At 41.3% G+C, this 72,089-nt stretch overlaps 1 protein-coding gene across 1 annotated transcript; it reads left to right on the top strand.

The window, feature by feature from the left end:
* Positions 1–43,244: 43,244 nt before the first annotated feature.
* Positions 43,245–71,132, top strand: LOC148009838 (Cytidine/deoxycytidylate deaminase family protein). Its single transcript, XM_087673302.1, has 3 exons — positions 43,245–43,690; positions 69,255–69,553; positions 69,688–71,132. The coding sequence occupies exons 1-3, from the start codon at positions 43,301–43,303 to the stop codon at positions 70,334–70,336; spliced, it is 1,338 nt and encodes a 445-aa protein (XP_087529428.1). The 5' UTR covers positions 43,245–43,300; the 3' UTR covers positions 70,337–71,132.
* The last annotated feature ends 957 nt before the right edge of the window (positions 71,133–72,089 follow it).

The raw sequence follows: 72,089 nt of genomic DNA, 5'->3' as shown, positions 1-72,089 counted from the left end.
GCCATTTGAAGAGTCTATCTCAAACATATTCACCACCTATAGCTTGAATTATCCTCGTTTTTTTTTCAAGTTTAATCTTTCATAAAGGTCACACCAGCTTATCCTCTCTCTCCCACACTTATTCACACCTACACTCCTCCAAAATCCATTGCCATGTCAAACATTTTCAGTGATTGTCTATCCATCAAGCTAAATAAATCCCGCAAATTGTGTATCCCAAAATCTATGTCATGTATGACAAAGAGAGCTTGTCAAGTCAAAGACGAAGAGCATAGGACCAAGACCTACAAAGACCAAGAAGATCGAGAAAACCAAAGGATGCCAAAGAAGAATGAAGAAGATAAAGAAATCTCCGCGGCTAATTGACAACAAAGAATATTTTCGTAGTGGATCTGCTTCCCATAATGGATGTAACAAACCCTACAATACCAAAAATGTAAAGTTTCAAGCCTTAATTTGACTAGGTTGCCAAAGAGCTAGTCTCCTAGTCCATGTTTGCATGCAGGGGGGAAAAACCTAGCAAGGGTAGGAACTCATCATTTGAGGGGGGTGTTGAGAATAGCAAATGATGCTTGGTCATAGAGGCCAGATGTATGCCCATAGAGGCTGAATCTATGCCTTGAAGAGGCTAGAGATATGACAAAGATGTATGCTCTAGAAGCTCTAGGGAGAGATGCCCTGAATCCCATAAGCACATTGAGGAAGAGTGGTACTATCCAAAAGCTATATAAGCATGTACTTGACACTGATTTCAATAAGCAATGGAACTATCAATTTGAGTTACTCAAGTCTGTCTTTATGAGTCCAAGCTAATCTATCTTGGAACCTAATTCACTTGAGTTACAATCTCTTCTCTCTATCATGTATCGTGTGTTTGATTTGCATCCACCATAGCTAACTAGCTCTAGATCCATGTTTCTCAACAGATGCATCCATGTCCCTGACCATTGCCCTAACATTGAAGTTACATGGTTTGATGAGTGTAAGTGACATTAGTGTAATGGTTCTATTATTATATTGAGATTAGCTAGAGTTCTCATTGGTGCTAGGGGCTCCTGGAGCCCCAAGAGGAACACCAAGGAAAAGGGAATTCTCTTGCAAGAAAATCTATCTTGTAACATCAACAAGCTTTTATTTCATTCTTTTGATCATCAAAACAAAGAAAACAACAATTCTTCACGCAGCATCATAGTAGATATCTCCAACGGATTTGATAGAATCAACCATAATCTTCAACATCTTCACAAAATCCATCAATAGAACAAAGAACATAAAGGAATACACCATCTTTGAATGGAAAATACATCACATATTATTCATCTTCAATATCTTCATAATTCTCTCTTTCAATCTCTCATATACAATTACACTGCTTTCATAGATTTGACTATCTCTGACTCTCTCTCTCTCTCTATCAATAGTATATCATATCCTCACTACAATCACTCTCATAATAACTCTCAATAATCCTTCTTAGGTCGTGGATACACCTCCCAAGAGGTATGTCTGATATGAAGAGGCACTAGAGCCACTACAGTGACTCTTCATAGCTCACCACTGTCACTTCACTCCAGTCTTTACTTGAGTCTTCAGGAGCTACTTCTTTGACTTCTTTTAGCTCTTTTGCACTTGTATTCACCTCTTTCCAAGGCTAAAAAACTTTTCGAAGCTATACTCTCATCCAATAGAACACATACATAGGCATACAGAAGGTCTACAGTGGCTCACAAAAGCTCAACAGAGAGTTACAGAAGGTCAACAGAAAGCATCAGAACCACATAACTCATACCAAAACCATTTCAAACCATCAAAAATCACTCAATAAGCTTTCAAAAAATCTCAAACCCTATCAATCAATACTCCATCCTTCCATACAGAGAAAAAACAGAAGCTCAACAGAAGCTATCAGGACCAAACAGAACATATCAGAACATCAACAGAACTTCACATCTCTACTAATAAACATCATGAGCTTAATAAAACCATTCCAACCTATCCAAAACACTCTTAAACCACTTCCAAACCAATCAATCATCTCATAAAATCAACCATTCAGCTCTCAAAAACAACAAAAATCAGCCAAAAAATAGGTCATTTCAACACTCAACATATCCCCACACTTAATAAGGAAGCATCCTCGCGACCCAGGAAAAAGGGAATACAAGTTCATTCAAGAGCTCAACTTTGATCTTCAATAAATCTTCAAAAATAGTCCATCGAACCACAACCCCAACTTATAACCTGTATCTGATATAAAGAATACACCGAAAGGAAAACCCTTTATACATTAACACTTCTTATCAAACTGGAAATCACAACAAACTTGTAAAGGATATAAGAGGTTTCTTCTTCTGCATCATCTTCAACTATCCAACCAGCAACACCATCACCACAATTCTCCAAAAATGTAGCTCGCATGAAAGCAAATCGAATAGGCAACCACCACGATCTTATCACATAAATTAACCCACAACTCAAACACTACACACAACACAACCATCTGGATGACCCCTCCAAAAAGAGAAATTTATCATTAAAAATCATCCACAATACATTGCAAAGGTATCAATGAAGATGATCCCTTTTAAAGGATTGGTGATTTCGAAAACGATCCATAGACAAGGATTCATCTACAAATGTCTTGGGAGGATTCTAAAAGAATTGACGGCAGCACATCCTTTCCAATAAGATGAGGTATCTGCTAGGCAAACAGAGGGCATGAAAGTACAAGACATCCAGTTGCTGGGAATCAATGCTCACATTGACATTCATGCACAACTTTGGAATAGATTTTGAATCATTATGAGAATGCCTATGCATATACGCCAGGTACCAAGTAAAATGAACATTTAAGCGCACAGAAGGATCTGCAGACTGAGAATATTGCTGAGTAAAATGCAGATAATTCTGATAAGCCTGACTAGCACTTATCCATTCTCCTGGAATCAATGGCCAATTGATTTGAGGTCCAGTAAGGGAATCATTTGAACTCCAACCTCTTCTTCGAAGAATCTTCTGATCAAAACCTTGATACCCACTAACCAACTGAGGAGGATTAGGAATAGAAGTGTTAGGAGACGGAAGAGGAACGAATGAAAGAGGATGAAGCGATGGATATGCAAAATCATAAAATGAAGAATGGATTAAAGATGGATTTGCTGAAAATTGAGGAGATTCGGTTAAGAAAGGCATTAAAAGATAAGCAGGAAAAGTTGATAGAATATCAGGGGATGGGGAAGGACAAGGATCAGGAGGTAGAAAAACTAGATCTTCAATAAAAGAACGATGGGTAAATGTAGGAATTTGAGGAGATCCTTGAGGTTGGAAAAGAAGGGGTAAAATGACCTTTGGGTTAGATTGAAAAAGGGAAATATAAGCATCATACCTATGAGCCATTTGTTGATAATGAGTTAGGCATGGTAAGGACGGACCTAAAGCTGATCTACGATGATAGGCTTCAAAGAAAGAAGTATCAAATGGGGGTTGGTTGGAGAGATAGGCTAAAAGTTCCACCCTTAGTTGGTTAATGTTCTGGGCATGAGCTGAAGCTTTGACCTGACGGTGATTCAAAATGACAACATCAACCATAGTGTGCCATGAAAACTCAGGACACTCAGCCACCTTTGAAGAATATCCCTGGAACATCTCATCAATCCTCAACTCCAAATGTCGGACATACAAAGAAGCTTGTAATACCACATCTCAGACATACCAAGCCAGATCTTCATCATCTGGAATCAGTAAATCACCCCTCAAATACATATAGGACAAAAGCATCGTATCTGGAGTGACAGAGTCTTCAAAAACCATCCTCACTACTTCTATAAGCAAATCAGATGACCAGGCCCCACTCCATCCATCCTCTGGAATAGGTAAATCCATTGTGGAAAGTTTTATATAGAAGGCCAACTTCTGTTGTTGATAATGGACAAAAAAGGAATGATCTGGTGGAACATATTCTTGATACTGCTCAAAAGAAGACCATAATAAATCCATACGAGATTGCAATCTTTCCACCTTGGCATGAAATAAGGGACATAATGTAGCCTGTCTTTGAAGATCTGCCAAATTTGCAGGGGATAAAAGAGAAACTGGTTACACAGGACTCTGTGTATTAGACCGAGACTGAGCAAACTGATCTTTGAGTTGCTAGATTTGAGCATTGCTCTGGTCTAAGATATCTGTGGTGGATTTAAACTTCTCTGCTTGGGTAGCTATCACCTCCTTCATCTCTTGACTCTCCTTCTGTAACTTAGCCCTCTCCTCTGTTACAGCAACCACTTGAGACCTAGCTTCTGCCAACTCAGCTTCCAACTTAGATATTTCAGCTTTCTGAGTATCCATGAGCTTACTCTGCTGCTCCATTTGCGTACAAAGGTCAGAGAATTTCTCGTGAGCAGAGGCTAACTCAGTATTGGTCTTATTCAGTTCCTCCTTAGACTGTTGAACTTCATCATAAAATGAAGAATATAATTGCTGGATACAGGCAGTCATCGAAAGTTCAATAGAACTCTGGATATCCTTGCACAGGAACGGAATAGCATCTCCTGTTACCAGGCGGTGAACAGAAGGAATAGTAAGTTCTAGCATCTCGTCTCTATGGGCTCTAAAAAGATTTGGCGTCTGAAGGAATGCAGGCAAGGTGCTGCAAGACTAGGCAGGAATTGTCACTGGAACTGGAGGAGGAGGAATAGGCACTGACTCAGCCACCCTCTTGAGACGTTTTCTCTGAATGACAAGGGGAGGAGGAGAATCATCATCCTCAATTATCACATCATCATCTTCATTATGAGGCAGAGGAGGAACTTTTGGAGGATCAATTGGAGGTAAAGAAACTTCCTTTGCAGGGGCAGCATGTAGCAAGAAGACATAGAGGAAGGACCCAAATGTAACATTAGTCACATTTCCTCGAGTAGCTCAGATAAAGTGGTGATCCATCTTGGAGAGGAGGTAGGTACTCCAATCAATAGTTATGCCTTTCAAAATCATTCATGAAGCTGTAAACAACTCCTTGGAAAGATAATGAGATGGGGATTTTGCAGGCATGAACCTGTCCTGAAGGAATTGGCATAGCTATTTCCATAGGGGATTGGAAATCATGGAGACACTGACTCTTGACGTGGTAATGACCTTCTTCGGATCAAGAACATCTTGAGTTTGCTTTTGCAATAGCTTCAAAATATCGTCATTGGCAAACACCTGTCTGGCAGCAGGGACAGACTCCCCACGATATGGCAGACCAAGAACCTTGCCTAGACTCTTCGGTGTCAGAAAAACAGTAGTGCCACGGACTGGACCAGACCTCTTACTGTAAGAGGTTAAAAACTCGTCACAAATGGTAGGATCATTGGATAGGGAAAGGAGTACGAGAGGGCGTCATTCAGATGGTTACACACACACACACCACAAACACAGACAAACAAAGAGAATGCCTGCAAAGCAACAGACGAAAACCAAGGATAAGATATCAACCAAGGTGGTAAAATGTGACTCGACCAACTATCCCCAAGCAAACCACAGCCTAGAAAAAATTCGACATGACCTCTACACATATGCTACCGAAAGCTTCATGCGATGCAACATGCAAACACCCAAATCCCTGTATCAGGCAATAAAGAAAAAAAAAACTACACACCGTACCCGTAAGCGTAACACATGGACAAATCAGACTACAAAAAAAAAACGGACATCAATGCTGGACCATAACTTGACCACCATCAGTGGCAACTAATAGATTTGTACGCACCCATCCCACGAAGCGAGTTCATTAAAAAGGAGAAATAAGTGCAGTGAGGGGGAATTAATTTAATGAAGGGTTCATTTTATGAATTATTAAGAAATGGATGAATTTTTAATTAAGTATTAAATCTTAACAAGAAAACGGAGGTTCCTTCTTAAAATTTTAATTACAAATTATTAGGTTAGAGCGGTGCATTAATCCGAATCCCGAACTTCGATACCAGACTGAGATCTCTAAATGCAAATTCATTTATTAAAAATTAAGGTGATGTGGAGCACTTTTTTGCCAGCGCGTGCTTTTGTGATGGTTGGTTCATTGTTATTAAAAATATTAAGGTGCCTCTGAAGCGCACGTAGCGCGTGCCAAGTAAACGGCTGGTTGATTTTAATTAGAAAAAAGGTATGTTTGGCGCGAGCGCGCGTGCCATGGTGGTGTTTAAGATTCATGTTAAAAATTAAGCATGAATTTTGGGGTAGCAAAAAAAATAAAAAATATAAAAGAAAAAATACTTGAATGTGGGTGTATGTGTATGCAATGAATACGCACGTCTCAATCCCCAAAATGTAGGTCAGCAATCCAAAAAGAAAAACCACGAACTGAAAATAATTGGATATACAACATAGCAAGATTAGTGTATATAAATTTGTTTGGATGACTGATGGCTTATATGTTGTTTTTTCTTTTTTAATGTTGTGTATTGTTGATTGTGTATTTTGGTTTTTATGTGTTTTTGTTTGTTGTAATGTTTTTTTCCATGTTTTTGTTGATCTTTGTGGCAAAATTTTGACCATGAAACACATATAAAAATGTTGAAGATTTTCAACATCAATCCACCACGTGTAACCAAGGTATCTGGATTTTTCCAGATTTTTCAGCTTGTGTTTAAAATTAAAGAGGATTTTTCATGAATTTAGGCATTTAATGAAGCATTTTTGCCATAAAATAATAATGGAATAAATTGGCATAGAATTTTCAACTTAGGAAATATTCTAAAAATAAGCAAAGAAGTTGATGAAATTTTCAAGATTTTTTTTGCAATTAAATTGTTATTTTTACCAATTTTAATGAATTTTTGCTCATTTTGTATATATTTTTGAAAGAATTTTTACTTTTAAAATTTTTTGATTTTTTTTCTAAGATTTTCAGTTTGAAAAAGTATTTCAATTGACTGTAGAAATATTGGGAATTTTTAAGAATTTTTTGTAAATTTTTTTTAGATTTTAATTGATTTTTAATGAATTATTGAATTTTTAAATGTGTTTTTAGGGTTTTTTCAGGTTTGGAAATTAAAAATTCGGGAATATATACCCAGGAATGGATTGCATGTCAGCTGCGTGTGAACAGCTAGTTGGTGCACACCACCGCACGGACAAGCGAACGCGCGTCCCCGCGCGTGAACGGCCGCTAAGCGCGCACGAACCCGCGATCCCAAACACGCACAAATAGCCACGCGCACACACACCCTTTCGTGGGATAGGGGGCCGAGAAGGGGGTACGAAGGTGTTTTGGTGGGTGAAATGAAGGGGCTGGTTCGGCGCGTCGGGATGTTGGGTGGGAAAAGGGCTTAGGAAGGAGAGGGGTGTAGGTGGGTGTGAAGGGGGGCTTAGGGGGGGGGGGGTTTGTGGAATTGAAGGGGTTTAGGGAATTTGGGGGGAAGGGGGCTTATGGGAGGGAGTTGTGTAATTGGGGGGGAGTTGGTATGGGTGGGGGGAAATGGGGACTTGTGGGGGGGTTGTAGTGTGTGTGGGGGGGGTGTGGGGATTGGGGGGGAATGGGGGCCTGTGGGAGGGAGGTTATGGGGTGGGTGGGCGTGGTGGGGGGAACGGGGGCGGGCCCAGGGAGGGCAGCGCAAGTGGCCGGGGGGTGAAGGACCAGGCGACGGGCGGGCGTGAAGGGCGGCAGGCAGGAGGTCGGAGCCAGGCGGGCGTACGGGCGGCGGCCACAGGCAGACTGGCGGCGTGGCGAGAGGTCGGAGCCAGGCGGGCGTACGGGCGGCGGCCACAGGCAGACTGGCGGCGTGGCGAGGGCGTCAGCACCCGGGGCGGGGGGAGAGGAGGGAGACCAGGCGCAGCGGCGAATGGCGTCAGCGTCCGGGGCGGGGGGAGAGGAGGGAGGGAGGAGAAGAGGAGGAGGAAGGAGATGAGGAGGAGGAAGGAGGGAGATGGAGAAGAGGAGAAGGGGAAGGGAGAGGGAGGAGGGGATGGGAGGGGGCAGGAGGAAATGAAGGTGGGGGAGATGGTGGGGTAGGTGGTTGGGGGTCGGGGAGAGAGAAAGGGGGGTGGTTGGGAGAGGGGAGGGTGCTCATGGGGGGCAGGGAGGGAGATAATTAAAGTTTTTTAAAAAATAATAAATAAAAATTGTTTTGTTTGGTAAAATAATAAATAAAATAAAAGAAAGGCGTGCCCCCGTCCCGCGCACGTGCGCGGGGCGGGGTAAAAAAATTTGCCGTGACGGGATCGGAATGGCGCCGGGATGTCAGTACGAGGCACGCGGACGCGACCAGGGCGTGTGGAGATGCGTAAAATAAAAAACGGGTGCGTTCACGCGCGGGACGAGTCGCGCAAAACACGTATAAACAAGGAAAAATTAATATCACACAATCCGGGCATCGAAACGAAATGTTGTATAAAAAAAAATTGTGCAGGACAATAGGAGGAAGACAGGAAAAAAGCGCAACGGGGGTTCTGGGGGGATAAAGGGCGTTCACATGCAAAAAACGTAAAAAACGGATCAAAAAATGCAAATGAAAATTAATATCGAAAGATCCATGCATCGGAACGAAGTGTAGGAAGAAGGAAAAATGTGCAAAAGAACGTGCCCGACAATCCTATCACGTCAAAACATGGTTCCGACTGAGATAAAACGCGCTCACATGGAAAAAACCCAAAAAACAGACCTGAAAATGGAATCGGAAATTAATATTGGACAAACCGCTTGCCGGAAGGACATGTAGTAAAAAAGAAAAATGTCTGCAGGAAGGGATGGCACAGGGTTGTCATGTTAGAATGTAGTTTCGGCAGAATTAGGAGGGGTTCACATGCGAAAAACACCAAAAATACACCTGAAAACACATTTAAAAATTAATAATTAAAAATCCAGAAGTCGAAAGAGGGTGGAGGAAAAAGGAAAAAGGTGGGGAAAGGCGCGATGGACACGACTGTCAAGTCAAACTGGAATTCTGATGCAAAAAAGGCAAGTTCACATGGAAAAATGTCAAAAAGACGCACAAAAAAGTCTCGAGAAATCGCAAAAATTAATATTGGACAAACCGTGCATCAAAATGACACAGAGGAAAAAGGAAAAATGTCAGGGAGAAAGTGATGGTCAGGGTGTCCATGTCAGATTACTGTTCCGAAACAAGAAAAGCACGTTCACATGGAAAACTGTCTAATGTTCGCAAAATCCTTCAAAAATTAATAACTCGAGAACCGTGCACCGGAACAGGGGTGGGTAAAAAGGAAAATGGGACAGTTCAAAGGGACAAACAGGGGTAGAATGGCAGATAGGGATTCCGTTGAACGTAGGGTGCGTTCACGAGAAAACACAGCCAAATAAAAAAAAATAAAAATGGAGGGGAACAGCCCTAAGGGAGGGGTGACAGTGGACAGGTAGGTGGGGAAGGGACCCCAAAAGTGTAACAGAAAGTCATGGTGTACATGCATGATCCAATTGAGGCATATGTAGGGCGGTATACAAGGTAGACGCACAGGGACGCGTCCCCATACTTAAAACCTTGACAGGTAGGGTTGACCGAGCAATAGGGACCTAATACCACACAACAGACCAACCGCTAATGTCCCCACACTTAAAGCATGAACATCACTGACAACAAAAAGTGTAGGGTTAGAAAAACTTGGCCCATGTTGTCGAGAATCAAGGTTGACTGTCGATAGCACGTCCACTGTCGTTGTCGGCTGCAGGAAGTGCCAAGGTATCTTCACAGCACACGTCCTTCGTGGCCGAGACCACACGGCAGCACCCAGGGAGGTAGCTGAGGATGAATCTCGTCGAGTCAGTGTCGCTGACGAAGGAGAGTCACTCAGCTTACAACACTCAGATGGGATGAGAGAACGGTCACTTGCCCCATTACTGACGTCACTCATGAATAATGATTGAAACCCATATCTCACACCTGGTTTAGGAATTGAAAAGGGGGATGGTGCAAAGGGAGTATGCCAGGGTGCATAGTTGATGGTGCATCAGTGCGTCCACTCGTCTGGCATAGGTGCAAGCAGGAAGGCAAGGGAGCCTTACAGTGCAGTGTACAGAACAGGGTGACGTGTCTTGTGAGGACGGCAGAGACCTACCCCGTGGGTGCATAGGAAAAAGAGAACATACCTTGCTCCAAAGATCGTAACGTCCCTCAATCCTCACCTCTCGGTAATTGATTGAAGAAACTCCAATCACACTCAGCCCACCCTCTGTCTCATGCTCTGTTGATAGATACAGGAGGCCAACCATGTCCTGAAACCCATTGATGTAATCCTCACGGTCACTTGTGCAAAGGTTGTATGCCTTGTGCGCATTTGATGGTGCAACTGTGCATCCCGCCCTGTGCCGGCATACGGTGCGAGAAGGAAGGCCAGGGAGCCTTATGGTACAGTGCATAGAAACAAATTGTGCTTTGTGCATTGAGAGGCCCATCGCGTGCATGCAACACTTCATTCACACAGCGTACCTCTCATTTGATTTGAAGGGAAAAGACTGGTCTCTCGCCCCACCCTCTGTCTCACGCTCGTTTGATAGTTACAGAGGGCAACCCATACTCACTTCCCCATCCGGTTAGGATGAAAGCTCACATCACTCAAGGGGTTGTCGATGAAGATCGTTGTGTCTGTTGTTGTCATTAGGGTGTTGAAGATGAGGCATACCCAGGGAGGCAGCCAACAAATCTGGTACTTCAATTGGTTGTAGAAAAGATCAACTGCGAAAAGGGGCTGACAGACTGATGAAATTGCAGAGACAACGCACCAAGGGAGGTGGCTTCAAATTTCTTTTGGACAATTTTTTGCTGGTGAGTCAGTTATCCTGAAGTGTGGGGTGTTACCACCTTTTCCACAGCCAGCTTCTCGCCCAAGGGTGTTGACCACCTTGTCTTAGAACGAGGCCTGCTATGACAGGGAATTTCTTCCTTTTCTCCCATAACAATTTTTTTTTCTTTGTTGGTTTTTTTTCTTTTTTCTTTTTTTTTTCTTGTTTTGTCCCTATTCCCGAGGGTGTCTCCACCTTTTCTCGAAGAATAGGTCGGCATGACAGGGACTGAAGTCCTTTTCTCCCATGATCGATATGTATATCTTTTTTTTTCTTTCAAGTAACAAGGAGAATGGTAGAAATACCATGTGTCAGAACCATCCTCGCCACTGTCGCTGGTGGAAAATAGAGGATAAGAGATTAGGGGCGGGAGGTGGGGCGGAGGGGACAGAGGGTTGTGTCCACCTCATCAGGAGTGGCTGAAGAACGGCTATCAGAAGTAGCATCATAAGAGGTACAGTGCCACGCCAACGGGGGAAAGGATCATGTGACCGTGATTGTCAAGATCCCCAAGGAGGGAAGTACTTCTTCAGGCGATATCCATTGATCAGGAAGGGATCATTAGAGGCATCAACGGTCTGCACTTGGACAGAGCCATTAGGGTTGATAGCAAGTAACTTACCCCATGATAGAAGGATTAATTGGTGACTTTTGTGATTAAGCTTTTCAAGCTTAATGGAATTTTTATAGGCCGTTTTTTTTAAATGACGTATAAGGGGGGCCGTTTGCTGATGCCGTCACTGTGACGACATCCTCCCGCCACAGTAAGTCAAAATTTTTAAGAGCTTTAAGCTCTTGTAAGCTTTTTAAAGCTTATCACCTTAAACAACAATAATAAACTCCTTCTCTTATCTGTGAATAGGTGACTTGATATAGAAGCTTGTCTGCTGGTCCTCTGCCTGTAGAGGCCGGTCCTTCACGATCCAAGTGCGTAGCAGGGGATTCTAAACACGCTGGTATTGACGGATTGCCACGAGACTAACTGTAGAGCTCGATCGTTCCAAGAGCTTCGCCTTTGCACGAGATGGTAAGCGATTGGAACCCCTCGATCTCATCTTTGCTCTGATACCACTGGTGCACAGATCGGATGCTGTATGCACATGTAGTGAGCGTCGGAAGGTCCCCAAGAACAAAAGAACTCTACTTTTTCACAAAAAACAAGAGAGTAGACTTGTACGACATGAAGCAAAAGACCAATTGGGTACAATCTCTCCCCATGCCTTGTGTGAGCTTGTGTGAGTGCTCCACAAAGCATGTATTTGATATATTATTTATCTCCAAGCTCAAAAAATAGCCCAATTTACAATTGGCACGCTTTAGCTTTTGTGTTTGCTTTTGACCCACTAAAGAATTAAAGCTATTGGGCGCCCAAAGAGTCGGGCGGTACTCAAATACAATGTCTAATAACAAATATTTAAATCGTACATCCATGTGCATACAAAATAATAAATAAATGTTAGGCGCTTCAATAAATAAGCACGTCAAAATAAATGTTGGCGCTACACCTAAGATGTGCGCCCATCAAAAATTATAATTTCTTCTAAACTAACTTGAATACACGCTATCGCCTAGTGCTTCCCAACGCCACCGCTGCCTGCTCTACACATGAACTGAAGCATTCACAATTGTTAGAAAATAATAAAATTAAATTGACAAAAGTGAATACTTAGCATTCTTCAGCTATAAAATAAATAAATTGGTTAGAATTCAATCCTAACCTTAATTTATTACGAGCGCACACTCTAAACTCATAAACGTCTATTAATTTAAATATGTATTTTGTGGAATCGTGCGCTATGGAATCACTCACTTGCACATTAAATTAACAAGACGCCCGAAAAGGACATGCGTCCCCATCGACTTTTTGCACAAGGAATCCACCTTATGTATGAGCCCCGGTAATAAATAAAATTTTACAGAATCCACCAGAAAACCTCACGGAATCCACCGTGGAATATGCCTCCTGGGATCAGTTCCCTCCCCACCAAGGTCTTTAATTCCACAATTTTTGTTTGATTAACCACATGAAATTGGTAGGGTTCTAAACCCATAACTCCAATATTTTGTTTGTAGCATGTACACTAGCACAAGAGGACTAAGACCCTTGCATCGAATGCTCTTTGTTATACATGCTTATCAAACGGAGCATTTTGATGGGCCTTCTCAATCATCAATGGTGGTTGGGTGGGTGGTCAAAAGTATTGTTTTCATGAGAGCTCCAGCTTGATGAGGCACTCATCCCAAGCTTTGTTTCCTTCTCGTCTCTGCTACACTAATATGCATAAACTATGGATCAAGAACTCCACAGGCATTATGGCACTGATGCCATAGGTCAATCTAAATGTCCATGACCATTTTATAAGCTATTTTGTATGTGTAGACACAAGATTAGTATCCTAGTTTGCTTGTAATCCAAAACTGTATTTGTTAAGATACATATCAAAGTCTTGTTTGTTGACTTTGCTTGGTCGTTTGCTTGTGGTGGTTAGTAAGAACTAATCTTACATGGATGAGCATGAAGGTGGATGTGTAAGTGAAGGTGGATGAGTAAGTATCCTACAACTTTATTCACAAAATGGGTTCCTTGGTCAATGGGACACCCAAACCTTGAGATAGCTTACTCCAACACTACAAGATACAGGCCTCATATCGACGTTTAAAGCAACAAAAATGTTCATTAAAAAATTTGCCCCCATCGTCACTAAACGCATCGGTATTAGCGTCTCCATGAAACCATTGCAATTTGTGTCAGTATTAGCAATGCAATGTGCATCAATTTTACGATGCAAATACCGACGCAAATTGCAACTATTTGCAATGCATATTGCGATGCCAATAGCGACATGTGTAGTAAATTTGCAACGCTAATAGCAATGATTATAGAGAAAAAAAATTAATAGTGATGGCTACATAGAAAAAAATTTGTAGTAGGGCAACAAGTTGCCCTTCCACATATAGCACTATGTGTTGTATTTATATTCTACAAATGGATTGCATGTTAAGTGTGCAATGGTCGTCAAGATGAGCGCAAAATGTACTTGAACCCACAAGACTGATACATAGAATAAGTACAAGATCGCTGATGAAAACTCATGGAATTATGGCAAGATACAAAGGATGATAACAACATAGTATATAGAAGATGCATGCATAAATCATAGGACCAAAAAGAAAGAGGATGTGCTCTCCACGAATCCAAGTGCAAGCTATAGATCCTCGCCATCCAAAAGCTTGTTCCGACGCAAAGGAGCATCAAACAAAGTCTACAAAATGAACAATTACACATTAGTCTACCATACATAATGCATTTTAATAAAAATAGTAACTACGGACAAGAAAGTTGAGTGACTTAATGGGCCTCTACATGTATACAGTCTATCGATCAATGTAGTGAGACCGTGTCTCTCTGCATATCGAGTCTCCAGGCCGGTGGGATCGCGGTTTATAATGGAGTGCTACAATGAAAATAGAATACAACTGTTAGAAATACGATTGTCAATACAAGAAATATTGCAAATAAGAAAGCAAGAAGAACAAAATAAAAACTTACAAAGTCCTCCAGATAAGTCATGTAGCTGCCACTCACAAGATGATAGACCACCCCTACCTCCAGTCGTACCCCACTGCCTCCCACAGCTACTATCGCCAACGTCCTGGAGAATTTGTAGCCTCCTCCCTAAGTCTCCGCGAGTCATCTGTGTCTAGCCACTTGAGCTTTGAGGCCCCACCCTTGAGTGCCTTGCATGCGTCCGATCGTCTGTGTGACATGTACACACGCATGCACTCCATCATCCACCTTGTGGAAAACCTCTTTGCCGCGGTGAGTACCGAAAATTCCTCATAATGCAAGGATGCTACTATGTAGTCCTTGCTCCCCTCGGATACGTTCTTCCAATGGTCTAAGATGTTGTGCCGAAAAACTTGTTAGCACAACTCTCTCATATGAGACATCACCCTCCTCACCTCATCATTCATGATCACAGCTCTTGTCCTGTCATCTACAAGGTATCCATACCCCTCTAGGGTATGTCTAAGGTGTGTCCTCTCCCACCTATGATCGTGCTCCTAGGCATAACCAGGAGACCCCTGTACATCTAATGTACCCATGGAGGTAGTATCTCTTAGAGTAGTATCCATAGGGGTGCCACCCGGTGGACGGCTGAGCAAAAGCTAGAGTCACTAGAGTAGATGTCCCCACAGGTGTGACAAATCCTACAAGTGATGCAACTCCACCATAATGACAAGACGAAGACACTGCATTGGTGCCTCCATAACAACCACCTGAGCCACCCTCTCTCAAACACTGCACGTGACATTTTCTGCTTGGGGGCCATGATCTTATTCTCTTTTAAACATGACTCGCACAAAAGACTTCAGTAGCCACTTGCTCGAGAGGAAGGAAATTGGGGAAAATCGGCTTGGGGGTTAGGGGATGAGCTCGAGGAAAAGGAAAAGAGAGAATGCATGTGGCCACTCTCTAAGGAGGGGAAAAGGGAGAAAGAACCTTCTCTCTCTCTCTCTCTCTCTCTCTCTCTCTCTCTCTCTCTCTCTCTCTCTCTCTCTCTCTCTCTCTCTCTCTCAAAGTCCCCTTGTGCTTCCCCATGCCTCATATTTATAATGAATTAGAGAAGAGGAGATGTGGCTGAGAACAAGAGTTCTTAGTGGAGGAAATCTTGGAAAAATCAGTGATCTGATGCTCAAATCATAAATCTAATGGTTCCATTGGCTCCAAAGGGGGGATAAAACTCCAAGACACTTGCTTAGAAATCTTTCAAATCACTTCTTCTTTTTTGCCCTATTCAAAGTGCTGTTCATTGCCTGTAGATTGTGATCATGGCGAGTGCGATCTCGCAAATCCCTCTTTTTTTGTATTAAATCTCCAAAACTAGCTAGAAAATCACTTGCTTTTTTTCATGACATCAAGTTCTAGAAATTTCCATATCTCTTTAGGATATTTACAATAAGTAATACCCAAAATATCTAAAATATGCTAGTTTTTGCCCAAAAATCTAATATTTTTGGACCATCCATACTATACACATTAACATTAGTGATTAATATGGCTCATAACTCTTGTTCACGTTGTAACTTCCATGAGGGGTGGCTATTTCTTATTAATCTAAGAAAAATATCAAATTTACGACTCTCAATTTTTTAATAAAATATTTTTAATTAAATAAAAAATATTAGTTATTAATGTTAGTTAGTTTTTACCTTAGTTTGTCTTTAGTTAGTAACCTTACTAACTTATTAATTGACTAACTAACTTTCCAACTAACCAACTAACTTTTAATTGCATGAAAATATTACAACTTTGAATCACTGCACATCGAATATGATCATGGGGAGAAGCTACGGTAATCCATAGAGATAACACTTTGCAAGTTCCTAAAATAGTCCACCTCATCTATAACGGTGTTTGGATCTGTGGCTTGCAATTGGCTCTCTTGCTCGAACTTTGCCATGACACCACAATCCCTTATGGAGCACATTTTGTCTATGCGCTCAACGTGGAAATGTCGCCCGTGCGACCATGCCGCACTGTATATTTTGTATTATACATTGAAACAGTTAGATTAGTTGTCACATATAAAATCTAGATACGATAGCTTATAAAACATGTGATCACCTTTGAACTACATCCCCTTGAGATTTCCTACTCCTCAATAGAGACTTCCACCCCTTCGCGAGAGGCTATGAGCGATCAAAGCTCCATGTAGCCATCGCATAGACATAAATCACGGCATCTCCTCCATGCCATCAGGACATTGAATCGGTCGATGACATGTACTCCATTGAAATTTCGATCACGCTTCTTCCCAATCTTTCTTGGCTTGCTTTTACTACCTAAGGAGCCACATCTCCATGGATACATGGTGCAACATACAAAAATGGTTCACTTTCTCCTCCATTGCAGCATCCATCCTTTTTTCTACCCCATTTTCAACCACCACATCTCCGATCAGTCTATCATCATCCTTCGGTGACCATAGTAGATTGTTGTCTGAGTCCACCATTAGTAGCTACTATGAAATATGCACCAATGCCTTCGACACCTTCAGCCATGCTACCTTCTAACCGAGCTCATTGTCGCATAAAGCCTTTTAGGATTTTCATGAAGTGCTCCAAGAAAAACATCCATCACGTATGGACAAGTCCCGCAATCTCCACTTTATCTACAAGATGCACCAGGAGGTGGGTTTGTATCGTGAGCATGCTGGTGGGCATGTACTTCTCAAAGACACAAACCGTCTCCAATGCTCCCTAACTTGCGGATTCAATAAAGGACGTCTTGATCTCCTTCTGTGAGATCCATTGTACTAAATTTGACAACATGTAAACCGCCTCGCATATTTCTGGAGTGAGGCATCCTGCGATCGCGATCAGTAGTACAAACTACCACAAATGAAGAAACATTACGAACACTAACTAGACTCCAAATAGCAAAATATACAAGCCACTTACAATCAAGGCAAGTACAAGCCTATCATATCTTATGCCAATCATGGGATTTTAGCTGTGATAGTTTGTCGTCTTTAGAAAACTTGAATCTGAAAGAACGCATTATACCCATCGCGTGGGGTGCGAATAGACCTGATAATTTGCTTCACAATGAACTCTTCTCTAGTGAACAGAACCCAAGGAGCGCAAGGTAGTTGCAAGCGACCATCAGCACTCGTCAACTGTGGCCAAAGTGCCTCCATCTTGCCTATCTCCTTCAAATCCATTCATGCCCTTGCAGTGTCTCTCTTTCCTCCTGTGATGTGGTCCCATAATAAGCTGCCCACATTCTTAAAAATATGCATGGGATCCAACAAGTGGTTTATCTGTAAGTGGGTCCAATATGACAACTTGTAGAAAACTGAGAACCGTCACATTCCGTTTGGATGTGACTCCATGTGGACCATTTTCAACTCGTACCAGCTTTGGGTATTCATTCGTTCTAGAGATTATCTAAGAAAACCTCCCCTCAGTTCATGACCCTTCGACAAGAAAGCGACATGTCCTTGATATACCATCTTCTTCACGGTTCATGACCTTTGAGAATCTAACTGTGGCCCACACAATGGACATGCATGATAACTAGAGGTAACCAAACCTATCCCAACATCCCTATTTAGTGAGCACTCCTTGAATCCCAAAAATTCATGCATGTTCCACATGAGAATGGCTCGTATATTGGCAGATTGCTGTCGACCATCGCGCTTGCTCATATCTTTCACGATGACCCCCTCCTCCCACAAAATCTTAAGATCATCGACTAATGGAGAAGTTAACAAGGACTATAGGCCACACACTATAAGAAGTTGAGTGGAGACCAAATGGGTTCACGCCATCCATAGTAGCAAGATATAGTTGAAGATTCCTTGGCTCTCATACAAAGCCTGGAAAAGTAGAGTCAATGTGGCTCCATGTGTGTGAATCCGCTGATATTTGTTGGACTCCAACTGTGGATCTATTCTACGCATGCCACACTGTTAAGCTCGCCATGCTCAACATACGAAATATGTGATGTATACAGGGGATAAGTGGAAAGTGTCTAAGAACTTTCTAAGGGATAGTTTGTCCTTCCAAGTCCTCTCAATACCTGTGAGCACTACACTTTGGACATGTCTCCATAGTCCCGTACTCTCCTCAAAATAGCATGCAATTGTTGACACATGCATGGATGTTGCTGTAGTCCATGTTAAGCTTTCGTAAAACATGTCATGCATCATCGCGAGACTTAGGCATGGTATTTCTAAGTGGTAATATATGATACTTTAGCAACTTGAAAAGAAATCATAAAACACCTTGAAAAAGCACAATTATTTTTTATAATGGTGCTGAAAAAATCAACAAAGTGTACGTAGAATATACCTGAACAACTTGGTCACACTCACATTGCTCCACTTGTATAGTGTGAAAATCAACAAAGTGTACGTAGAATATACCTAAACAACTTGGTCACACTCACATTGCTCCCCTGTATTTTGCTTGCACACTTAGGAGTGCAAGCAACGTCTTCAGGCGAGATACTCAGCACCCATCATAAAATGGTATGGATGCTTCCTCTCTTAGCAACTTGAAAAGAAATCATAAAACACCTTGAAAAAGCACAATTATTTTTTATAATGGTGCTGAAAAAATCAACAAAGTGTACGTAGAATATACCTGAACAACTTGGTCACACTCACATTGCTCCACTTGTATAGTGTGAAAATCAACAAAGTGTACGTAGAATATACCTAAACAACTTGGTCACACTCACATTGCTCCCCTGTATTTTGCTTGCACACTTAGGAGTGCAAGCAACGTCTTCAGGCGAGATACTCAGCACCCATCATAAAATGGTATGGATGCTTCCTCTCTTAGCGGATCAGATGTCTCAGCATCCATGGAAATCAATGCATCGATCATTACCTCTATCTCAGGCTCCACGATTGTGTAATATTTCCGTTGAAAAATATTACTAACCCACATGATACTCATGCAAGGAAATTCCGGCATCAAAGATACGAACGAGGCGATCTTTATGTTATACACAACATGACCCTCCACTAGCAATAATCGAGACTAAGGTTTAATAAAATCCCGCATATTTTCATGTGAACCTCCCCTTGGGAGGAGGTCAAGGGAAAATTGATTACTTTATGGCAAAAAAATTTCTAATTTTCCCTTCTTTCCCCCAGCCGAAGGCTGTGCTGGAGGAGAGGGAGTAGGCGCGGATGACTAAGCTTGTTTGCTAGAGCTCGTGGAAGGGATAGGGTCCATGCAACTGGCTGCGTAGGGAGAGAGGTCTCCTCTCCCTACCCTATAAATACCCCCTCTATGGGGTGAGTAAGGGAAGGAAGAGGCTAAGGATCGACGCCGCCAGGCCGTGAGAGGAAGAGAGGTGAGCCACGCTGCTTTGTGCTGCGCCGTGAGGGAGGAGCTGCCACCTAAGTTCCACCACGGCCATCATTTCGGCCCTACCCGCAAGCTGCCGCCTGAAACAGTACCCTGCCACAGCTGCCCTATCCACCACCTCGCTCTTCATCCACGTGGTTCTCCATGACTCCCAGAAGCTTCTCAGAAGCTTCTTGGGAAGCTTCTAAGGACCCTTAGAAAGCCCCCCTTCCTGTGGCTTTTATAAGGCCCTTCTAAAGTGGTTTTTATAAACCCCCGCCCCCCCCCCAGGATTTAAGCACCCATTCCCGTGGGGTTCCACCTAAGCCCCTTTCCTATTGCAAATTCCACGAAAGTTCATTCTAACCCCCGAGTCCCTTAGAAAGCCACCTTTTCTATTGCCTTATCAAGCGGGTTTTATTACCCCCGGGTTTTTAAGCACCCTTTTTCCCCTTGCATCCCGAAAATCCCCACCATAGCCGAGTTCTTTTTCCCCCTTCTTATGGATCTGCAATAGTCAATATTAAAACCTTTTTTCATTGGCCGTACAAAGCGGTCTTTAAACCCTCGAAATTAATTCCTTTTCTCCTTGCATCCTCGGGAATTAAACCTTTCCCTTGCATCCCCCATAAAGCTCATACTAGTCGGGTTTTTAAGCCCTTTTTTATAGCATTTCCAAGGCTATTTAACGCCCGTTTCTTTTTAATCCTCCCCTTAGCATTTCCATAAAGCCATTTCCGTGGATTTCCCCCCATACAAGTCTTTTAAGGTCTCCCATTGCATTCCTCCACAAGCCATATTAGTAGGTTTTAAACCTTCTTTTCCATTGGTTCTCCTTAAGTTCACTCAAATTGCCAGATTCAAAAACTATCTTTCCTATTGCAACTCCCACAAGCCTATAAGCTATTCTAAAGCCCGATTCCGAAAGACGGTGCAATCAGTTAAGGAAGCCGAATCTCAAAGGGAGTTTTGCGTGCGAAGGAGACGGGCCAAGATCATAAGTCTGCGGCCAAGGCAAGAAGGTCGAATGCGCGATGGCTCCTAAAAAGGCACAAGGCGCAACCGCAGGAGGATCATCTCCTAGCATCCATGTGGACATTTCACCACAAGTCTAGGTTTTCTTCCTAATTTTGATTTACGTCATAATATTACAACTGTGCATGGATCATTTATGGAATTAGGATGTACTTTTTTGATTGAAATACTTTGGCTAATAGCTCACGATTGAAGAATTCAGTCATTGGTATTTTTCAATGAATCGAACAAAAAAAAGAAGCATAAGATCTCTAGGCATTCTTAGCAAATGGTTTTTATGCATTAACGAATTTAGATCAACCAAAGATCATATTTATAAAGTTGAAATTATTATTGTATACTTCGATTATGTAAGGAAAGATAAAATCGCATGTTACATCATTAGACATCTCTTTCTTCGCAAGAATTCATTAAAGAAGATTGCTAACAATTGTAGGAATTTACAAGGCATGGTAATGATTCTAGAGCTGCATGAGGTAGATTAAACTTTAGCCAGTTGGCATAAAAACTCAAATCAATTACGTAAGTAGTTACTAAAGGTTGTGTAATGCTCATTCAGCATACGAATAATTCGTTCATAAATGAAAATTAGAAAAGGCTGCATGGTTCGTTTTGGCATAAAACCCTAAAGCTTAGTAGCTGGAATCTTGAATGCATGTTCTAGAAGGATCAATAGAAATTGTGTCATAACTTAACATGCGCTTCAAGCTTAGCTGGTAAAACTAGGGTTGTAAATCTAATCATTCATAGCGAATAAACTGTGTGCTTACGAGAATGGTATCGTAATGGTTTTACCCTAAAAACACCTAAACCACAAAGGATTTGCTTAGAAATGGTTAAATCGATACAACATACCCCAAGTGCTAACTAGGGTTTAGCACGTTGAGGATATGACCTAGTCGCTCTTATTTCCAAACTGAAACTCTCATACCCTAAAAGAAACTTGCCCACATTCACAGAATGTAGGGACAATAGGACATACTTGTGGGAAACCATCTAGGGTTTCTACCCTAAGGATCGCTCGCTAAAAAGATGAAACTCGGTTTGAATTTGGAACCCTAGGACCGACAATGTCAGCCTAGTGAAATCAGGAACGGATTGTTATGAAGACACCCTAACCATGTTTCCTATCTACTCATGATTTGGCGATTAGAAGACGCCGTTTGATGGGTAAAATAGTCCCATGAATTAGATACGACACTGGTGCAACATGTTGCAGAGTCGCATGATCTTGTGATTTGATCACAAGGGAATAGCCAAATCCTCGGAATGAGTTTGGCAAATTCTTGCGCAAGTTTATCTTGTAAGAGGATGAGTAGTCATCCTGATATAGTACCTTTCTTGGAAAAAGTGGCCAAGACAAGGGGATTAGATATTTGCTTGGAAGCAAAGGACCAATCAGTAAATTGGAATAACATATTTACTACTAATAGAACTTAAGGTATTGGTTAAGTTGGGTTAATAGGGTACGGCCCTAACCCAAGGATATAAGGGTTAACAAACAAACCCTTGGGGATCTTGCTGAGTTGCAATTGATCCCAAATCGAATGCTGGATGCATTCGGAGAGAAGGATTCACTCCTTAGCAGTTGGCCAAAAATAACGACCACTGGAAATGATTGTGCTTGTAAATCAATTTAGAGAGCATTGTTTGCTTTGTTTGCTCAAGGAACTAAAGGTTGAAAAGATATCTAATGCTTCAGGTTGAAGGCCTGAAGGGTGAGGCAGCCTTAGTTACCCCCGACTCTTTGCCTGGACCCTAACCAAGGGGGTTGTTAACCACGCCGGGAAGGTGGACCAAACCCGCCGCGAGAGTTCTCTTCGTTGAGCGCTACTTGGAGCAGGAGGACACGGGTGCCAGGGGGCTCTGGCCGTAAATCCCTCGTCTTTCGGGCCCTGCACAAGAGACCAACGTGACTCAGGATTGGATCTTCAGGCCCGCATACTAGTCTACGGGCGGAATCTTGGATTAGTAATCCCTGTGGATTGCTGGATAGCCTTTGGGCGGATTATGGATAAGCCTACGGGCTGGTCTTTATAAATGTATTTCAAAGATAAATATGATAACTTGTTGAAAAGGAACTTGTTTGACATTGCTTTTCTATGTCAAGTGCTATGATTACGTGAAAGAACCAGTGCCTAACAGACTAATTAAGGAAGCTGTTTGATGCATGTCCAACTAAATGTGGTAGGTAATTAGACAACTAAAACAACTTGAGGAAAGTGCGGTGGATGTGGCCATGGATCCGTCCTACGGATGGGTGGTCCCGATTGGCCGAAAACTTTTCTCAATCATAAATGACAGCAAGAAGATCGTTCCAAGGACACGAACAGCAAGGGCACTGACCTAGAATTTAAGTTATAATAAACCCGATTTACGCTATTTTAGGGGAACGGAATGGGACTATGCCTTATGGCAAAGAGGTTGAGCTTTGCATCCCTCTCGTTTTCCATTCTCCTTGAACCAAGTGCAGCGTGAATCCGCTTTGGCCTTGGCGTTTCTGCATAAAGTAGTTCACCCGGGTTTCAACGCTAGTTGTCGATTAGGAAATGACCATTAGGGAAAACCCTAACTCAAGTCGGTCCTAAGTGGGAACGGCCAGAATACTTCCGCTACATGGTAGACGCGGAAAGTCCTAGATCACAAACCCCGTGACATTCCAAGGGAGTGTCGGGCGGAGCTTTCTAGATCTCCTTTTTGATGGACTTCTAAGACGTATCCTGAAGGAAATAGGTGGACACATTACAATTGATATCAGAGCCAACCAATGAAGGATTTGTTTTTAAGATATCTTAATAAGAAGAAGTAAAGCAAATGTTGTTGTTCCGAACATTTCCTTACTTTCGATGCTGTCTTGCAAAATTATGAAGCATGGAACAGGTTCTTAGTGTTCTGAGTCATGTTTATGATTGTGATGCATTCCCCGGATTATCGACAAAGGGTTGAGATGATGAACATCCTAGATCGCATCTATAATCCATCGCCTTTGTATGTGGAACAAAGATGGATGGGTGACTCAGGAATCTACTATATAGCTGCCCACCGGTTTGCATGCCTTCAAACCAACCTAAAGAGGATCAAGTGGTTGGAAGACTTGAAGATCGTGAAGCTGTTCATTTTTGTGGAGGCTCACGTAAACTCAACTTTACATATTCAAGGTCGGAGGGTTGAGCTGAACTCATATGTATATGAGGAAGTGACTCGTGTAATCCCCACCGACAGGATCAAGGTATTGGGGCTCTATGAGAAGAATGGGTTCCAAAGGAAAGGATACCCTAATCTTCCGATGACTTACCAATTCCTAAAGATCCATGACCCGAAACCATACTATTATCCAATTCTCGTAGATAAATGTAATACAACATTATTCTCCCCAAACTAAATGTAACAGCTGCTTTTCCATCCCAAGAAATGTTGTATTCCGAAAGGGCTATGCCTATATAAATGCAATAAGACTTCTTTTTATCAATGTATATCTTGTCCACGAGAATTGATAAAAAGTTAAGCGGCTAGATTGCTTGATTGATAGCTGAAATGGAGATAAAATATAAATCATAACGATTAACGAGTAATAACGTTAAGAAACCTTTATCCAGGCACAACCCCAGGTACAGATTCCCAGTTCGCCTCCTACATCAAGTACTGCCGTAATCCAGGAGAAGAATTTTTTTCTCAAGCAGATTAAACCGCCTGAATTTGACGGGAAAGGCAGGTCTGTCCAAGCGGATGCTGAAATTTGGATTGAATCCATGGAGGATTACTTTGAAGCAGCCGGTACTGCACCAGCCAACCAAGCTATGCTCGCCAAGCTGAAGCTCACCAGTGAAGCCAGGCTTTGGTGGAAGCAATGGTGCAGAGATCAAGGGATCGCAGAAGGATCCGTTACCTGGGAAAAATTGAAGAAAACGGTGCAAGGAAGATACTTACCACCTGTGTATTGCACGCAGAAAATGAATGAGTTCTACGAGCTGAAACATCTGGGACTCACTCTTGACGCATACTACTCTAAATTCGTCTCACTTCTTAAGTATGCGCCACAGACGAACATGACACAACAGGTTTCAAAATTTTGTGCTGGTTTAAACCCACCAATGAATACTCATCTCGAATCTGTGCGCCCATCAGATCTGCAGGACGCACTCATTCGAGCCGCACCTATAATTCAAGAGGTGCAGGCTAGACCAAGAGGTAACAAAACTTGGTCGTATAATGACCTGAACAGAGGAGCATATAGGCCTCAAATGAAGAGGGTTCAAGGTCAGAATCGAGGATAAAGAAAGAAAGCAAGGACTAATAATGCCAACAGCTTTGTCCCTACCCAAAGCAATGGCCGAAACTTCTGTTGTTTTCACTGCAACGAGCCAGGACATTTCAAGAGGCAATGTCCCAAGCTTGGAGGAGGATATCGCTAAGCACCCTTCCAAGTAACTGGTCGTGGCCAGGGAGCCGCTACCCGAGGCAGAGGAAGAACCGTCTACATTGCCAACAAGGAAATGTGCGAAGAAGAAGATCTGACCATGGAAGCAGAGTTTGAAAGGGCGACAGTCCATGCCGCTCTTCACAAGAAAGGCCCGAATCGCCAGTTCTCAGTGATTCAGACCCGATCGGACTATCAAGGTAAAGGTTTCAAAACCTTGATTGATTGTGGCAGTACACATTCCTTTATCTCACTAGCTTGTGCAAGAAGATTAGAAATAGCCACAGTAGAAGCACCTACCTTGCTTGTGGAATTAGCAAATGGTCGTGAGGTCACTTGTACCACGAAAACTGCTAAGGTGGAATTCTTTCTGGGAGGAAAGGCGACTTCGGTCAAATTCAGAGTCATGGACTTAGGTATCCACATGAGTGTCTACTCGGTATGGATTAGCTTAAACCTAATGACGCCCGCATCCATTGTGGAAAGGGCCAAATTTCCTTTCGAAACTCTGAAGGGGAATTGGTCACAACTCAAGGTGAGGCTGGAAAGCCAAAAATTCAATTGGCCAAAGCATCTCGGATTATAAAGGGAGTCAGAAAGGGACTACATGTCTACTTGATTAAGCTCAATAAGTTAGATCAGAAGCAAGAGTCTAGTGAAGGTCCTTCATGGCTAAAGGAATACGCGGACGTATTTCCTAAAGAGTTAACAGAACTCCCGCCTCAAAGAGAAGTGGATCATGAGATCAAGCTAGTGCCAGGAGCTGCACCAATTGCAAAGAGACCTTATAGAATGTCCATCCCGGAAGCAATTGAGCTGAAGGAACAACTCAAGCAACTGCTAGATTAGGGTTACATATGTCCAAGCAGCTCACCATGGGGAGCTCCAGTACTGTTCCAGAAAAAGAAAGATGGAACACTTCGACTGTGTATTGATTATAGAGGGTTGAATCAATCAACTGTCAAGAACAAGTACCCTATTCCTAGAATAGATGAGCTTCTTGATCGTCTTCAGGGTGCAAAGATCTTCTCCAAGATTGATCTCAGGTCTGGTTACTATCAGATAAGGATCAAGGATGAAGATATTCCAAAGATGGCATTCAACACAAGATATGGGCACTTTGAGTTCCTAGTTATGTCATTCGGGCTTACGAATGTGCCTACCACCTTCAACAAGTTAATGCAAGATATCTTTAGGCCATATCTTGATGACTTCGTACTCGTCTTCTTTGACGATACTTTAGTCTATTCCAAATAGGAAGAAGATCATGAACCCCATTGTCGTTGAGACAATGAGGTCACACAAGATGTATGCTAAGATGAAGAAATGTGCATTCTTCAAACGTCAGATTGAATATCTAGGATTCATCATATTAGCGGAAGGAATCTCAGTGGACCCAACCAAAGTCAGAGATGTTCTAGAATGGCCAATACCAACAATTGTCAAAGAAATACACAGTTTTCTTGGATTGACAAGATGGTATAGGGTCTTCATTAAAATTTATGCCTTGATTGCAGCACCTCTGATGGACTTACTAAAGAAGCAAACATCCATTACATGGTCAACTGCCGAACAAACCAGCTTTGAGAGATTGAAGCAAAGTTTGGTATCAGCACCTATCCTAAGACTTCCAAACCTCAGTAAGAAGTTTGAGGTAGTAACTGATGCTAGCACGCTTGCCTTAGGATGTGTGCTCATGCAGGAAGGTCATCCTGTAGCATACTCTTCAAGGAAACTGAAGATCCATGAGAAGAATTATGCTACCCATGATCTAGAACTGTTAGTTGTCATCCATGCTCTAAAGCTTTGGAGACACTACCTGTTGGGTAACAAGTTTACTCTAGTGACTGATCATAAAAGTCTCAAGTGGATCTTTATCCAAAACGAGCTCAACATGAGGCAACGTCGGTGGATTGAAGTGCTGGAGGAGTATGACTTTGAAATCAAGTACCGACCTGGAAAGGAGAATGTAGTTGCCGATGCACTTAGTCGCACAAGGCATTCCTTAATTCTCTAATCTTGCAAAATCCATCAACAGCTAGATCTCTAGCCACAAAGGTGTCCATGCCAAACAACCCGATACTTGAGCTAGCTAGAGAGGAAGCATGCCATGATCCATCCTATCAAAAGATGCTAAGGAAAATCTCTATCAAGGACCAGGACCAAAAGCTACAGGCTAAGTATCATGAATTCTCTATTAATAGTGGACTTGTCTACTATAGAACGAGAGTATGTATACCGGCAAGCCAGTCACTTAAGTAGAAGATATTGTGGGAAGCTCATGATTCCCCTTTTTTAGGACATCCTGGCTATGCTAAGACTCTCAATGCAGTTAGAAAAAGCTACTATTGGGAGAGGCTTAAAGGTGACGTTCCCAAATATGTCACTGAGTGTTTGTCTTGTCAACGTATCAAAGCCGAACATGTCAAAATGCCAGGAAAGTTACAACCACTGGACATTCCCCAAATGAAATGGGAATTCATTAGTATGGACTTTGTCATTGGCTGACCCCAAGTTCAGGGAGGATACAACTCCATCATGGTTGTGATTGACATGCTTACTAAGGTTGCACACCTTATTCCAGTAAAGACAAACTATAAAGCCTCAGACATTGCAAGGTTGTTTATCAAGGAGATATTCAAGATACATGGGCTACCCAGAAGAATCATTAGTGATCGTGATTCTCTCTTCACATCACATTTCTGGAGAGCTATCTTCGAAGCCATTGGGACTCAACTCTGTTTTAGTACAGCTTATCATCCCCAAACCGATGGCCAAACAGAGAGAGTCAATCAAGTCATTGAGGATATGCTAAGGGCACACTGCTGTCGTGAACCAAAAAGGTGGATTCAATACTTGCCTTTGGTTGAATTTGCCTACAATGCTTCTTACCAACAAAGTATTCAGATGACCCTTTTTCAAGCCTTGTATGGTCATGACTGTCGAAGTCCCCTAAACTTCTCAGATCCGACCTTGAGGGTTGAAGCTTCAAGGCAGATATTGGAAGAGATGGATGACCAAGTAAAGTCAATAACAAAGGACATCCAAGCCGCCGAGGATAGACAGAAGGCATACACGGATTTGAAGCGTCGAGATAGAATCTTCGAGGAAGGAGACATGATCTTCATTCGCGTACGCCCAAAGAAGAGTTATCTATCCTTAGGAGATTGCAATAAACTAAGTCCAAGGTATTGTGAACCATACAAGATCCTCAAGTGCCTAGGACCTAATGCTTATAGACTGCAACTCCCTGAGAACCTAAAGGTTTAGAATGTATTCCATATCAGCCTATTGAAGAAGTATGTACCTAATCCTAACCATGTACTTGATGACCAACAAGTTGTAATCTTAGATGTTAGGGAGAGACAACTGAGATCCAGAACCCTGAGAGAATGCCTCGTCAGTGGAAAGATTATCCCGAGGAGGATGCCACTTGGGTGGATGAAAGCACTCTCAACCATCAATATCCCCAGTTTATCTCGAGATGAGGACATCTCGATTCCTCCAAGGGGGAGAGAATGTAATATTTCCGTTGAAAAATATTACTAACCTGCGTGATACTCATGCAAGAAAATTCTGGCATCAAAGATACGAATGAGGCGATCTTTATGTTGTACACAACATGACCCTCCACTGGCACTAATCGAGACTAAGGTTTAATAAAATCCCATATATTTTCATGTAAACGTCCCCTTGGGAGGAGATCAAGAGGAAATTGATTAATTTATGGCAAAAAAAATTCTAATTATCCCTTCTTTCCCCCAGTCGAAGGCTATGTTGGAGGAGAGGGAGTAGGCGCGGATGACTAAGCTTGTTTGCTGGAGCTCTTGGAAGGGATAGGGGCCAGAGGGAGAGAGGTCTCCTCTCCCTACCCTATAAATACCCCCTCTATGGGGTGAGTAAGGGAAGGAAGAGGCTGAGGATCGATGCCGCCAGGCCGTGAGAGGGAGAGAGGTGAGCCACGCTGCTCTGTGCTGCGCCATGAGGGAGGAGCTACCTTCAAAATTCCACCACGGTCATCATTTCGGCCCTACCCGCCAGCTGTCGCCTGAAACAGTACCCCACCAGCTGCCCTATCCACCGCCTCCCTCTTCGTCCACGTGGTTCTCCAAACTCCCAGAAGCTTCTAAGGACCCTTAGAAAGCCCCCCTTCCTGTGGCTTTTATAAGGCCCTTCTAAAGTGGTTTTTATAAAACCCCCCCCCCGAGGATTTAAGCACCCATTCCCGTGGGGTTCCACATAAGCCCCTTTCCTATTGCAAATTCCACAAAAGTTCATCCTAACCCCCGAATCCCTTAGAAAGCCCCCTTTTCTATTGCCTTATCAAGCGGGTTTTATTACCCTCGGGTTTTTAAGCACCCTTTTTCCCCTTGCATCCCGAAAATCCCCACCATAGCCGAGTTCTTTTTCCCCCTTCTTATGGATCCGCAATAGTCAATATTAAAACCTTTTTTCATTGGCCCTACAAATCGGTCTTTAAACCCTCGGCATTAAGACCTTTTCCCCTTGCATCCTCGGGAATTAAACCTTTCCCTTGCATCCCCCATAAAGCTCATACTAGTCGGGTTTTTAAGCCCTTTTTCATAACATTTCCAAGGCTATTTAACCCCCGTTTCTTTTTAATCCTCCCCTTAGCATTTCCACAAAGCCATTTCCGTGGATTTCCCTCCATACAAGTCTTTTAAGGTCTCCCATTGCATTCCTACACAAGCCATATTAGTAGGTTTTAAACCTTCTTTTCCGTTGGTTCTCCTTAAGTTCACTCGAATCGCCGGATTCAAAAACTCTCTTTCCTATTGCAACTCCCACAAGCCTATAAGGTCTTCTGAAGCCCGATTTTGAAAGACAGTGCAATCGGTCAAGGAAGCCGAATCTCAAAGGGAGTTTTGCATGCGAAGGAGACGGGCCAAGATCATAAGTCTGCACCCAAGGCAAGAAGGTCGAATATGCGATGGCTCCTAAAAAGGCACAAGGCGCAACCGCAGGAGGATCATCTCCTAGCATCCATGTGGACATTTCACCACAAGTCCAAGTTTTCTTCCTAATTTTGATTTACGTCATAATATTACAACTGTGCATGGATCATTTATGGAATTAGGATGTACTTTTTCGATTGAAATACTTTGGCTAATAGCTCACGATTGAAGAATTCAGTCATTGGTATTTTTCAATGAATCGAACAAAAAAAAGAAGCATAAGATCTCTAAGCATTCTTAGCAAATGGTTTTTATGCATTACAAAGTAACGAATTTAGATCAACTAAAGATCATATTTATAAAGTCAAATTTATTGTTGTATACTTTGATTATGTATGGAAAGTTAAAATCGCATGTTGCATCATTAGACATCTCTTTCTTCGCAAGGATTCATTAAAGAAGATTGCTAACAATCGTAGGAATTTGCAAGGCGTGGAAATGATTCTAGGGCTGCATGAGGTAGATTACACTTTAGTCAGTTGGCATAAAAACTCAAATCAATTACGTAAGTAGTTATGAAAGGTTGTGTAATGCTCATTCAGCATACAAATAATTTGTTCATAAATGAAAATTAGAAAAGGCTGCATGGTTTGTTTTGACATAAAACCCTAAAGCTTAGTAGCTGGAATCTTGAATGCATGTTCTAGAAGGATCAATAGAAATTGTGTCGTAACTTAACATGCGCTTCGAGCTTATCTGGTAAAACTAGGGTTGTAAATCTAATCATTCATAGCCAATAAATCGTGTGCTTACGAGAATGGTATCGTAATGGTTTTACCCTAAAAACACCTAAACCACAAAGGATTTGCTTAGAAATTGTTAAATTGATGCAACATACCCCAAGTGCTAACTAGGGTTTAGCACGTTGAGGACGTGACCTAGTCGCTCTTATTTCCAAACTGAAACTCTCATACCCTAAAAAAAACTTGCCCACATTCACGGAATGTAGGGACAATAGGACATACTTGCAGGAAATGATCTAGGGTTTCTACCCTAAGGATCGCTCGCTAAAAAGATGAAACTCGGTTTGAATTTGGAACCCTAAGACCGATAATGTCGGCCTAGTGAAATCAGGAATGGATTGTTATGTAGACACCCTAACCCTGTTTCCTATCTAATCATGATTTCGTGATTAGAAGACGCCATTTGATGGGTAAAATAGTTCCATGGATTAGATGCGACACTGGTGCAACATGTTGCAGAGTCGCATGATCTTGTGATTTGATCACAAGGGAATAGCCAAATCCTCGGAATGAGTTTGGCAGATTCTTGCGCATGTTTATCTTGCAAGAGGATGAGTAGTCATCCTGATATAGTACCTTTCTTGGGAAAAGTGACCAAGACAAGGGGATTAGATATTTGCTTGGAAGCAAAGGACCAATTAGTAAATTGGAATAACATATTTACTGCTAATAGAACTTAAGGTATTGGTTAAGTTGGGTTAATAGGGTACGGCCCTAACCCAAGGATATAAGGGTTAACAAACAAACCCTTGGGGATCTTGCTGAGTCGCAATTGATCCCAAATCGAATGCTGGATGCATTCGGAGAGAAGGATTCACTCCTTAGCAGTTGGCCAAAAATAACGACCACTGGAAATGATTATGCTTGTAAATCAATTTAGAGAGCATTGTTTACTTTGTTTGCTCAAGGAACTAAAGGTTGAAAAGATATCTAATGCTTCAGGTTGAAGGCCTGAAGGGAGAGCCAGCCTCAATTACCCCCGACTGTCTGCCTGGACCCTAACCAAGGGGGTTGTTAACTGCACCGGGAAGGTGGACCGAACCCGTCGCGAGAGGTCTCTCCATTGAGCGCTACTTGGAGCAGGAGGACGCTTGGGTGCCAGGGGGGCTCTGGCTGTAAATCCCTCGTCCTTCGGGCCCTGCACAAGAGACCAATGTGACTCAGGATTGGATCTTGAGGCCCGCATACTAGTCTATGAGCAGAATCTTGGATTAGTAATCCCTGTGGATTTCTGGATAGCCTTCGGGCGGATTATGGATAAGCCTATGGGTTGGACTTTATAAATGTATTTCAAAGATAAATATGATAACCTGTTGAAAAGGAACTTGTTTGACACTGCTTTTCTATGTCAAGTGCTATGATTACATGAAAGAACCAGTGCCTAACAGACTAATTAAGGAAGCTGTTTGATGCATGTCCAACTAAATGTGGTAGGTAATTAGACAACTAAAACAACTTGAGGAAAGTGCGGTGGATGTGGCCATGGGTCCGACCGTCCTACGGATGGGTGGTCCTGATTGGCCGGGAACTTTTCTCAATCATAAATGACAGCAAGAAGATCGTTCCAAGGACACGAACAGCAAGGGCGATGACCTAGAATTTAAGTTATAATAATCTTGATTTACGCTGTCTTAGGGGAATGGAATGGGAATATGCCTTATGGCAGAGAGGTTGAGCTTTGGATCCCTCTCGTTTCCCATTCTCCTTGAACCAAGTGCAGCGTGAATCCGCTTTGGCCTTGGCGTTTCTGTGTAAAGTAGTTCTCCCGGGGTTTGACGCTAGTTGTTGTTTAGGAAATGACCATTAGGGAAAACCCTGACTCAAGTCAATCCTCTGGGAACGGCCAGAATACTTCCGCTACGTGGCAGACGCGGAAAGTCCTAGATCGCAAACCCCATGACATTCCGAGGGAGTGCCAGGCAGAGTTTTCTAGATCTCCTTTCCGATGGACTGCTAAGACGTGTCCTGAAGGGAATAGGTGGACACGTTACAGATTGGAGGAAGGTCTGAAAGGCTGCCTATCTCTTCTATTATTGACGGTATAGACTTAGTCGTGCATTCCAAGTGGTGGATTGGCTCAGGCACTCCATCCATCGCCCACACACGAACTCTTCTAACTGACCGTAATAGGTGCATTCCTCCTTGGGATGAGACATCACCTCCTTGTATAAATTTTACGGCCACGTCTAATATTTTTGTATATGATATTCAATTAGTTTGCGTATGTAATGTATGATTGATACACAATTTTCTTACCGTTTGCTCAAAGTTTGAGATCACCTAATCAATGATCTCCGATTGGAACTCGCCGAAGTGTCGTATGTGTTCTATAGACAAGCGACGCGTTCGTCTGATTGCGAGCTTGCATTGAGAGCAAGGACACGGGACACGTTGATTAAGATATGCCTCAAGATCTTGAACATCACGACCATCATCATTTTCCATTTTGTCTATGTTACGATAAACAATTGGTTTTTGTTCTCATTCTCTTTTTCTTTTTTAATTTGTTTGAGAAGGGATTCCTCTCTTGTAACTCAATAGAATTCACGTCAACTAAAATGTCTTGGTTTACACATAACAAACTAGTTTAATATACATTATAAAGATTCCATATAAACCTTACATTTTAACATAAATTTTTAAGAGCTATTGAGCTTACACAAGTAGAAGGCAAAGACTCATCTTTTTTTTAAGTTTTTCCAATAGCTAAGAGACATTATATTATGATAATAATCCTATTATAAAGATTTACCCATGGAAATCAGATACATTAATAGTATGGTTAACTATAGATTCCTTCAAAATAAATATTAAACAGCTTTTAGATTTTACATCCACTATATCTACTTAAGATTGGTTCTAATATAGGGAAGAGGATCGGCATTGATAAAGCAATACATGCCATTCCATATTCAACACCTTTCATACTGTAGAAAGATCATAAAGTCAATTTAAGGTGTGCACAAATTGATCCCTTTTCATCCAAATTCTAGAGAATTCATGGCCTTAAAAATCTAGATACTATAGTCATATCTAGGTGCATATCTATATTAGTAACATGTCTATCCACCGAATCCTAATGGCATAAACTTATCAAGAGGTAATCAATGTAACTTCCACTCAAAACTCCCTTGCAATAATCAAATTGCATTACCTCAAACTACTTAAGTCTACCTTATAGGGAAAGTTTCACCTCAACCCCACAAGGATCAACCTAAAGCAAGTCTTAATCATAACTATTATCTCCTACCATGGTTATCTAGCATTAGCTTAAGATAACTACTTTGCTATCATCTCTCAAACTTAAGTAGAACATTGCATTGGTTTAAAGAAAGTGAGAAATGGGGGGAAGTAATATGCATCAACCACTTTATTAATAAGGTATAGTCTCAACTCGGGCCCCCTAAAATAACATTGATTTGGATTTAGGATGACACACTAGGATAGTTGACATTTGATCATTCCTAACTTGACCTAATCTAGCATTTCAGATTTTAAATGGAATTCTCTTGGCTAACCAAGACCACTTTGCTATATAAAAAACACATGGGCAATTTAAACATCCCCTTTCCTCGAAGAGTAGCTTTAGTTTTCTAACTAACCTAACACAATTTATCCACCTCTCTCTGCACTCTTCGTTTCATGTTCTCTCCCCCTTCTCTTTCTTTCTCTCTCTCTCTTTCTTTGTTGCCCCTCTCTTTGTTTCTCTCCACCCCCTCGTGTTTTCTCACTCATTCTCCTCTCTCCCTCCCTTTCTCTCTCTCTTTCTCTCTTTCTTTGTTATCTTTCATGTTTATTCTCTCTCTCTCTCTCTCTCTCTCTCTCTCTCTCTCTCTCTCTCTCTCTCTCTCTCTTCATTTTCCTTTCTTCTTCTCCCTCTCTCATTTCCTCTCTTTCTCCCTCAATGCACCTCATTCTCAAGAAAAAAAAAAAAGAATAAGAATAAACCAAGAGGAGGCAATGTACTCACCACAAAGGCCCAAGGATGGGTTCGTGATGGCCCCTCTTCTTCCTTCATGCACTTCCTCCTCTTCTTCGCGAACTGTGGTGGGCGATAGCGTAGTGAAAAGCTCTCCTTATCTCTCTTTCTTTTTTCCTCTCCCTCAAAGCCACAATCTCTTTCGCTCTCTTTCACTCTCTCTCAAACTCTTTGCAGCAAAATGCCGCACTCGAGTTTCACCCACTTTTTTTCTCTCAGAATAGCATCACTATTTGTGACGCAAATAGCAATGCCGCTAATTTGCATCGGAAACACTTGTCGCTATACCCCTATTCCCTTGTAGTGCAACAATAACTTGGTTGTCATTTTGGCATCATTTTTGCATATGGTTCTAGCCTTGGCCCATTTTATCATATAGTCTATTGTAACTAGGATGTATTGGTCCTAAGAGTATTTTTGCAGTAGGGCTAATCGAACCCATGAAGTCAATTCATCATTTTTTGAAGGGCTAACTAGCCAATATAGTTTTGATCTTCATTTTATCTTTCCTTATAGCCACATTCCTACCTTGGTACTCATTGCAATGTTTGACAACATGAATGGCATCTTTGAAGGGGGTTAGCTATCATAATTGTGTCTGTAGCACTTTTCGAGCCATGATATTGGCTTCAAAATGGCTTCTTGCTATTCCTCCATGTGCCTCTTGCAACATATCTTCAAATTCATACTCATAGACACATCTCTTGATCAATAGAATTTCTTGTCCCCATCTATATACAATTATTCGTTGGTAAGGCCTAGTCTTGAGAATGAGGTGCATGAGGCTAGATTTCTCTATTGGGCACTCAAGTAGTCCATGCACTAGTATTTGCACAATGTCATCCACCCAATAGGATGTTAGATCGACTTTAAAGAGTTGCGTTTCTTTTTGCACCATGAACAAGTGGGAGGTGAGAAGGTTATGATGAATTCCAATGGCCTTTTCTTTAGTATTTACACAAGGCATGTGATCAACAATATAGTGTTTATTTCCCTTACTCACAACCACATTTAAAGCTAACTCTAGCAATAGAAGTAGCCTTCTTGATATGCAACCAATGCTGCAAGATTTCTTCACCAAGTATAGTAGGGTTTGATGGTCTAAAAAGAAGGTGGAGGGGTGGCAAAAAAATAATATCAAAATTTCATGACAACATATACCATATCCAACCCTTCTCATCTTATTGTGAAATTGTTTATCTTGGTCTTTTTGAGTCTTTTGCTAGTGAAACGCGCTGGAAAGTCCATATTGTGTTTACTAAGCTCACAAATTACTACACCTGTCCTACAATCTAGGGCTTGTAGGATAAGTGCAAAAATTAGAGCATTCTTGAGGGCTTTCAAGCCTATTGGCATTTCTCTATCCATTTCTAGTTTAGTAAGAACTAATACAAGGGTCTAGCAACAATGATTGCATAGTTCTCCACATAAAATGTCTATAGTAACTAGTGCACTCGAGAAAGCACTAAACACCCTCAGGTGGCAATAGCTCTATGATGACTTGAATTTTGGTTGTATCTATGGAAATTCCACTCTTAGGTACTACATTATCAAAGGTGGGTCCACATTTCACCCAAAATTAACCCTTGAGTGGATTTAAAGACAGATAATATTGCCTATACCATTCAAAGGCTACCCTTACCTTATCTATGTGCTTGTCTCAATTGGAATTGACATAGAGGTTTTCCACAAACCTCCGGAGGTTATTGCACAACATATCTTTGAATGTTGTGCATGTGAAGCATTAGAAGGTTTTCGGTGCATTTGTCGATCAAAAGGCATGATGATATATGCAAAGACTTCCCATTCTATGGCAAAGGCTATTTCATGCTAGTCATTAGAATTGAGTACACCTGATTGTAGCCTAACAACCCATCAAGGCAAAGGCTTGTTTGTGCCAATCATAAGGATAGAGCTACACCCGATTGTAGCCCAAAAACCCATCAATGGATCTATATGCCTCCTTACTTTGATACTTGCTTGATTATATGCTTGGTGTATGACAATGGATAATGGTCTCTCTTGGTGACTATATTCACCTTCTTGTAGTTGATGCATACTCAAATCTTTCCATTCTTCTTAAGTACCACTACTATGGGTGACACCTATTCTATATGCTATATTTCAAAATGGAACCTACCTTGAGAAGCTTGTGCCCATTTGAGGTTCATCAAGTAAGGTATTTGCTTTGTGGGCTTGACATTAGGGTTTGTCAATATCATGTGTGAAGGCACTCCCTTGAGTTCACTATACGTCTAGGCAACCACATCTTGGAACTCTATGAGTAGCTCAATGAGCTTCCTCTCATCCTCTTTTAGAAGGTTATCAACACTGTATACATGCTTGGGGGGTTTTCCTTCCTTGGTGAGGTTCACCTCTTCGACCTTTATGGATCCTTCAATTGGCTCACTAGATTTTTCCCTTCCTCTTTGCACCAAGCATCACAAGAACACAATCTCTCTTCTTGAATTGAGTGAATTGCCTAGGAAGAGCATCTTCTGATTTATTTTGGTCATTTTTATTAGCATTTTGATTCTTTTGAGTATCTTTTATAGTTTCTCCTTAGGTGTATGGGTAAGTTCTTATTTGATCATTTAGCTATGTTGGGGGCGGAGGGATCTCAAGATTGGTGTCCATCCTAGTGTCTTACTCGAAACTTGTTGCATTTGACTCTTGAGCAGAGTCCTCTTCATTGTCCTTGACTCCCTCTATTGTGCAAGGATTTTGAGAGTAGGGATGAGGTTTCTAGGCCTATACCTTGATCATTCATGATATAAGACCTCCAAGTGCTCTAGGAATTCTAATATTGACCTCACTCTCACCACTCAGGCATATATTGACAACCTTTCAACTCTTTAGGGTTTGGGATCTACCAAAATCTCTTATATAGTTTTACCATTAGAGTTGTAGTCTCTAGATTCATCATTGTCTTCATTTGAACTTTTATAATTAAAAAAATCCTCTTCTGCATTAGCCATTCATCATTCTCTGAGGCCTTTGGTTCAATTAATGAATTAATGATACTACCAAGTTATTTTGGAAAATCAAATAGTGCTTGATGTAGTTTATTCCACTTCCACTCAGTTGCAATCATGCTATTGAAGCAACTTCTCTCAAACATGAGTAGACTAGAATTGTTTTTGTCCTTCAGACACCATCACCATTGAGCAAGTACTTTGTGGAAGTTTGAGGTAATCAATATGAACATTGAACCCCTTAATCCTAGGTTGAGAGTTCATCATGGGAATGGGTATCATAAGTTCACTAGTTCTAAACTCAACCATACATGTAGTGAATTCTTCTCCGTTCTATTTGCTCATTCACTCATAGGCTTCTTTATATTCACTCTCTTCTACATACTGTCTTGTAAAATCTTCTCTATTGATACATCTCAATATACTTTGAGTTTTGTGCTCTCAAGCTTCTTCTTCTCCAACATGTGTGTGTGTGTGTGTGTGTGTGTGTGTGTGTGTGTGTTGGGGTCTTTGCTCTAGTAGCACATACCTATCCAAATCACGTAGTTTATATCTTTGGTTTGCCCTTTGACTCAATATCTTATCTACATCCATTGATGCACTAACAACTTCTTCTTTGGTTGAGTTGGTGATTGCAATTGAAGGACACAATTTTTTGGGTCCCACATTTGTGTTGAAAGTAGCACCTATGTACCTTTTGGAAGTTCCCCCACTCCATCAAGTAATATAACTCGTATTGCAAGGTTACTCAATAATTAATTAAAAAACTAGTATATTTTAGATTTTGGATAGCCATATCCTTTTCCTGTTTGGGTCCCACATTTGTGTTGAAAGTAGCACCTATGTACCTTTTGGAAGTTCCCCCACTCCATCAAGTAATATAACTCGTATTGCAAGGTTACTCAATAATTAATTAAAAAACTAGTATATTTTACTGCAATGTACAACTTTTTGGAGGGCAAACTCTTGGTGAGAAAGTCTATAGGATTATCAATATTCCAATCTATGCAAAAAATAGGGGATTTGGGATTAGAAAAGGTTAGAGATTAATTTTTACATTAATATTATATTATCTATTTTGTAATAAAAGAAATAACAAAAGATTTTTGCACTTACAAGTTTATATGTCAACATCTAGATATTTATTTATAAGAAATAACTTGGTGGTATGAAGTTTAGCCTCATTGAAAATTGTGGATTTAAGAATCTATTCATCTATAATAATCAAAATGTAATTTTCAAGTGAGAAAATGAGTGGAGGGCTCGTACGTTAAATTCTTAATTTGGGGGGGGTGGGGGGGTGCACAATTGGGATTTTAAAATGAATTTTGTGTGTATACTGACAAGTGATGATAAGGGATTGGATTTACTTTATTTCCTATTCAGTTAAATCAAAGGAGTGAAAATTGATGAAAAGTAAGAAATAGAGCTAGCCATTTTGGAGTAAGAAGAAAGACGAAGGAAAGAGAAAATAGACACTACAATAGAAGAGATAGAGGGGAAAATAAGGAAGGGAAGGAGAAAAGGACACATTGGACCACACAGGAAAGGACTAATCTCAATCAATCCATAAGAGATTTTTTGAAATAGATGTAGCAAGAACAAGTCATGCTCTTGAAGGAGCAAGAAGATCTAGTTTTACAAGGATGTGACTATCCTACCAAGAGAACATACATAAGAGGGACAAGGACATAATGGGAAGGGTAAAAGTGGAATTAGCATGAAGAGAAGAAAGCTCTAGTAAAGGGAAGGAAAATGTCAATGTAGAATCTTCAAAAATGCAGTGATGTCTACCATCTAAATCTTGCAAGTAGAATTATCAGAGCTAAAGAGAATGAACTCCATTGAGGAGGCCACATCTAGAGGGGAAACCAACGAGCAAAATCAACACTTGACTCACACTAACGTGAAGTTTAGATGATTTCTACAAGAGGAGGACATATTGCACTAGAGGAGTTGTGTGGGGAGTTCCACAAGGACAAGACACATGTAATAAAGGACAAGAAAGAACTACATGGTAGGTTGCATGAAGCCAATGAAACTTATGTAGAATTCCTATAGCCCTCCAATCAACAATAATGAGACTTGAAAGCTCAACTATAGGATAAGGAAAAAGAATGAGGAGCTAAAAGAAACAAGAGCTCAAATTCATTGCCTAGAGGAGGCATAGAGACAAGGAGAGGAAACCAAAGTGCAATTAGTTGAATGCAAGGTACATATGGAATAAGAAAGAGCCAAGGTAATATCCCCAATAAGGGAGGTTGTAGACAATTAGCAAGCTCACACTTAACTACAAGCTACCTTTACCGGATTGTAGGCTATGCTAGAGACTAATCTTACGAGAGTAGTAGCCAAGATGGAAGGAGAAGCTAAGTAGGCTCACACAAATGGGAGAATCTAGGCTAGTATGGGCCATCAATTGGGTGTTGCTCAATGACGTTGAGCTAATCTTCTTGTTGTTCTTCTTCTTATGCCTACTTGTGACTTGCTACTTTGTCTCTCGCAAAACATTGAGAATTTTATTCATGCTTGGGAGCTACATCGAGTTGTAATTATTACGAAGGTATAGCTAAGAGCTAAGGTGACCATGATGGGATATGCTTCTTTGATAGCATGCCTATCCCCACTGAAAAGAAACAAAGAAGGGAATCATTGGTGCTCATTAAGGATGAATTGGGAAATGTAGTGTTTGACAAGGAAGGCATTGCAACAATATTCCAAACACACCTCTCGGCCATAGTTAGCATGCCATTTGAAGGGGGGAGACTACTCGACAAGAGTGAATGTTGATGTCATGCTAGCATTGGACCACCCTTTTCCTACACATGAATTATTGATAAGTGTTAAGTTGATGAAGGAGGGACGTGCACTAGGACCTAATGTGTTTCCTATGGATTTATTCTTGGCCACATGGGACACATGCTCATTGGAGTCATGCATGTTATTGAAATGTTTCTGGAGCGCTGGAGCTTTCAGAAATGAGGCTAATGAAGGAATCATTAAGTTGGTCCTCAAGTCTAGCATGATTGAAGATGCCAAGGCCACCAAAGGCCATTGATGATGCTCAATGCATCATGAAAAACCACGGTGAAAGTGATGGCACTCATGGTGAAGCAATAAATTTCTTGATTGGTCCATAGCAATAAGTACGAATTTGTGCATGGAATAAATATTCATGATGTAATTTTAAACATTATTATTGGAATAGATTATGCTATGGTCATAAAGGACGACTAGATGCTATTAGATATGGATTTTAGAAAAGCATACAATTATTTGTGTTGGGAATTTATTATCTTTGTTTTGGAGAAATTTGGATTTGGTTGTATGTTTTGCAAAATGATCAAATCACTCCTTGCAAATGCATCGGTTATAGTCTCCATCAATGGATACGCCTTTAGTGGCTGTGCCTTGAAGAGGAGTATCATGCAAGGTTGCCCTTTGTCTCCTCTATTGTTTGCACTTGTAACTCATTATTTTTATGCAATGTTGATTAGGCTATCAACAAGAGGGGAAGCATTAAGCCTCTCTCCCTTCTAGACAATCAATCAATTTGCACCCAGATGTTTGCCAATGATATCTTAAACATCATCAAAGTCGAGTAAGAGTTGATAAGTGAGGTGTTGAGCATCTACGAAGAGTTTTTAGATTTGTCGTGCTCTAGAGTGAGCAAACAAAAAATTGAATTATTGTATCTCTCCTAGAAGGATAGCCTAGATTGGATGCATTAGCTAGGATTCCTTGAAGTTGGCAAATGTAAGCTAATAAGATATCCAGGTGCGCCAATAGGGGTTGGGATCACAATTAATGTTTCAAATGGTTTGAAGAAAGGACGAGCACAAAGATCAAGGCAAGAATGGGTTACTCAATCTACATATATGAACGTATCATGTTGCTCAAAATGTTTTATCCTCCATTGTGGTATTTATAGATATGATCTTCCCTTTCATGAAGTCTCAATGGAGCATGTTGGAAACCTTGTTCAAGAGAGTGTTGTGGAGTGTAAACATTGACCGAAAATTACATAGGAACAAATTGTTCCTTCATTGAGGAGGGTAGAACATGTGTAGAGCTCCCGAGGGAGAAGGCAGTTTGATTGGCCTTCATGACAATGAAGAGAATGACACAAGATCAACTCATCTTACTACTGGACTAGCTGTCCAAGGCTAGGATTGGAAGGCAAGTGCTAGTTAGACTGCAAATGGGTGTACCTCAAATGGATGGACATCTTATTCAGTGAAATCAATAGAATCAAGATTAAGGACTCCAAGTTCATCGATACATGACAAGAAGTAATAAGCTCACTACATTAGGAAGGATCTGAGAAGAATAAGGGAGATGCTTGCTCAACATGAGCATATGGTTGAGCAATCAACCTTATGGAAGAAGCTTTGTCCTTTCCTAGGTTAAGTTGAGTAACAAAATCCATAACAAAGGAGTTGCATTCTTGAAGGACATATGGGATGGAGTCTAGGAAGAGTTTTTGCTAGTGGAGATGGTTGCTAGGAGACATGGGCTAATAGACGAGGAGGAAGACATGATGTAGCTAGTGCTCACTAAGGTTAAAAACTCATGATCTACATCCAATGTATTGAAAGAGAAGAGTTTCAACTGCCTTAAAAGAAGAGAATAGATTTCAAGGAGGCTAATAGTAAATGGTTTCTCAAAACGACTCAGGACTGGAAGCGAGATGAACCTAGGGTCAGTATGTTTACTTAGAAGAGAAGATTGAAGAAGGCATTAAGTGCAACTCCTTCCTATAGGTTGAATATGCTCTTGTGGAGAATTGTGGCTAAAAAGCTACCCATATGCGACAAGATTAACAAGTTTGGCATCTATTCCCCCCATGCCCTATGTGGTGCAAAAGGAAGAAAGAAAGCATCAAACACTTATTTTGGGAGTGTATAGAAATACAAATGCTCTAGAGGAAAGTTCGGCAAGGCATGGACAAGGTCAATCGTCATGTACTAATAAGTTCTGGAAGCAAGTAGTTTTGGGCAATTAGGGTGACTTCAATGAAGTGACAAATAAAATTTGGACAATTTTGAGGGGCTTAGTGTTGTAGACAGTTTGGAATACTAGGAATGATGTTGTCCATAATCGCATCCCAAGTGGGGGTGGAGTATTTGGTGGTCATGCTGCTGGTATATTTGTTAGGGATGTTATTCTGTCTAAAAAAATGGCCAAGAAAGATGAGGTATATTTGTTAGGGATGTTATTCTGTTTAAAAAAATGGCCAATAAAGATGAGGCTCTGGGCACTGCTTGTAAGCTCATAAGAACACTTTGGATGAAGGCTTTTAGATTGTGATACCGTATTTTGGTGATGTAAAATCTTACTACTTATTAACACAACCGCGCATTATAAGAAAAGCTTGAGTTGAGCGATTGAACATTTGGGAAGAAATGTTGCTCCTTCATGCTCCTCCTTAGGTGAGTAAACCATTTAAAATATGACTAGGTAAGTAAACCATTTAAAATATGACTAGCTAGGCAAGGACTCGCATGACTCATACCTACGGCATAGGAAAGGAGCAATGCATATTAAGGCTATGGCGAGCATGAAGTGCGCACAGACCACTTTCTTGTCGACCAGAGACCGGCCCGCACCTCCATGGACTTGCCATCAACCTGCTCCTCTTCTTTCATGGAAAGACAGTCATTCTTTGCAGCAATTCCGTCTCCTATCGAGGAATTCCCGCGGGCTAGCCTCCTCTCACTATCCAGCATTGTCATGTGCTGCTGTCGCTGCACTTGAAGATGGAGTGTCCAAGACGGATGCAGAGTACATGCAGATGTGCGTGAGCTTAGCCAGACAAGCCCTAGGCCACACCTCCCCCAACCCCATGGTTGGGTGCGTCATTGTAAAGGACGGGCACGTTATTGGCAGAGGCTTTCATCCCAAAGCAGGAGAGCCACATGCTGAGGTTGATGTTTCTTGCTCGAAACCTATGCAACTACTTGGAGCTATGAAGGCTATAAGGTGCACATATTCTATGAATCCCTTGGCATTGATTCTCTCTGGTATCCTTGGTGATCTTTGATCTTTAATACATTTGGTTGATTTAAAAATTGACAATATAAAGGTGGTCTTAAAAAGTGGAACTGTTTTCCTACTTCAAGAGTTTTATATAGTTTTTTGTTCTTTTTGAATAGATATAACATTGTTTTGATGAGTTGCATGACACTTGTACTTAATCTCTGAAAGATAACTCATACAAGGAAATGTTGGAAGGCAACTCTCTAAGGAGATCACTAGAAGTCTCCAAGACCGAGATATGTATCTAATGCTCCCAAATCTTGACAGCAAAGCAAGAGCAATTGTTTAGCATATAACAAAGATGAATAGTTAGATTGGGTGTGTTTAGGTTACGACAGAAGCACTAGTACATGGTCCTAGATCCATATTGGAACTCTAAAGTTTCCAATCTCTTAGTCTTAGGAGTATTGTTAGCTCACGAGTGAGTTTGGTATATGTTCTAGTGGGCTGGACATTTTAGAGTACTTTAGGTATTTTTTAGTGGTCATTATGGTGATTATTTTAGCATCTTATGTTGGCCGACCAGCATTAAATGCTGGCCAACCTGATCACTTTATTGACACTATTTGTCCTATTTATTTGGGCTCCTCCTCCACATTTAGTCATTTATCACTTGCAGATCTAGTGCATGCCTTGTTGGAGAGTGGGAGTAGGTACTAGTGTCCATTTAGCTAGTGATTCATTGTTGTACACGACTATCTTGTGTTTGGTATATGGATTCCTTTTCTCAAGCACATCTCTCAATTCTTTTTTGCAATGTTCTTGTATTTTCTCTTTCCTTTCTTTTCTGTCTTAGGTTTGATAGTTTATTTCAGCATTCTTTCAAGCCTCCATTGTTGTATCTGCTTTTGACATGGTATTAGATTTTAGGATCTACCCACCTCTTGTTGTTCTTTGTTGGCTACAGGTCTTCCACTGTTGATTATTAATCTTCTCTTGTCCTTTGCAGATTAGATGACCTATATTTGCTGCAAATTGTTATGTTCCTAGTCTCTATAGTCTGTGTTTATTGCATTAAATGCTCCTATAGCTTGCGTTTTAACCATCATCATCTATGTTTTCAGTCTGATCAACTTTTGCCACCTTGGGCGGCTCTTGATTGGCAGGTGACTCATAGTTACTCCTCAAGAAACTTGTGTTTTCAAGTTCTGTTGTTGGTATAGTGCTGGGTGAGTCTTTGTTTGCTATTTTCTTTCTAATTCTCTTGATTTTAGCATTTGTTTTTATATTAGCTTATTCTATGCTACGTATGAATTCCAGTTAGTGCAATTTGTGTTATGCTTTGGTTGTACTCTCTCTCTCTTTCTCTTTCTTTTCTTTTCCTTTATTTTCTCTTCTTATTCTCTCTAGATGACTCCTCGCTACTCTATTGATGACAAACTTCATGGCCCTAATTACCTAACCTAAAGTGCTGTTATGAAAGCATGGTTTGTGTAGACGTGGTTATGGTACGTTGTTTTTGGAGCTTTTGAGTGTCTTGAGCACCCCACTTCTCTTCCGGTTGATTTCGACGAGGATAACTATGAGGAAGTTGCGCTCACATGGGATAACAATGATGCCCATATATATTCTGCTCTTCTTCATTGTATCTAAAGCTCTTCCAATGGTCACCTCTATAGGACAGCTTCAACAATATGGGTGAAGATTCAAATGTTATACAAGGCTCCTTCGACGATGCGTGTTGTTACTCTTTATGGACAGCTCCAGCAGATGAAGTTTGAGTCGAAGGATACTGTTTAATCATTCTTACTTCGTGTTACACAGGTATAGGACTAGCTTCGATACATGCAGTCCACCCTTCTAGACGCTCATCTTATGGGGACTGTGCTCTATAAGCTCTCTTTGGAGTTTGATGAAGTGGCCAATGCTTTGTGGGCCCAGATGTCATCAACACCAGTGAGCTTTACCTATATGTCCTCCATGCTACTCGAGTATGAGGCACCTTTGCAGTTATGAGGAAGGCTTCCATCCCAATATGGTGGCTCCAATAAGGCCTTTGCAGCTTCACAGAGAGGTGACAAGAAGCAAAAGTCAAAGGGTCAATCGTATCATTGTGGTAAGAAGAGACATTTACGTAAGGATTGCAAAGAGTTAGCGGCTTTGAGGAAGAAGAAGAAGAAGAAGCAGCAGTAGGATACAAACTTCTCCGTTGAGTCATCTGTCTCCTCTGACTCCGACTCGGATTCTCAAGCCAGGGCCAAGGCCAAGGTATCATTGTGATAAGAAGAGACATTTACGCAAGGATTGCAAAGAGTTAGCGGCTTTGAGGAAGAAGAAGAAGCAGCAGCAGTAGGATACAAACTTCTTCATTGAGTCATCTGCCTCCTCTGACTCCGACTCGGATTCTCAAGCCAGGGCCAAGGCCAAGGTATGGAAATGATCATCTTCTTTAGTTCGAGCGAAGGGTTTGGTAACTCTTCTTTTGCTTCCTAGTGCAAGTGATACGGTCATCTCTCACGATTCTCTAGTGCCAGAGAGGGAGTGTCAAAGGGTAAAGAGGTAGGGTAGGTGAGTCTCATCTATATAGGTATACAAGGGCACAGGTTCTAGAGAGGGACTTCCTTGATGCATCGATCAAATTCTAGAAGGTTTTGAAATCTTGGAGCTGGGATTGACTTCTAGGTTCATGATGGGCTCATAGTAGTTAGGAGTTTTGGAAACAACAAGGTATGAAACGGGTTTTAAACAAGTTTTCTATAATATTAATTTTTAGAAAACGTCTAAAAAACGTTTCTTACCTACATAGTAAAAATTATGGATTATAGAATACATATATATGAAATACTCAAATAAGTAATTCTACCTATCCATTATCTATATAACCAATGATCAAATTGTACACTGTGAGCATGAAAACAATATCAAACCATTAAGAAAATAGGTGTTATTGACCATTTGTAAATCACATTTCAATTTATAGCTATTGACATCCTTATCAATGATTGTCAGCATAATATTTAAAAGGAAACATTAAATAATATTTTAAAGCAAGGATAAAAGTAGCAAACACGAATAAAATCATAGAAGTAACAAAGTGTCAAACAAGTCCAAAGCCTCATGAACCTTGTTAAATATTGAATACAAAAATGAATTATGGAAACTACTAAAAGTCAATCCTAAGTCCTAGAGAATGTATCATGAGTCATAACTGATATTGAATGGCCTTCTCATCCTCCTTCTCGTCACTCTTGTTACTAGAGTTGGAGCTCTCAAGTAGATTCTCATCAATAGCTACAACAATACTTGTGCGAGTTGTATTACGAGTATGAGCTGTTGTATCTATAGCTTGAAGAGGCATTATAAGTTTCTCATAAGTTCGCGGAGTGTAAATTGTTCACAAAATGTTTGGAAGGGTTGTAGCCTATCACAATTCAGGAATTCCAAGGTTTTAGGTAGAAGGCATGATTGCAAGGGGAAAGATGTTACTTTTTGACGCTTTCACAAGGGAAAAATGTGTTTTTATGATAGCGTATACTCTTTTGGGCCAAAACGTCACTTTCCACCCAATGATATTTTTTTGATGTATAAGAAACGCCTCAAAATGTAAGAAACATTTCTTACCCATTTTGTATGTTTCCTACCTTAGGAAACACGTTTCCATGCAACTATGGATGGGATGTTACTTGATAAAGAGTGGGATTGGCTCCTAGTCCGCCGAGTTTACACGAGGGGACACTTTGGTGGTCTTGGCCAAAGGTGGGGAATCCATATTCATGTATGCTTAGAGGTATTTTTGACAGAATGATTATGTATGCCATTGTGAGGCATTAATGAGAGACATAGAGAGGTGCTATGGTTCTTCTCTATTTTCAGGTTTTGGTACGATCAATATCGACAATGAGGTTCTCTCTGAGGCACCTTGGTGGTGGCTTGACCACCCACTACTTGGGTATCCATGGTCCTATTTTGGTGGTCTTTGTTGTATGGAATATGATGAGTCATTATCATTGTATCATTGTATTGTATCGGATCACCCATGATTTGAGAGAGGGTGTTAGCAATATAGTCAGCTCATGAGCAAGTCTAGCCAGTGTTCCAGTGGGCTGGACATTTTAGAGTATTTTAGGTTTTTTTTAGTGATCACCATGGTGATTATTTTAGCATTTTGTGCTGGCCAACTTGATTTGTCCTATCTATTCGAGCTCCTGCTCCACATTCAGCCATTCATCACTTGTAGATCTAGTGCATGCCTTGGAGAGAGGGAGCCGGTGCTAGTGCCTACTCAACCAGTGACTCACTGTTGTATGTGATTGTCTTGTGTTTGGTATATGGATTCCATTTCCCTAGCATATCTTTGAGTTCTTCTTTGCAGTGTTCTTGTGTTTTCTCTTTTCTGTCTCTTATGTCTTGTGTTCAACAATTTATTTTAGCATTCTTTCATGCTGCCATTGATGTATCCACTTTTGACACATAGAATCTACAAAAAATCAAGCAACCACAAAGGAAGGATGGGGATCCCTCCCTCAAGCTACCGATAGGGGAATTAATATGAAGCTGATTCTGCTTAAAACCATACTCATCGAAAGCAACTGTCCACAAGTAGAATGCACTCCTCAAAAAATTGAACATTGGATCTTGTAAAGTTGAAAAGAGATCCAAGTTTGACCCCAAACATGCATGGTTGTCAATCTCCTCTTGTAAGGAAATCAAAATGCAGCTCATTATTAGCATGTCCAGTCATCTCCTTGTTGTGTCCTACACTAAGTTAGTGAGAGACATTAGGAGCTTTGTTGAGGTTCAATCATTTTGGTCATTTCTGGTCTTTTTATCTGTCATTCCTACTTTTGGGCCCTGTCCATGTTTTTGGCCCAAGACACAGTTCTAGATCATTGTAGTTCAATCTTGCCTATATATAGGCTTCACCTAAAAGTTGGCCAACATCACTTCAGCTACATCTGTAGCACATGCAGGGGCTGAACATTGTATGAGCTTCTCTTCATCATTCAACTGAGTTTCTCAATGTCTTCTATCTTGCCTTCAATGTTTCTCTTTCTGTTTGCATTCAGTCTCTTCCACTGCCCCTCTCACATGCTATCATCACCTTGACCTTTGCAAGACAGCCTGCATAACATTGTTTCCAGCCCTTCATCTTGATTTACTGGTTCTTCATGTGACCTAGGCAGCTCCTTTTCGGGTGCTTTTTAAGGCAAGTACACCCTGCATATGCTGTGTACTCTTGGTGGACATCCTCTTGTCGAAAAAAGTGCATTACACATTCAACCTTCATTAGCCTATTTTAAACAACCTCAAAACTCAAAATGCCATAATGTTTTTGTGTCACATAAGCAAACCCACAAACTTTGGTTGGTTCCTCATCTATACTTATATGGGCAGCATAGTCACTTGCTCATCTTGATTAGTCTAATCTACCTTCATCCATTAGCTGGTGCCTACATCCCACTAATGTTATGAGGGCGACAAGAACTTGGCAAGGACAAGGATTGTTGCTTCACAACTTACAAGGAATTAACTTGAAAAAGAACTCGATTCTTTATTGTACGAAGAGGAATTGCAACAATATACTTCTTGATACAAGATTAATATAATGGTCTTTATAACAAGGCTAGATTCTCGATACAAGATTAATATAATGGTCTTTATAACAAGGCTAGATTCTTGATACAAGACTAGATCAAGTACGAGACAAGACAAGATAAGAATTGGAGATACATGGCTTGAACTCGAACTAGAGAGGACTCACCTCACAGGAGCCTCACAATTGGTGTTGGCAAAACCGAAGGGCTTGTAGCCCAAGACCCCCTACTTATACTAGAGTTGAGGAGGTTAAGGGCTTCTAGATGATGACATCATCAACAACATAAGCATTACTGACATAAGCAATGTTGATGTAAGCATTGATGCAAAATCTTTCAAAGAATCTTCTAGGACCTTCTTAGAACTTTCTGGAATCTTTTAGAGGTTTCTAGAAGATCTTAGATTTCTTGGTGCCCATGACATTACCCCCTCCTTTAGCGACGAGTTCTAGAAGGAATGGTGGGGTTTCTTGATAAGACTCTTGGCTTCAACGGATGTTGTTGATGAAACTCCTTTACTTAGTAGGCACTCGACGAAGGCTAGAGGCCCCTGTGAGCAGATATGTTAGCTCATATGTGAGTCTGTGCGTGCTAGATTGGGTTGGGCATATCTCAGCTATTTTAGACATTTTTATTGTGCATTATTTGTGGCATTTTAGGACATTTTGATGCCAGTTGGCCTAATGCTGGCCACCCAATTGTTATTTATGGCATATTTGTTACCTATATATTCTATGCCCCTCCTCCTCAGTCAGTGTATTTCATTCCGTGGGGATCTTGGTGGAGAGAGGAGCCAGTGTAGTGCCTGTGCAGCCAGTGACTCATTGTTGTACGCAACTATCTCATATCTTGGTATATGGATTCCATTTTCCGAGCAGTCTTCTGTGTTTTCTTCTTTTGCAGCGTTCTTCTTTTCTCTTAGTCTGGTGTTCAGCAGTCTACTTTAGCATACCTATACGCTTCCATTGCTGCATCCACTTTTGGCATGGTATCAAACTGCATGATCTATGCTCTTGCTGATGCTTTTATGCTAATTACAGGTCTGTTTTCCCTCTTCTTATCAGGCGACTACTGTTGCCTGCTATTCAGCCCGTCTGTGGTCCACTGCAGCCTGCATTTTCTGCACAGCAATCAGCGTTGTCAGCCTGTGTCAGCATCCTACCCTGTTTTTTGTAAGTTTGCTGCATTTATTGCTTAATTCAGTTTGTGTTTTGGTTTTTTGACCTTGATTGCTGGCTGGGTGATTGTGAATATAGGTCGTTTTGGTTGTTTCTGGCAATTTTTGGTTGTATTTTTAACTTCTTGCAGCAATCACCCTCATCTTCTGATAAGATTTTGGTTTCCACTGTGTGTGAACTCTCATTTTGTGCAGTCTTTGTTGTTGGTTTGGTTGTATTCTCTCTTTGTATACCTTCTCTCCTCCATCTTCTCTTCCTATCCTCTCTAGATGTCTCCTCCATGCACTTCTACTAATAAGTTACATTGCCTTGACTATCTAACTTGGAGTGCTGTTATGAAAGCTTGGTTTGTGCAAAAGCGGTTATGGTATATTGTTTGTGGTGCTATTCCGTGTCCTCAGTGTCCTTTTCTAGTTCTAGACTATTTTGATGAGGACAACCATGAGGAAGCTGTGCTTACATGGGATATGGATGATATGCGTGGCTATTTTGTCCTCCTTTGATGTATTTCTAAAGAAGTTCTATTGACGGTTACCTCTTACAAGACATCTGCAGAAGTATGGTCGAAGCTTCAAATGTTGTACAAGTTACCTTTCATCATGTGTGTAGTGACACTTTATGGACAACTCCAACAAATGAAGTTCAAGCCTAAGGATACTATTTAGTCATTTTTGCTCTATGTTACACAAGTACAGAACCAACTTCAACACATGCAGTTTGCTTTTCCAGAGGCATATCTTGTTGTTAGAAGTGGTGTAGCAATGGAAGCATAGACAAGTGCTAAAATAAACTGCTGAACACAAGACAAAAGAGAAAGAAAGAGAAGAACACTTCAAAAGAAGAAAACTCAAAGATGTGCTTGGGAAATGGAATCCATATACCAAACATGAGAATGATGCGTACAATAGTGAGTCATTGGCTCCCTCTCTCCATAGAACCTGTAGGTGATGATATGTTTGAATGAGGAGGGAGTTGGATGTATAAAGAAGAAAACAATGCAAAAAATAGGGGGAGTTCGGCCAGCATAAAATGCCCCAAATAAGCATCATAATAACTGTATAAAATGCTTAAATAACCTAGCCATGCCCGGCATAGGTTAGACTCACACATGAGCTGTTTGGATTGCTAACATTCTCTCTCAAATCATGGGTGATTTGATACAATACAAGGATACAATGATAAGGCTAATCATAGTCTATACAACAATGAATCACCAGACTAGAATCATGGATACCCAAGCAGTGGGTGATCAAGTCATCACCAAGGTGTCTCGGAGGGAACCTAATACTCGTACTAGAACTTGAAAAATAGAAAAGTCATAATAGATCTCTGTCTCTATCAACAATGCCTTGCAGTATATAAGACTATCCTATAAAAAATGCCTATGGACATATGTGACCATGGATTCCCCGCTTGTTGCCAGAACGCCAAAGTGTCTCCTCATGTGAGCTCAGACTAGGAGCCAATTCCACTCTCAGCTCATCATGAACTTGGATGTCAATCCTAGCTCTAGGGTTTGAACTTGCCAGACTTCAGTTGATGTGTCAAGGATGTCCCTATGTGGAACCTGTGCACCTGTATACCTGTATAGATGAAGTTCATCGATTCCATCTCACCACCCTTTCACACTTTCTCTTTGACATTGAAGAGTCATGAGGAATGACCGCATTACTTGGACTAGAAAGCAGTAGAGGAAGGGGCTACCAAGTCTTTCCCATGGTCTGAAGAAATGGACCCCTGTCGTGCCTTAGACTTCTCCTTGGCTGGAGGATGTAAGTCGGAGTTTGAGGAAGAGGATAACTTGTCGGAGGCTATTGCATCCCACTTCTTCTTCCTCTCCTTCTTCTTTTGTAAGGCTACTAACTCCTTGCAGCCCTTTTGCAAGTGTCTCTTCTTGCCACAATGGTAACATTGGGCCTTCGACTTTTTCCTGTCATCTATCTTTGAAGTTGCAAAAGCTTCACCCGATCCTCCATAACGAGACGGAAGCCTCCCTTGGAAATGCAAAGATGCCTCATGCTCAAGTAGCATATGTGTGAAGCTCACAGGTGTAGACAATGTTTGCGCCCTCAAAGCATTCATCACTCCATCAAACTCCAAGGGAGCTTGTAGAGTAATGTTCTTACGATATGTGCCTCTAGAAGGGTAGATTGCATGTGTTGAAGTTGGTCCTGTACATGTTTAACATGGAGCAAAAAGGATTGAATGGTGTCTTTAGGCTCAAACTGTATTTGCTGAAGCTATCCATAAAGGGTCACTATACACATGGGGAAAGGTGCCTCGTACAATATCTAAAGCTTCGACCATACTTCGGGAGATGCCTTGCAGGAGGTAACCGTCAGGAAAACTTATTTAGAAATACATTGAAGAAGAGCTGAATAGGCACGCGCATCATCCATATTCCATGTAAGCACAGCTTTCTCATGGTTGTCCTCATCAAACTCTTCGAGAAGTGGAAAAGGACGCTGATGAGGACGGAGAATAGCTCCACAAACAATGCACCATTAACTGCTTATGCACAATCTAGGCTTTCATGGCAGCACTGCATGTTAGATAGTCAGGTCCATGTAACTTATCATCAATAGAAGTGCATGAAGGAGCCACATGAAGAGGATATGAAGAGAAGATAGAGAATAGAAGGTGTACAGAGAGAGAACATAGCCAAACCAACAGCAAAGACTTCACAAAATGAGAATTCACATGCAGTGTAACAAAAAATCTGATTAGAAATGAAGGGCAATTGCTGCAAAATGAGGAAAAAGTAGTCAAAAACTGCCAAAATTAGCAAAATGGCCTGTAAAAACAGTCGCCCAGCCACGGTTAGGGGCATATAATGCAAAATGCAGCAAATTGACTGGTACAGGCTTTAATCCAAGTGCAAGCTGAAAACACAGGCAGCAGCTGAGTACACACATGCTGAAAACAACCAGCAGCAGGTTGCCTAATCAGCAAATGGAAGGGGAAGACATGAAATCAGCAAAAAAGTCATAGCAGGAAATGAAAGCTTGCAATTCGATACCATATCAAAAGTGGTGCAGCAACGGAAGCATAGACAATTGCTGAAATAAATTGCTGAACACAAGACAAAAGAGAAAGAAAGAGAAGAACATTGCAAAAGAAGAGAACTCAGAGATGTCCTTGGGAAATGGAATCCATATACCAAACATGAGAATGATGTCAGAGTGAAGCGGTGTGGAAGTGTATGACCAAGACTGAGAGTGAACAAAGAGAGGAGAGAGAGAGAAAGAGACAGTGGAATACAGAAAATCTGCAATGAAGAATGCTGTAAAAGGAAGGAGATATGTACACGGGCGCAGAGTGTATGTTTGTGTATGTCTCCACCTCGAAGATCTCACGGTCTATGAATCTTGAAGTATGTGCAGCAGTCTCCACGATCAGTAATATGGAAACTTGTGATCAGAGTATGTAAAAGTGTGTGGAGGTTGTGTAGTATAAATAGCCCAAAAAGAAATGCTAAAAATAATGCAGGTCAGGTTGGCTGCATAAAATGCAGCCAATTGCACACAAACTGTCCGACTACTCTTGTTGTGCATGTGGCACCTGTGATGACTGCAACCTGTTGTATGACCAGACTGCCACGTATTCTACAACCTTCTGCGATTGCACAGAAATTTGCCACGTGGATATCCTGCCTGCTCCACCACACAAAAGTGCTCTCGAATGCCTGTTTGACAGGAAATGCTTATGTACATAATCTATTTGATGAATGCATGTCCAGGGGATGATGATCTCTAACAAATGACGTGTACAACAGCGAGTCATCGGCTCCTAGGCACTGGCATCGGCTCCCTCCCTCCACAGAACCTGTAGGTGATGATATGACTGAATGAGAAGGGAGCCTAATATATAAAGAAGAAAACAATGCTAAAAATAGGGGCAGGTTGTCTAGCATAAAATGCCCCAAATAAGCATTATAATAACCATATAAAATGCCTAAATAACCTAGCTATGCTCTGCATAGGTTAGACTCACACTTGAGCTGTTTAGATTGCTAATACTTGTGGGGATCATATAAAATGTCCCAAATAAGCATCATAATAACCATATAAAACGCCTAAATAACCTAGCTATACTCGGCATAGGTTAGACTCACACATGAGCTGTTTAGATTGCTAATACTTGTGGGGACTATACTCTACAAGCTCCCCCCAGAGTTTGATGGAGTGGCCAATGCTTTGCAGGTGTAGACATCCTTGACCCCTATGAGTTTTACCCATATGTCCTCCATGTTGTTGGAGCATGAGGCATCTTTGCGTCTACATGGCAGGCTTCTGTCTCATTAATAGGTTCTGGTGAGGCTCTTGCAGCTTCTAAAAGGGGTGACAGGAAGAAGAATTCGAAGGCCCAATGTTATCATTGTGGTGAGAAGGGACACGGGCTGTAAAGAGTTAGTGGTAGTGGCTTCACGGAAGAAGAGGGAGAAGAAGAAGTAGGATCTAGATTGAGCCATCCTCTTCCTCAGACTCCGATTCAGATCCTCTAGCCCAGGCGAAGTCCAAGGGCTGGAAGGGATCCTCATTTTCCGATAGAGGGAAGGCAGCCCCTCCTGCTTTCTAGGATAGGTGATGCGGTCATCCCTCACGACTTTTTGGTGCCAGAGAGGGAGTGTGAGAGGGTGCTGAGATGGGGTAGGTGAACCTCATCTATACATGTATACAAGTGCATAGGTTTCAAAGAGAGACGTCCTTGACGCATTTACTGAAGTATGGTAGGTTCAAATCTTCAAGAGCTGGGATTGACATCTAGGTTTATGATGGGCTAGTATTTGATAGAGAGCAGGATTGGCTCCTTGTTTGAGGTCAGATGAGGGGCCACTTTGGTAGTTTGGCCAAGGCGCGGATTCCATGGTCACATATGTTTAGAGGCATTTCTCTCTTCTTCCATTTCCAACATTTGGTATCAAAGCTAGACACGTGGGTTCTATCTCTACACTGCTCAACTGGTACCACCTACGTAGAGTCCACTCAATCGACAAAGGAAAAGGAGCTACTCTTTTGGAGGGAGAGCTACTGTTTTGGAAGAGAAGTTACGATTTTGAAGGAGGTGCTACTACTGTTTTCAGCCTTCTCGTAGTTTGGTACATAGTCTTGCATGCAACTCTACACACATAGCCTTTCTTAGCCCTGCTCGTAATATTCTCAGTGTTGCTCGCCGTTTTCTTAGCCTTGCCAGCTATTTTCTACAGATCTAAGAAAAAATATAGGAACCCTAATTTTTTGAATTTGGGGGTTTTTGAAATTTTTTGCAATTTCTCATCCATCTTGCTTGACTCATGCCTAATTTCAAAGAAATTTGCAATTTCTCACACTCCATGGGGATTTTTGGTTGACTTTTTTAATTTCTAAAATTTCTCGAAATTTCTTTGAGAAAAGTTGGGGCTTTTGCCCAATTTGAGTTTCCGTGCACGAATCTCCATGAAAATTGCCAACAGTGCACAATTTCTTTGACATTGGTGTGAGAAATTTGAGGCTTTTCAGTTTTTTGGCTTTGGCACGCATCAAGAGGCAGATTTCAATTGTTGGTTAGTGTTGGCATGTGTCTCGAGGCAACATTTCTACAGAAATTTGGATCGTAAGGTATACATTTCTTCAATTTCTTTGAAATTTTGTGAAGAAATTTGGGGATTTTGCCCAACACGCGTTCCAAGGTAGATAACATGTAGTACAACAGTGTTCATTTGCGGTGATAGTCAGATTTGGCACATGAAAAATTGTTGAGACTTGGCATTAAATTGTTGTAAACTGTTTCCTTTGAGGCACGCATTTTGAGGCAAGTGTGGTACAACAGTGCATTGCTGTTATTTCTTGGGTGAATGTTGATTTGGGTGACATTGTGCGCACTTTGGCATTTGTGTGAGAGTTTGGTACTTGTTTTTATTAATACCATGGGGATTTTCGGTTTTCTGAGGAGTACACACCATACTTCAGCACTGAAGTATTTGGTTGTAAATTTTTGTCCATTATTGACAGCGTGGCATGTTAGGGAAATAATGATCAGAGTAGCGTTCTTGGTGTTGCAAAGGACTTATGGGACTATGTTACATGTGATTTGCAGTAAATAGGAGGTATTGCTCCTCAGACACCTTAGCGTAATGCTCGAGGACAAGAAGTTGATACTATTGCTACTGTTGCTGCCACCCCTCCTTCCCCTCCTATGAAGGATCAAAGGAAATAGGACTCGAAGGATGTACAAGTACTTTCCTTGATTGCCCTATAAGTGAAAAGGAAAATTATTTCTCACATTTGGTCTAAGGAGGAAGGTTGGTTTCAAAGTCTCTCTTTGGAACTTATGCACTTGTATATCTGTATAGATGAGGCTCAACTATCCCATCCCTCCACCCTCTCACTCTCTCTTTGGCATTGGAAAGTCGTGAGAGATGACCACATTACATGCACTAGAAAGTAGGAGGAGGGGCTATCAAGCCCTTCCCTCCTCGCAAGGTCTAAACAAGATCATCCTTTCCACCCCTTAACCTTAGCCTTGGCTTGAGGATCCAAGTCGGAGTCGGAGGAGGTGAATGACTCGGCGGAGAAGTCCATATCCTGGTTCTTCTTCTTTTTCTTTTTCTTCTTTCTTGAAGCCACTAACTCTTTACAATCCTTGTGCAAATATCTTTTCTTACCACAATGATAACATTAGGCCCTCGACTTCTTTTTCTTGTCTTCTCTCTTTGAAGCTACAAAGGTCTCACTGGAGCCACCATATTGGGATGAAGCCTCCCTTGTAATCGCAAAGATGCCTCATGCTCAAGCAACATGTAGGACATATGGGTGAACCACACTGGTGTCGATGATGGCCACTCCATCAAACTTCGGAGGGAGCTTGTAGAGCACAATCCCTACAAGATGAGCCTTTGGAAGGGTGGACTGCATGTGTCGAAGTTGGTCCTGTATCTATGTAACATGAGTCAAGAATGACTGAATAATATCATTCGGCTCAAACTTCATCTGTTGGAGTTGTCCATAAAGGGTAATAGCATGCATGGTTGAAGGAGCCTCGTACAACATCTAAAGCTTCACCCATAGCATTGAAGTTGTCCCGTAGGAGGTGACCGTTGAAAGAACTTCTTTAGAAACACAACGAAGAATAGCAGAATATGCACATGCATCATCGTTATCCCATGTGAGCACTTCTTCTTCATAGTTGTCCTCGTCGAAATTAGTTGGAAGAGGAGCGGGGTGCTCAAAATGCTCAAAAGCTCCAGAAACAATGTACCATAACCACTTCTGCACAAGCCATGCTTTCATAATAGCACTCTAGGTTAGGTATTCAAGGCCGTGAAGTTTGTCATTAGTAGAACTGCAAGGAGGAGCCATCTGGAGTGGATAGAAAGAGAAAATAAAGGAAAAGAAAAGGAGGAGAGAGAGAGAGTACAACCAAAGCACAACACAGACTACATTGATTGGAGCTCACACGTAATATAGAACAAGTTGATCACAAAAACAAATGCTAAAATCAAGAAAATTTGGAAGTAAATAGCAAACAAAGAGTTGCCTAGCATTGTATTAACAACAAAAATTGAAAACGTAGGTTTCTTAACGAGTAATCAGTAGTCACCTACCAATCAGGAGCCGCCGAGGGTAGCAGAAGTTCCTTGGATTGAAAACATAGATGTAGGAGCATTTAATGCAGTGAATGCAGATCGTAGAGGTTGGGAACAAGACGATTTGCAGCAGATATAGGTTGCTTGATCAACAGAGGACAGGAGAAGATCAACAATCAGGAGTGGAAGACATGTAATCAGCAAAAAACAGATGCAGGAGCGTAGATCCTGAAATGTCATACCATGTGAGAAGTAGATGCAGCAATGGAAGCATGAGAGAATGCTGAAATAAATTGCTGAACACAAGGCAGAAGAGAAAGGAAAGAAAAACACAACACTGCAAAAACTTAGAGATGTGCTCGAGAAATGGAATCCATATACCAAACACGAGACAGTTATGTACAATAGTGAGTCATTGGTTGAATAGGCACTGACACTAGCTCCCTCTCTTGAATAGGGCATGTAGTGGATCTACAAGTGATGAATAATTGAATGTGGAGGAGGAGCCCGAATAAATAGGACAAAATAGTGTTGGGAATAAAGGCCCTTGTGCCTTTAAATGTGCTTGGGTGTGAACACACCCTTAGCACTTGTACTTACACATATATATCTATCTAAAAACCTGAAGTGGTACACTCGTCATTGTACCTAAAAACGTGCACACTCTTTGCTCTACTCTCTCTCATACTCTCTGTCTCTCTGCGACTAAGGAACACCCATTGTCTCGATCTTCGTGCTTGACCCATCACTACAAACTGGTATCAGAGCGGGCAAGGAGTGTGCGCTTCTCGAGACGTCTGAAGTGTGCCGGGCTGCAGAAGGCGAGCAGGTCGTGAGGTTGTGGGCGACAGTTGCTGCAGGCGCGACAGGGCAGCTGACAGGTGAGCTCTATGCGGGCAGCAGACTAGGGCAGCTGACAGTCGATGGAAGTGTTGACTGTTAGAGATGAAGGCAGGTGTGGCTACCAGTAAGCGACGTTGCAGACCAGACGACGACGGGCACACGGGCACCAAACGTGCCACGCCAGCGACTAGGCATTAGCGCGTGGCGTCACGATATCGTGATGCTATGCGTCTACCACTGCAAACCTGAGGGCGTAATTTTTTGCCAAGATTTTGAACTCTTAAGCTAGTGTCATTATGAGTTTATTTTCCGTTGTGTGTTTCTTTTGTGTTTGCATTTGCATGACGCACGAGCACATATAGTTAGGCTAGGCACAATTTTTTTCAATGCATTCATAAATTTTGTGTGGAAGCATTGCTTGATTGATTGCATTGCATGGAACCTAATTTGCAAACTACACGAGTGATTGGGCACGAAGTTCTTTTCCAAAGCATATTTTCGATAAGGCCCAATGCATGGGAAAAACAAGCTCATACAAAAGATTCCATCTTGAAGACTTAAGGACATTGAGGATCATGAGATTTGACCTCAAGGAAAAGACTGAAAATGTCTCTATAGCCTCGATAATGGATATACTATTTGCACAAACAACTATGCAATGTTGCATACATTGACTTCAGACCATCACCATTGCAGTGTTATGGTGGATTGTATCTTGTTGTTGATGAGTTGTTGATGAGAAGAATTAGTTATGTGAAGTGAGGCATAGCAATGCTTCTTCAGGTCTATTTCCTATTGTGAAAGGGGAGGTTGAAATATTGATTAAAACATTGCTAGGTTTAGTATTCATTTCAATGAGGCCACATAAAGCTCTTTCCTCTCTCAAAACAACTTTCCGACCATATGATTTTCTTGTAAGATTCTATCATTTTCCAAAGATAGCATTGAGGATAAAGTACTAAGGAAAATGCCAATGAATAGGCTTTGATATCACACAAGAGCTGACCTTGTTTATGTTTGAAATACTAAAAAGACTATCCTCATAAGAGACATTGTGGATAGCCAATATGGTTGTTATTTGCTTGTGATTTAAGCTTTTTCCAAAAGGCAAGGCTGAGATCTGAGGGGGGAAAGAATCGACTTGCAGACAAAAATAGAGTACGAAGCAAGGTGTCAACATTGACGTCATAGTAGGGTATCAAAAAATAAAGCTTTCTGAAGCTTTTTGACGGGATGAAGCCGTCAATAAAGAACGTCGGGAACAAAAACGTCATGAAGCTTTAATTACACTGACAAAAGCATCAAGCTTTTGTGAGCTGCTAAGAAGTATAAGGAGGAAGACGTTCGACGAATTGGGGGGGAAGAGAAGAAGACGATGATCAAAGACAATGATTGAATAATTGGTGATGAAGTTGAAGTTGAGGACGATAGTAGAAGACGAAAGAAGCTGAAGGAAACGCAGAAGTCCAGGATGAGGCCACGATGCAGCTAAAGAAGCGGTCAAGGAGGATGAAAGCTCGGAGGAGGTAGAAAGCGATTGCTGCTGCGACAGAGATGAAGATAGGCACCGTCATTTGATCGTAAACACGTCGATGATTATGCTTTCTGGAGGAGTGCGGACGACGACGATATTGGCAACAACGATAACAACTAGTTGATAACGTTGACGAGGGAGGTAATAGTGCGGAAGCCTGCAGATGAAGCCAAAAGCTGATAATAAGGAACGAAGAAGAAGAGAAGGCCGAAAAACAATGACAAAGGTGCTGTGACGGAAGCTATTGAGAGGCAATCTTATCTCCAAATTTGGCTCGGAGGATGACGCAGGGTGACGAGAGGCGGCAACTGATGAGAGAAAGCATCGACGAGCTCTGTGATTTTGAAGAGCTTGGAGATGTTGACGTAGCTACGACTAAGAAGACGAAGGAGGAGGAATATTGCGTAATCGGCAGTTTGAGCTGGAACAAATGGAAGGGAGTACGTCGGCAAAAGTTGCTGTGATCGGAGTTATGGACGAGGAAGTTACAGCCGATTTGTCCTTGGACTTCAAAGATCGGAGTAGAAAGCCTTCGACGTGACTTGGCACTTGTTTCTTCTGGGAACTGTTCGGGAGAGATGGTCTTGCGACTCTCAAAGTTGTAACTCTCCCCCTCTCTCTCTCTGAGCTCCTTCTCGAATTGAAGCCTACCATGGAGCATTGAGTTTTTAAGGGCCTCTTCACTTCCTCCTCCATGTATCCACAACCTAGATGTGACGGAGGAGGACCTGCAGTTGCTGCTGCAAAGGAGATCCCTACGAGTTTTATGACCGAAAGACTTTCTCTCTACATTATGGAGCTTCTTTGACAAGCGATTGTGGCCGTTAGATTTTCCAAGAAGCTAGGCATCATGGGACTTCCCCATTGGACTTCTAGCTCTTGCTTACCACCAAATATTGAAGACAACCTTACTATCTATCTACCAAACCCACAAGTAATACTTTTCCTCTATTGTGCCCCGAGGTTTGTAAACTCCAACTTGAAAAAGCCCTTCCACACAGCCATTTGATATAATACTTGAAGGCTCAATTCATATGATCCTCTAGCATCATAAGAAAGCTTATGTTCTATTTAAATCTTCTTGAGCTTAACTTTGTATCCTTGATGTCATGGATTTCCTTATGTATTAACATCTTCAATCATCCATTTAAATGCTTATCCATGCCAATATTTCCTCTCTTAAAGACAAGAATCTTTGAATTTTAAAAAGTAGCTCAAAAGGACAGGTGAACTCTCCGCCTCACTATGTTCCTAATCAACAACAATCGAACATCTTCTTTATTATGGTCTTCAACATGTACAACAAGTATACATCCATGAATTTATCGTGAGTTCTCTTCATCTCACTTAGCGTCCCTGCGATGAGCGACATTCACAAAACTCCCCGTGTGAATCCCGTGCGACAATGGGACGACGGTCGGGCTGGCGACGTGACCCCTGACAGGTCACGGACCTGGACATGGGTCAACGGACCCCTTGTCACATCCTTTTTTTTTCAAATTTGAGTTTGCTTTTACCTCCTCTCCTCTAGCTGTTTGCGTGCGCAAGCACAGTGTGCAAATCTGTGCAGGTTCAGGCCCTGAAATTTGGGGCTTTTCTCGAATTTAGGGATCTCAATCCAGAATTGGATAATCTGACTCAGAAATTGCAAAGTGAGTGCACATTTGCCCGGGAATTTTGGGGCTTTTTACATTTTAGTGAAATTCTTTTAGTTTCACTGTGCACGCAGGACTTGGCAAATTTGGGGATTTGTCCAGATTTGGTGCGAGTAAGATGCAACAGTGATATCTGTCTCAGAAATTGCAGAATTTGTGACATTTTGTCCCTGACATTTGGGGCTTTTCATGTTCATGCACATATTGGGCTGAAATTTACCCAATTTCTCGACATTGATGCACATTGGACCCCATGCAATTTAGGGCTTTTGCAATTTAGGCAAAATCTGTGCAGCATTTGGTCATTTTATGTATATGCAGGTTCAATTCCATGCAATTTGGACATCAACACTTGGACTTGTTTGTACCTTGGTCACTAGGGTGACAGTTTGGGCCTGCATTTGCTGTTTTTTGGTCACATTTGGGCTGAAAATCATGGCTGGCAGCAGTGACAGCAGTAATCTCATGCACATAAAGAAGCTTGAAGGAGCACATAACTTTGCAGTTTGGCAAAAGCAGTGCTACAATATCATGTTGCAAAAGAAGTAGGCAAAGCCGATCAAAACACAAGGGACAAAGCCCATGGACATGGAACATGAAGATTGGGATGAGTTAAATGAGCTTGGATACTCAACCATTGAGCTATCAATTTCTGATGCCTTGCTGATTAATATTGAAGGTTTGGATTCTGCATATGCTATATGGACTCGATTGGAAGCACTGTATGCATAGAAGAGTGCTGCAAGCAAAGTGTATTGGCTGAAAAAGCTTATGGATTTGCGTATGAAAGAGGGTATAACAATGTTTACTCATTTGAGTAAGTTTAACTCCATTTTCAGCTAGTTGGTTGCCTTGAAGTTCTTGATTGATGAAGAATTTAAGGCTATGTTCTTGCTTTGTACTCTTCCCAGTTGGGATAATTTCAGGACTGCTATGAGCAATTCGAATGCGATTCTTTGTATGCTGATGTAGAGAGTGCTCTACTCATGGAAGAAATGAATCGGCAGAATAATGCATCCAGTAAGTCTTCTAGTGCTTTGCATACTAGGGGCAGATCACAGCGGAAATGCAAATCTGATAGCAAGGGACGCAATAAATCACGTGGCAAAGATGTTGAATGCCATCATTGTGGCAAGAAGGGTCACTTTAAAAACATGACTGCTACAAATGGAAGAAAGGGAAAGGAAAGGGCAAGAAGACAGATGATAGCAAAGAAGAGAAGAAGGACAGTCAACCTAAGAAGAGCAGTGTAAAAATTGAAGAGGTGAATATAGTCACTCATGACAGTGATAGTGGGAGTGACGTACTCTTTGTCTCTTCACACTTTGGTACACATGCTTTACTTGTGGATACAGATGATGACATGCATACTTGGATTCTCGATTCAGGTGCTTCCTTTCATGTCACCCCTCATCGAGAGTGGTTCTCTGCCTATACAAGGGGTTGACATGGTGTTGTTCATCTTGGGGACAACTATGCATGTGACATTGCAGGTATTGGCAATGTGCAGTTGCAGTTTCAGCATGGCTTTGTCTTTACACTTCAGCATGTATGGCACGTACCTCAGCTCAAGAAGAGCTTGATTAGCACAGGGCAGCTAGATGATGATGGCTTTCATACCACCTTTGGTGATGGAAAATGGAAGATCTGTAAGGGATCTAGAGTGATTGCCAGAGGTTACAAGAGTGATACTTAATATCCACTTCATGTATCTAGTGTGCGTGACCATGTTGTTGCCGTGACTGAGCAACCAAGCGTTTCTTGTGGCGTGGCCGGTTGGGACACATCAGTCAAATAGGAATGAAAGTGCTTTCTCATTTGGGTTACTTGCCTTGTCTTCGTTATGCTGATTTTGAGCATTGTGATCATTGTATTTATGGCAAACATGCACAGACGTCTCATAAGAAGTCTCTTTCATTGAAATCTTCTCCTCTAGAGTTAGTATATTCAGATGTATGTCAGATGCCAAGATTATCTTTAGGGGGAAATAAATATTTTGTCACCTTTGTTGATGATGCTACACAGAAGGTATGGGTTTACCCTATTCATAAAGTGCTTGACAAGTTTAAAAAATTCTTGGCATTGGCTGAAAATCAGACAGATAAGATACTTAAGTGTCTTCGCTCTGACAATGGTGGGGAATATGTGTCCAAGGCCTTTCAGGCATTTTGTGACAGCAAAGGGATAAAGAGAGAGCTCACTGTCCCTCATAATCCACCCCAAAATGGAGTTGCAGAGTCTATGAATCGGACCATACAAGATAAGGTCCGTACGATGCTGTCTCATGCTGCATTACCCCATGGTTTTTGGGCAGAGGTTGTTATGACAGCCGTTCACTTAATTAATCGGTCACCAAACAGGTCTTTGGGGGGGGGGGGGGAGTTCCCCAAGAAGCGTGGTCGGGCAAGCCACTTTTATATGCTCATCTGAAAGTGTTTGGCTGTGAGGCTTATGTGCACATTCGTAAAGAAAAACATAGCAAACTTGAGCCAAAGTCTTGTAAATGAATTTTTCTAGGATATGGTGACGAGGGTGAAATGGGGTATAGATTATGGGATCCCAAGAAAAGGAAAGTAGAACGCAGCAATGATGTTATCTTCCGGGAAGATCGCATGCATAAACAGCCCGAAAAGATTGAGGAGGTCTGTAGGGTTGTATTCCGGGAAGAAATACCTTTTGGACAGCAAAATGTACCTGCTGTACAACAGCAAATACCTGCTGTAAATGAACCTATAAATGCAAAAAATATTGTTGGAAATGATCAGCCAGCTATTGCCCATGATAATGAGCCACTACATGTACAAGAACAGCTAGGACAACAAGTTGTTAATGCTGATTTGCAGGCTGAAATGCCAGGATAGCAAGTTGAAAATGCTCAACAGCCAGCAAACAACGATCATTGGGTTAGGAGATCGTCTAGGGCTACTAGACAACTTGACAGATTTGTTCTTGGTGTAAACAATGTGGTTGATTATGTCATGTTGATAGACTGTGATGAACCATCTTGCTTCAAGGAAGCCATGGACGGACAAGACAACAAGAAATGGTATAAAGCCATGTTGTCGGAAATGGAATCACTTGAGAAAAATGGCACTTGGGACTTGGTGCAGTTACCTAAAGGGCAGAAAACACTTCTATGCAAATGGTTTTACAAAAGGAAGGTCACTTCTGGTTCCTCACCAAAGTACAAAGTAAGATTGGTTGCAAAGGGGTACAAGCAGGAGCATGGAATTGACTTTGATGAGATTTTCTCTCCTGTAGTCAAGATGACTACATTGAGAACCATTTTGGGCTTGGTTGCAAGTGAAGATATGGAGCTCATACAGATGGATGTAAAGACTGCATTTTTACATGGTGATCTGCATGAAGACATATATATGTAGCAGCCTGAAGGGTTTGTGGAAAAAGGGAAAGAAAGGATTTTATGCAAACTCAAAAGGAGTTTGTATGGGCTGAAACAAGCACCAAGAGAATCGTATCATAAGTTTGATACATTCATGCAGTCTCAAGGTTTCCATAGAAGTTAAGTGAATCACTGCTTGTACACCAAGAAGGCAGCATATGGCAGCCTGATTTTCTTGGTTTCGTATGTTGATGACATGTTGATTGCTGGCAAGGATACTCATGCCTTGGATTCACTGAAGCAAAGTCTTCATGGCAGCTTTGACACGAAGGATCTTGGTGATGCAGATCACATTCTTGGCATGTGAATACTCAGAGATAGATCAAAAGGCTCACTCTATCTATCTCAACAGGAGTATATCTCCAAGGTTTTGCAGCGTTTCAATATGGAGGGGGGGAAAACAATTGGGGCTTCATTGCCTCCATATATGAAACTCAGTGCAGAGGACATCTCTACATTTGATGATGAAAAGGCTGAAATGGCCAAGATACCATATGCTTCAGCTGTTGGCAGTTTGATGTATGCTATGGTTGCTACACGTCCTGACATTACCTTTGCAGTGGGAGTGGTTAGCAGATACATGGCAACCCCTGGCAAGAAGCATTGGGATGTAGTGAAAGGTATTATGAGATACCTCAAAGGCACAAAGGAGTTGTGCATCTGTTTTGGGAAGCAGAAGGTATCTGTTGTTGGCTTTACGGATGCAGACTATGCTGGTCTTGCGGACTGTAGAAAATCCACTTTTGGATATGTGTTTACTTTCACAAGAGAAGCAGTTTCTTGGATCTCCATGCTACAAAAGTGTGTTGTATTGTCTACTACAGAGGCAGAGTATGTGGCAGCCACTGAGGCATGCAAGGAGGCTTTATGGCTTTCACGTCTGGTGGGAGAGCTCGGCATCATAGAGTTACTTGTTCTCCATTGTGATAGTCAGAGTGCTATCATGCTAGCACGGAATCCTGTCTTTCACGCAAAGACAAAGCACATATAGGTGAAGTATCACTTTATTAGAGATATACTTGACAACAAGAGCATTGTGCTTGTCAAAGTGCATATAGATGATAACCCTACAGACCTTCTCACAAAGGGTCTTCTAGCAGAGCGGTTTGCTCTTTGCCGACAGATGATGGGAGTTGGATAGATATATGTATTTCAGCTTTGTACATACCTAGACTTAGTTGATTCTTTCTCCTCTTAAGGCACATTGCCTTTAGGTGGGAGATTGTTGGGAATAAAGGCTCTCGTGCCTTTAAATGTGCTCGGGTGTGAACACATCCTTAGCACTTGTACTTACACATATAAAATCTAAAGTGGTACACTACAGAGGCAGAGTATGTGGCAGCCATTGAGGCATGCAAGGAGGCTTTATGGCTTTTACGTCTGGTGGGAGAGCTCGGCATCATAGAGTTACCTGTTCTCCATTGTGATAGTCAGAGTGCTATCATGCTAGCACGGAATCCTGTCTTTCATGCAAAGACAAAGCACATATAGGTGAAGTATCACTTTATTAGAGATATACTTGACAACAAGAGCATTGTGCTTGTCAAAGTGCATATAGATGATAACCCTACAGACCTTCTCACAAAGGGTCTTCTAGCAGAGCGGTTTGCTCTTTGCCGACAGATGATGGGAGTTGGATAGATATATGTATTTCAGCTTTGTACATACCTAGACTTAGTTGATTCTTTCTCCTCTTAAGGCACATTGCCTTTAGGTGGGAGGTTGTTGGGAATAAAGGCCCTCGTGCCTTTAAATGTGCTCGGGTGTGAACACATCCTTAGCACTTGTACTTACACATATATATCTATCTAAAAATCTAAAGTGGTACACTACAGAGGCAGAGTATGTGGCTGCCACTGAGGCATGCAAGGAGGCTTTATGGCTTTCACTTCTGGAGGGAGAGCTCGGCATCACAGAGTTACCTGTTCTCCATTGTGATAGTCAGAGTGCTATCATGCTAGCACGGAATCCTGTCTTTCATGCAAAGACAAAGCACATATAGGTGAAGTACCACTTTATTAGAGATATACTTGACAGCAAGAGCATTGTGCTTGTCAAAGTGCATATAGATGATAACCCTGCAAACCTTCTCACAAAGGGTCTTCCAGCAGAGCGGTTTGCTCATTGCCGATAGACGATGGGAGTTGGATAGATATATGTATTTCAGCTTTGTACATACCTAGACTTAGTTGATTCTTTCTCCTCTTAAGGCACATTGCCTTTAGGTGGGAGGTTGTTGGGAATAAAGGCCCTCGTGCCTTTAAATGTGCTCGGGTGTGAACACATCCTTAGCACTTGTACTTACACATATATATCTATCTAAAAATCTAAAGTGGTACACTACAGAGGCAGAGTATGTGGCTGCCACTGAGGCATGCAAGGAGGCTTTATGGCTTTCACTTCTGGTGGGAGAGCTCGGCATCACAGAGTTACTTGTTCTCCATTGTGATAGTCAGAGTGCTATCATGCTAGCACGGAATCGTGTCTTTCATGCAAAGACAAAGCACATATAGGTGAAGTACCACTTTATTAGAGATATACTTGACAGCAAGAGCATTGTGCTTGTCAAAGTGCATATAGATGATAATCTTGCAGACCTTCTCACAAAGGGTCTTCCAGCAGAGCGGTTTGCTCATTGCCGACAGACGATGGGAGTTGGATAGATATATGTATTTCAGCTTTGTACATACCTAGACTTAGTTGATTCTTTCTCCTCTTAAGGCACATTGCCTTTAGGTGGGAGGTTGTTGGGAATAAAGGCCCTCGTGCCTTTAAATGTGCTCGGGTGTGAACACATCCTTAGCACTTGTACTTACACATATATATCTATCTAAAAATCTAAAGTGGTACACTTGTCATTGTACCTAAAAATGTGCACACTCTCTGCTCTGCTCTGTCTCACACTCTCTGTCTCTTCGCGACTAAGGAACACCCGCTGTCTCGATCTTCATGCCTGACCCGTCACTGCAAATAGTGCCAGTAATGTGATTAGGTTGGCTAGCATAAAATGCTAAATTAATTACCATAATGACTACTAAAAAATACCTTAATACTCTAAAATGTCCATCCCATTGGAACACATGCCAGAATCACTTATGAGCTGACTATATAGTTAACACTATGAGAGATTGGGAACTTTAGAGTTCCAACATGGATCTTGGACCATGTATTAGTGCCTTTGTTGTGACCTAAACACACCCAATCTAACTATTCCTCTTTGTTATATGCTAGACAATTGCTCTTGCTATGTTGTCAAGATTTAGGGGCATTAGATACATGTCTCAGTCTTGGGGACTTCCAGTGATGTGTTTAGAGGGCTACCTTTCAGCATTTCCTTGTGTGATCTTTCAAAGATTGAGTGCAAGTGTTATGCAACTCATCCAAGAAAATATTATATCTATTCAAGAATTGTAAAGTATTTAAAAATCTTGAAGTAGGGATATAAGAGAAAAACAGTACCACTTTTAGGACCACCATTATATTGCCAAATTTTAAAACCAACCAAATATGTTAAAGATCACCAAGGATACTAGAGAGAATCAATGGCAAGGGATTCATAGGATACGAGCCACCTTATAGCCTTCATAGTTCTAGGTACTTGTGTTGGTTACAATGTGTCCAACTTAAATATCCTTACAACATTTGCTCACAAATTCTATTGTTTATCTTCTTAGAAAATTTCATAGTTTTTGGCATTTTTTAAAGAGTGTGCTCACCACAAGCAATTACTCTTGTTACAGGTGTTTGCATTAAGGGAAGCTGGAACAAATTCAAAGGGAGCTACAGCATATGTCAGCTTGGAACCGTGTAATCATTTTGGCAGAACACCACCTTGTACACATGCACTCATTCAAGCTTGTGTTAAGCGTGTTGTAATGGGTATGCTTGATCCAAATCCCATTGTTGCTGGAAAAGGAGTCGAGGCTCTAACAAGAGCAGGTATAGAAGTTATAATTGGGGTGGAAGAAGCATCCTGCAAATCCCTTAATGAGGCCTATATTCACCGAATGCTCTTTAAAAGGCCCTTCACGACTCTTAGGTATCTCAATTTATCAACATGAGGTCATATTTCACAAAGCAGTTGCAAAGAAGGGATTTGAGTTTAAATGTATATAGCAGATTCAGTTGCATGAAGCATTGCCAGTTTAATGATAACAATTGCTGAATGCTCAGGTTTTCAACTTCACTGGATGGGGCCTTCTTGGGGGCTGTCTCCATTGACAGTGTCAAAGGTAGCTATTTTTCCAAACTGCTCCAACAAAACGATGCAGTCATTCTACCAGATGCTGTGCTTTCTGATGATCCAGTACTGGTTTCAGCAGAACCTGGTTCAAAACAACCAATTCGGATTATACTTACTGATAGCTTTATATTCCCACTAAATTTAAGTGTGTTTGACACCTCTATTTCACCGACCATTGTGATTGCTAGTGAGCATGCCATATTGGCTGATTCAGAGAGTAAAAGTGAGCGGGCAGGACAGTTGATGGAGTCTTTATTGCAGCAGCGAGGGGTTGAGGTGATGGCAGTAAAGGAACTGGCTCTTGACTCTGTGCTTGACATTTGCTATGAGCGAGGCCTTTGTTCAGTGCTTCTGGATTCTAGGAGCTTAGAATTGTCAGGCTTCGGAAACTCTCTTGGTAGGAAGGCTCTGGAAGAGAAAGTGGTGCAGAAACTTGTGGTGGCAATCTCACCTGTTATCTGTGGAAACACCAAAGCTGGTCCAGGATTTGTGGTTGACAATGGGTTGCTTCATCTAGAAAGGGTAAGCACTACAATGTCAGGTCTTGATGTAATAATTGAAGGATACATACCACAGTGATGTTTTGTTGTTTGAATGCCAAAAACTGGTAGAAGTATCATACATACTGAACTCTGGTGCAGTGTTTGAGCATATTCAGCAGCTCTTTACGGGGATGCTTATGCATTTATTTGAATTAGCCAGCCATATTTGCCATTTCAGAAATATTTCCATGCAGGGAGAAACAAACTGTGTTGTCCCTAAGAAGCTTCCTTCTTGATGATGCATTGTGATTTGGGCAGTAGTAACAGGAAACATGCTTGAATCTCCAGATGCTATTATAATTAATCATATAAAATTCAAATTTCTTTGCATGATGGGGAGAATCTACTGGTCTTGAATGGAGCAAATGGGACTTGTCACTACAAAGTGCAGTGACCACAGCTTGGATACTTTGTCAGAGAGTACCTTGTAAATGCGGTTGCTCTTATGAAGCATGCAGAGGGTTTAAATGAGACATTGTTGTTTCCAGGAATTTCATGATTCAATTTAGAACCAGCCTGTGAGTATGAAGCACTCCTGATTTTGGATGGGACTACAAATATGAAAGCTTGGATAATATTGAGTAGAGACTTTGATAATGTTATTAGTAAATCTGAAGTGATGTAACATGCAAGAAATCCACAAGTCAGTTTCTGCTGAGAGTACATTGCTTCGTGGATCTTGTGCCATTTTTGGTCTGCCCCTGCCAGGCCTTAGTTCTTTTTGTTTTTTGTTTTGTTTGTTTGTTTGTTTGTAAATGGAAGATTCATTCTTACAAAAGGAAGAAAAAAATTGTATTGGTTACAATTCTAAGTGTAATTAGTGGTGATGTGACCATCCCTCCTTTTAAGGTGGGACTATCTTTTTCTTTCATTAAACAAACAAGGGTCCTTTTTTTCTTTTTCCTATTATTAGAGTCTTTCTTTTCCCCCATATTCAAGGGGTTACCCTAGCAGTGAGCCACTTATTTTATTAACCCATTTTCCCGGGCTCAAATCTCCCTTTTTTCTACAGCTATACCAATGATCATGTGGAATGTAAGAGTTCAACCCAAGACCTTCTAGTCACCACACGTTCAACTTAACCAATTGAGCCGCACTTGGTTAGCCTATTATTATTAGAATCGCGCGCGCGCACACACATTCGTTTGCCATCGAGTTTTTTTTACAAGCTTACAATATTTATCTTGCAATATTTGGACATGTTAAAAAACTTTACATGTATAATGCATCCAAAAATAGAAATGTTTAAAGATCTTACATGTGTATAACTCTCCCAAAAAAAAGATAAGTTTTTGCACCATTTTTTTGAATTCAATATTTGATATTTTGATTAGCAAAAATTTTGATATGGAAGAGAACTTAGAAATAGGATAATTAAGCAATCAAGTTAATTTTGGACTCAACCTTTTGATAAGACTTAAGCATAAAGATAGATTGACATGCATTAATCTCACGGACATTATGAACATAACAATTAATGTAAGAAAGGATGTTTTTTTTGTTGTGCACATATATATCTATGCATACGTACGTGCATACACATATATAAATATATGGATATATCATAAAAGAATATACACAAGCACTTATGGAATTAAGTTTGCATTTGTTATATCCATATATTAAGTGTTTATTGGTATAGTTAGTTTACATATTTACAAATTACTCAATATAACCAATGGAGTAAAATTTAAAGGATCTTAGTATATTTACTAGTTCTTCGAGGTGTTATTTATACTTCAAATATAGATTATACTAAAAATTGTCAAAGTTATTTTATATGTTATGTG

Source organism: Lygodium microphyllum, chromosome 30 (genome assembly GCF_053477565.2).
Source record: "Lygodium microphyllum isolate KBCC chromosome 30, Lygodium_microphyllum_v1.1.10, whole genome shotgun sequence".
NCBI classification, from domain to species: domain Eukaryota; kingdom Viridiplantae; phylum Streptophyta; class Polypodiopsida; order Schizaeales; family Lygodiaceae; genus Lygodium; species Lygodium microphyllum.
Note: the sequence above shows the minus strand (reverse complement) of the source record. Positions and strands in the feature narration are given on the sequence as shown.

Coding starts and splice junctions, on each gene's coding strand:
- LOC148009838 (XM_087673302.1), top strand. CDS start 43,301: ATGCATATTAAGGCTATGGCGAGCATGAAGTGCGCACAGACCACTTTC. Junction 43,691..69,254: donor CAGGAGAGCCACATGCTGAG/GTTGATGTTTCT, acceptor CTCTTGTTACAG/GTGTTTGCATTAAGGGAAGC. Junction 69,554..69,687: donor AGGCCCTTCACGACTCTTAG/GTATCTCAATTT, acceptor CTGAATGCTCAG/GTTTTCAACTTCACTGGATG.